We start from the raw sequence: 72,089 nt of genomic DNA, 5'->3' as shown, positions 1-72,089 counted from the left end.
AACGACCAAAGTGGTAACCGATGACCCGCTCGGAGCCCCAGCTCTGGGACAGCCGTCCTGGGAGGCTGGCCTGAGTGATTTCACGAACGCCTGGTGATGCTACCACTAGGTGGCTGTGACTATCCAAAATCTCACCAGTAAGGAAACAAATCCAGAGGGTTCTGTAGCTTGTCCGAAGTCACTCAGGTGGGAAGAGGCAGAGACCAGAGCTGACCCCGGGCGGCTATGATGGCAAAGCCAGAGGCTGTGGCTCCCGGGGGCTCCCCTGAGCAGGCAGCACTGGGCCGGGGCGGAGCCCGCCTCCGGGGCTGCTTCAGGAACCCGAGTCACAGCCCACTGAGGAAGGGGCTTACCCAGGACTGAGCAGGGGAACAGCCGCAGACAGACCCGGGATGGCCGGACGAAGCAAGCACCCGTCACAGCTCCCAACTCTACAGAGAGGCCAGCAAACCACGGCCCGCAGCCAAACCCCTCCGCGGGCTGTTTCTACACAGCCAGTGACTGAGGAGGGCTCTTCCCTTTCTACGTGGTTGGGAGGAGAAGGAGGAGGCGGGAAGGGAAGCGGGAGAAGAGTGACAGAGGCCACCCGTGGCGTGAAAAGGCTGAAATCTTTACTCTCTGGCCCTTTACGAAATCGTTTTCGGTCCCTGCTGTAGAGATGGGAGGAGGCTGGAGAGCAGGGAGCCTGTGGCCCAGCCCTGAGTCGGCCCACTCCAGGGGGGCTGGTGTGGAGCACGGGGCTGGGGGAGGCACAGGGGAGCCCCTGTCACTCATCCCGTGGGGACGGCTCGGGCAGCCCAACCCAGCTCAAGGTTGAAGCACGAACTCAGGAGCAGGCCTCCAGGGAAACGCTTGTGATGACCGACAAGGTTTGGATTTGGCCCGTCCAACACGGCAGCCACCAGCCTCACGTGGCTGCTGTGCACTTGAAACGTGGCACGTGCATCCGAGAAACTGAGACAGGCAGCCGGGACTTCAGACCCCAGCACAGCTCCTACTGATCTGACAAACCCCACTGTGCCTCAGTTTCCTCTCCTGTGGAATGGCGTTATTAACGGTACCCACCCGGGAGTTGCTTGGCAAATCAGGTGAGGCGCTCAGAACAGGCCTGGCACGTGGCGGCACCCTGGAGGTGCCACAGTCCTGACGGCTGTGCCATCGCTGCCCTCAGCCCTAGACACACATGGGCGAAACACACAGATGAGTCAGGTCCCTGTCCTCATGGCACTCTATAGTCTAGGAGGGAAACGGATGCCAGGCAGACATTCGTGCAAACAAATGTCAAGTCGCAACCGAGACATTGCTCTGGGGAGGACTTTTGGGAAGGTGGCCAAGCCAGGGAGGTAAAGGTAGGCGACCCCGAGGAAGTAACTTGTGAGCAGAGACCAGGGAGTGGGGGCGAGTGGGGGGGTAGGGGGAGTTCCTCAGACTAAGGACGGGAAAATGGCTGCCGGGGGACAAACAACGTGTGCAAAGGTCCTGTGGTGTGAGGGACCCGACCAGTCCTGGGAGGCCGCAGATTATTGAGAGCAGAGAACACGGGGTGTAGGGTGGGTCAGGCTGCACCCTGCAGGGTCTCAGGGCCACGCACGGGTGCTCTCTTCGTCCTGAGAGCCATGAGAAGGTTCTGAAGGGATCTCAGGACTCGGGCTCCCAGCCCCAGGGCCCTTGCGTTGATGTGCCAGGAGCCCCTTCTCCTGGCGGAAGACCTTAGGACACCCAGGTGCCTCTGTCCCTTCCCCAGATGTCACCTCTTCTCCTGGCACCGAGGCTGAGAACCCACGGAGAGCACCGAGGGTGGACGCCCAGCAGGAGCTCCAGCCACAGCGTCGTCTGTCCTCCCATAACCTCAGGCCCCTGCGGGCCAGCATCACCGAGCACTGCTCCTCCCCTGCACCCGGAACCGGGCTAGGAGGCTCCTGTGTGGGTGGCCTGAAGGAGACACAGGACCACGTGAGCAGAGGGGACACCCTTCACTCTAGTCCCGCGAGACACTCACAGGCCCGGCTGGTGCCCACGGTCCCTCTGTCTGGAGGCCCGGCCCTGTTCACGGGCAAAGCCTGGCCGCCCTCTGCTGCCCCACCTGCCTCCAGGGAGCTCATCCCTGGCACCTGATGGCCTTTCCTTGAGGGCAGAAGGCTTCTGAGGCAAGGGTTCGCTCTGCATCCTGGGTCCTGAGGCTGAAGCCACCAAGGGCTCCACATCAGCAGCTACTCACAGGTTCTGGGGTAAGGACGTGGACATCCTTAGGGATGTCACTCTGCTGACCACACCAACATGCAGCCTTTCCAAGCAGGACGCTTCTCTTTGTACCCATGAGCGTTAAAAAGGGCTTAAGAGCAGAGCTTTAAATTGTGATGTTTTTCTAGGTCTTTTGGCACCTACTAGATACTCTGCACTCGGCTGTTCCCTGAAATTCTTCAGTCCAGTAGCACAGACCTGCGCTGAACACGGATCCCTGGGGTGCAGGAGGATACAGCCCCACCCACCCTCAGCACCCCAGCACTGGGTGGGGGCCATGCACACGGGTCCATCCTCCCACCACCTGGGGAGGTTCAGAGAGGCTATGTCACGGCCCAGGTCACACAGCTGGTGGGTGGGGACGTGGTTCAACTGAGACCTGCGGGGTGAGGAGGTGAGAATTTCGTGGAGGTGCTGGGTCCAGGATCGGGGAGAACGCTCGCATTTTGGGTTAGGATGCATGCAGACAGAACCCACACTCTTAGTATTTGCCCCACAGCCCCTCGTCCCCTGTCAGCTGCACCCCCAGGGCCTTTGACTGAGACATAGAATCACAGCACGCTATTTGCAGGAGCTGAAAGGCACAGTGAGGCCGTGAAGTAATTAATACCTCGATGTGGACACGAGAGGCAGCTGAGCCGCAGACTGACCCGGGCTGACAGCCCCGTGAGAAAGGCCCCGGGCCCCCAGGGCCGGGCTCAGCTTTGCCTGACGGCGGCTAAAACCCTCATCAAGGCTGAAATCCAGGGCTCAGCTTTAGGCCTGGCTCGTCTCACCGGAGATATTTTGGACACTTAAATCCCAGCTGCATCCCAATGTCCCCAAAATAACCACCAGCGCCCACTCCTGAAAGCACTCGCTATTCCGTTTCCAGTCAAGTCGCCACCGCCTGACAGCTGGGCTAAAGGGAGGAGGCGCGTGGGCTGCAGGAGAGCTTGGGACCTGCTGGACCCGGGTTCACATCCAGGTTGGGCCGCTTGCCAGCAAACTCGGGTCACCTTTGAGCCCCGTTTTCCTCATCAGTCATGTGAGGACCCCAGTGGTTTCATGGGGTTTGTAAAAATAAGATTAAATAGAATATGCAAGCCCATGTTCAGAGCTTTGCCACTCAAAGCCCCTGACGGATGGTGTGCCGTGATGGCGGAGGGCCCACGGGGCTCCTCAGAGCATCAGTCCACCTGTGAAGGCCAGCCCCGACCCGGCTTCAGAAGGAACTTTCCAGCCACCTGCCAAGTCCATCTGGGCACGGGGCTGGGCCTGACGTGGGGTGTCCCTGTCCTCCCACCTGCCCCATCCCCTCCACGGGGCCAACTCCAAGACCAGCATTAGCCCTCAATGCCAGGCTCACCTCCATGGGGTCCTTCCCCCCAGATGGCTGCTGTATCCCACCCACCCCAAAAGTCAGTGCTGCAGAAGGTACTGCTGTGGGGGATGAGGTCTCCGAGGTCCTGACGGATGGCTCCCCCATGGCCACCCCCACCTGGGCCCCACCTGCTCTCCCCGCCCTCAAGGTCACCCTCCAGCTCAGTTCCGCTTTCTTCACCTGACCCATCAAAGCCTCCCTCCGAGGTTCAGCGAAAAGCAGCGTCAGTCCTTCCCTTCATTGCCCAGAACTACTGACGATAAGCCGGGAAACCAGCTCTGCCGGAGCTCACTCTGCGAGGTGGGCAAGCCCTTCTCCCTGGTTGGGCCTCAATTTACCCCATTTTGAAAATGAAAAGGCAGCAGCTGTCACCCTGGCTGCACGTTAGCATCAACTGAGAAGTTTCAAGAAACAAGAAGCCAAACGTGACTGCCTCATCCTAACCGGGGCCAGACAGGAAACTCTCGAATCTTGCAGTTTGAATGGGTCCTTTAGTCACACGTAGTTTCACAACATCGTGCATTCACCATTTGTAAATTATCGCTTCACGGAGCCTACAGATCTTCCGAATGTTGATATACTTTATTATCAAGGAGTCTCATTTGTCAATCTCAGTATTAATCTCATCAGAGAAGCACTGGGTATTGGCAAGCTGGTGGTAGCAGATGCAGGTGTTACTAAATTTTAATTTTAATTTGAAAATTCAAAGTTTATCAACATTATCACAATTAATATTGTTGGTTGTTTTCCTTGAAGCAACAGGCTCACTTCTTTCATTTTTGAGAAAAACATTTGCTGAACACCCAAATTTGAATAATCATAGTTTGTCAGTTGTTCTTTCAAGTAAAAACAGTGTTCCATGAAAATAGTGGCTAGTTTAGCTTGCAACTGAAGTACCATCGTACTCAATGTGTAGCCAAAGTGTTCTGTACGTACGTCCCAACTGGTCACACAGGATATTAGTACAATGTGTACCCAAGGGTTGAGATTTAAGAAGACTAGTAGTTTTTACTGCTTCATGAAGGACATTCCTGAGTGAAACTGAAAGTTTTGTTTTACTGTGAATGTGTGGAGACACAGAATACAACAACTAACTAGATTTTAGAGTCACCGCCAGGATTCATTTGCGGGCACAGGCGGTTTTACTCACCATTGTTTTTGTTTTTAAAGCAAATGCAGTTCAGTGAAGAAGGCAAATAATACCTTAACAGGTAGACCCTCTAAAATGTTTCAGGGACCCCCCTAGGAGTCTGCAGACCAGACTTAGAGGATCACTGCTGGAATGCCAGGATGGCTCAACACATGAAAGCCAATCAGTGTATCACACAACATTAACCGAATGAAGGGGAAATGACTACATAATCATCTTATTTGATACAGAAAAAGCATTTGACAAAACTGAACACCCTTTTGTGATTTAAAAAAAAACAACACTCAGGCCGGCTGAGTGGCTCAGTAGGTTAAGAGCATGAGCTCTGAGCAACAGGGTTGCCAGTTCGATTCCCACATGGGATGGTGGACTATGCCCCCCACAACTAGATTGAAAGCAGCAACTGGACTTAGAGCTGAGCTTGCGCCCTCCACAACTAAGACTGAAGGACAACAACTTGACTTGGAGCTGATGGGTCCTGGAAAAACATACTGTTCCCCTCCCCAATTCCCCAATAAAATCTTTAAAAAAAGATAACATAAATAAGCAAATTTCTGTTTAAAAAAAAAAGAAAACACTCAACAAACTAGGAATAGAAGGAAGCCACCCCACTGAACATAATAAAAGTCACATATGAAAAACCCACAGTAAACTTCATACTCAGTGGTGAAAGACTGAAAGATTTTCCTCTCAGATCAGGGACAAGGCAAGGACGCCCACTCTCATCAGTCATGCTTGATGTAGCACTGAACGGTCTAGCTGGATCAATTAGGCAAGAAAAAAAAATGACATCTAAATTGGAAAGGAAGAAGTAAAATTATCTCTTAGCAGATTATATGGTTTTATATGTAGAAAACCCTAAGGATTTCACACACAAAAACTCTTAGAACAAATAAGTGAACTCAGTAACGTTGCAGGACAGAAAGTCAACCCACAAAACTTAGTTGCATTTCTTTATACTAACAGTGAACAATCTGGAAAGATAATTATGAAAATAATGTCACTTACAACAGCATCAAAAAGAATAAAATACTTAGGAATTAACCAAGGAGGTGACAGGCTTGTACAATGAAAACTATAAAACCTTGCCAAAAAAAACTTAAAGATGTTATAAATTAATGGAAACATATGCCATGTTCATGAATTGGAAGGCTTCATATTTTAGAGATGTCAATACTGTCCAAAGTGATCACAGATTCAAATCAATCCCTATCAAAACCCCAATGAAGTGTTTTACAGAAATAGAAAATCTCACCCTATAACAATCTCAAGGGACTCCAAATGGCATTAAAAATCTTGAAAATGAAAAACAAAGCTGGAAGACTCAGTTTATCATTTTAAAACTTATCACAAAGCCACAGTCGTCAAAACAGTGTGGCAGTGGCATAAAGACAGATAAATAGACTAATGGAATAGACTAGAGAGCTCAGAAATAAACCCTCACATATATGGTCAAATGATTTTTGACAAGGATGCCAAAACCATTCCAAGGGGAAAGGACAGTCTTCTCAACAAATGGTTCTGGGAAGACTGGATACCCACATGCAAAAGAATGAAGCTGGATGCTTACCTAACACCTTATACAAAAGTAACTCAAAAAGGATCAAGGACCTAAATTTAAGCCCTAAAACTATAAAGCCCTTGGAAGAAAACATAGGATAAAAGATTCATGACATTGAATTTGGCAATGACTTTTTGGGAATAACACGAAAGGTATAGGCAACAAAAATGACAAAAAAGGAAACAGTGGACTTCATAAAAATTTGGTGTATCAAAGACACTATCAGATAAAGGATTAATATCCAGAATATAGAGAGAACTCCTAAAACTCAACAGCGACAACAAAAAAATGCAATTAAAAATTGAGCAAAGGACTTAAATAGACATTTCTCCAAAGATGATCTACAAATGGTGAATAAGCACATGAAAAGATACTCAACATCACTGATCACTAGGGACATGCACATCACACCACAGTGAAAATACTACTTCACGCCCATCAGGAGAACAGAAAATAGCAAGTATTGGAGAGAATACGAAAAAACCGGAACCCTGTGCATCATTGGTGGGGATGTAAAATGGTGCAGTTACTGTAGAAAAATGTCCGTTCCTCAAAAAATTAAAAGTAGAGCTATCATATGATCCAGCAATCCCACTTCTGGGCATATATTCAACATAATTGAAAGTATGGTCTCAAAGAGATATTTGCACACTCATGTTGATAGCAGCATGATTCACAATAGTTAAAACATGGAATCAAGCCAAATGTTCACTGACAGAAGAACAGATAAACAAAATGTGGCATATATGTACATACAAAAATGGAATATTATTCAGCCTTAAAAAAGAAGGAAGTGCTGACACATGCTACAGCATAGATGAACCTTGAGGGCATTACACTAAATGAAATAAACCAATCCCAAGAAGATAACTGTTGTATGATTCCACTGAAATGAGATACTTAGAGTAGTCAAAATCAATGGAAACAAAACTAAATTTATCGCATCAACAAACCATTCTTCACATTATTTTTTTTGCAGCCAATTTATCCAATGCTATTGATTACATTTAAATTGTATTATGAAATGCTTCACTTTTAACTAAAATTTTTGCAGAGAGTAGGTGACAAATTTTTCCCATTCTAATGGCCTTCAAATTTTAGGTCGTTCATATATAGTGTGGTATTAGGGAGAAACATGAATTGCACTGCCCGTTTTTGTATTTGAGTATTAAATTTTCATTAATAAAAGGGTGGTTTTGGGAGTTGGGGAGACTGGGGGGGGTGTTACCATTTACTGGGGACAGAGTTTCAGTTGTTCAGGGTCAGAAGAGCTCTGGAGACGGGCAGTAGCGATGCCTGCACGACCCTGTGAATACATGTGATACCACTGAGCTGTACATCTTAAAAATGGTTAAGGTGATAAATTATAAGTTACATGGATTTTATAATTTTAAAAAAAAGCATAACCAAAGCCAAACAAAAATCATTAGAGAATTAAGGAGGTAGTGAAAACTAGCAAATGGAAGCCAAGCCTAACGTTTGTGGCTCTTCGCTGCTGGGGGCGCTCTGCTGAGACTGGGGGGTCGCTATGGAAGCTGAAAGACTGAGCTGGGGTTTCACACCCTGGTGGGCCTGGGACCCCAGGAATGGGCCCCGACGCAGCCGCTCTGGCTCTGGCTGGACACCAAAGTGCTGAATACGAAGAGGAATGGTGACTTGGAAGGAGACAGGCTCCCTCAGGGAAGACTGATTGTTTGATCAGCTCAGCACCTGGGGAGGAATGAAGTGGCCCGAGACCTCCAGGGCCGAGCAGCAGACAGAAATGTAAGTCGCCTCTGGAAGAAGGTCTCAGCTGATTCCTTCAAACACGTTTAACAAGACCACAGCTGGCACACAATAGACACAGGCGTCGCCAAGGCAACAGGAACAAAACCAGAAGACAGAAAATAGAAACAGAACCCCAGGGGCTCTCGATGTTGGGGTTGTCGGGCATATGCTTTTAAATAATTGTGTTTCTAATGATCAAGGAGACGAAGGGCACAACCAAAAATTCTAGCACAGAAGTAGAAATGCTTTTTTTTTTAAAATAGAAATTCTAAAATTGAAGAATCAAACTATGAAAATAAAATTATGTGGGTGGGTTTAAGAGCAGACTAGGCACAGCTGAAGAGAGAATCAGTGAAATAGAAGACAGGTCAAAATAAAATTTCCAGAATAAACAATGGCAGTACAAAAGGATACGACATATAGAAGAACAGAACAAAACAGAAAAAGTGCAGGTTAAAGCTTTCGCAGGCATGTAACTGGAGTCCCAGAAGAAGATAAGAGAGCAAATTAGTCAGAAAAAAATTTGAAAAGATAATGGTTGAGGGTTTTCCAAAGTTCAAGAAAGACATCAAGACACAGAAGCAAGAAGCCCTACACACCCCAAGCAGAAAAAAAAATAAAACAAAATCCCACCAAAATATAGCATAGCCGAATGACTTATAACCACATGCAAAGAGGAAATTTTTAAATGAGAAATGAAGACAGGTTTTCTTACAATGACAGCCAAGTTTTCAACGGAATAAAAACTTAAAAAATAACGAGTGATAACTTTAAAGTGCTAGAAAGAAAACAAATGCCAAGCAAGAATGCTACACCCAGTGAAAAGGGTCCTGAAAAACACAGGTGAAATAGCCCAGTGTGCAAGGCAGTACTGCCGACTACAGGCTGTGTGCTATAGAGCAGACTTCTCGAAGGAACCCATCCTGCGTAACAAATTATACCAACCGAACAATTCAGCCTGCATTCCTGCCTCCCTCCAGCCTCTGGCAGCATCCTTGGATTCACTGCTTCTGTGTTTGACCATCTTAAGGACCTCACAGAAGTGGGATCCTGCAGTGTTTGCTCTGTGACCCACTTACTTCACTTTGCATAATGTCCCCAAGCACCATCCATGTCACAGCATTAAACGCAAATGCACTAACCTGCCAGCTAAAGATAGAGATTGACATGCAGGATGAACGGCCTACGACACCCACGTGCTGTTGAAGAAAGGCCTATCTAGAGCAAATTTACTTACACCTGCACAAGGGGATACACCTATATCCTACCAAAGATGAGACGATACATCAATATGAAAGCAGACTATAAGTTTCAAAAAAAAAAAAAAGCTAGAGAGGAAGGGGGACACTGCATACTAAAATTTTCAGTGCAGCGGGAAGGTTCAATTTATGTGCATCTGGTAACAGAACTTCAAGAAACAAGAAAAGAAAAATTGACAGAACGACAAGGAAAAATAGACAACCCCACAACGAGATGGGATACGGTCACACATGTCTCAGCACCTAAGAGGAGAAGCAGGAAAATGTCCGTCAAGACAGAGAAACCCTGAGGAACGTGAAGAGGAAGGCTGAGCTAAGGGGGCCACGGCTCCTTTTGCCCGGCGGGTTCCGGTCTTTCTGCCGGTCAGACCCGATTAGTTCTCACACAGTGCGGCTCCTCAGCTGCGGCTCCGGGAGGGAACCTGTGTGCTCCCTGCAGCTCATCTCTGACCAGGTGGCCGGGGCCCCGCAAGCCCTAAGGGAGGAAGGTGAAGAGTGCAGTGGCCTTGGGTGTCCCAGGGAGGCCAGCTGCAGCCGCTGTGGGGTTCTAATCTCATGCAGAACAAAAGCTAACAGACGTGAAGGAAGCGGCTCTGGTGGGGGAGAGTCTGATTTCAGGGTGTAAAACAGGCCAAATACCGGTTTCTTTTTAGGGAACTGTGTTGGTTATGTTGGGGAGGAGGGATGTGGATGAAATTTGCATCACCTCCCTCTCCCAGACACAGCTATGCCTCTCAAACATGCTGCTTACAGAAAGACACTTTCTGTCCCTGCAAATCTATTGGGTTGTCGGAAAAATCATGACGTAGTTTTTCCATGTTTTTCGTGGCAAAACTGCATCATGACTTTTCCAACAACCCAATATCAGATTCTTATAATTTTACTGCGACCCCTTTCAAATGAACGGTATCAGTACTCCTTATAAATAGCTATTTTTATAAGCAGCTGTACTGATATATAATTTATACTTCATAAAGTTCACCTGTTCCAATGTTCTGCACAGAGTGTGTAACCGTCACCATCATCTAATTTTAGAATATTTTCATCATCCCAAAAAGAAGCCTTGAACTCATCGGCTAGCAGCCGTTCTCCATCCCCTCGTCCCGCCTACCCAGCCCGAGGCAAACACTAGTCTACTTCCTGCCTCTGTAGGTTTGCCTGTTCTAGGCATTTTACATGCAGAGGGTGCCAAAAAATGTAGACACATTTAAAGAAAGGAAAAAACTGTATTAAGAGTGTAATGCTCAATATATACTGATAACAAAAGACGAATACAAGTCATGTTTGACTTCTGCAATTACAAGAGGTGCTCAAAGTGGTTCCCATCAGCGTAACACAGTTTTTTCCTCTCTTAAAATATGTATACATCTTTTCGGCACCCTCTGTATATATGGGATCATATAATATGTGGTCTTTAGTGACTAACAAAAAAACCTGAACTTTAATGACTAACAAAAAAAACTGAACTGCACCCTGCAAATGCAGAACACACTCGATTTCCAAGCATGCAAAGCAAACCAACCCTTACAAAACTGGATGATATGTTGGAACACCAACCAAGTCTCAACAAATCTCAAAGGAATGAAAGCCATCTAGCCTCTTTCATTAGGACCGTTCTGGAAAGTGACAGCAAACTCTCCACCCGTGGCAGAATGTGGCGGGGAGGTGTCGCCGTACAAGGGGACAGGGAGTCAGCTGAAGGCTGCAGGCGGGCCAGGGTGTCAGCTTAGCATCGCGAGAGCTCCAGACACAGAGGGCGTCAGCCCACTCTGATGGGCTCTTGTCCACTGTGTCACTTTGTGTCTGCCAGGAAGGCTGGGGCTGGCATGGCCCGCAATGGTGCAGGAACGCGCGAGATGACCAACGGTCACAGAGAACAAGCCCGAAATGCAGCCCGTGGGTCAGAACCCTCGAGCCCATCCTCAAGGTGGAAGGCCCCTGCTCTGGGAGGAAGGGAGAAGCAAGACCCTGCGCTGCTGGAGGAGAGATGAGAAAAGCCCTGGACCCAGGGTCCTGCATCCACGCCCAGCAGAGGTTCTGTGAGCCTGCAGAGCAGACCAGACTGTCCTGCTTAAGATCTGTGCAGACCCCTTGCCGGGCTGGGGGCTGTGGGGAGGGGCCGCGGGGCAGGATGCTGAGAAGGCTCCACCTCAAGCCCCCCTTAGTGGCCAGCTGGGGTGACCCAAGCAGATGGCTCCTGGAGTGGTGCCAACCCAGCCTCATGGGGCCAAGGTTTAAGCACCATCTCCACAAAGATGACACAGCTCCCTGCTCCCTCACCCTGCTCACTAATGTCCCTACAGTAATGTGACATCATCTTGGCTGTTTGCCCACTGCTCGTTTACTGCCCACGGCCCCCACTGGAGCATAAATTGCACAGGGCAGGCAGGGGCGTCCGAGGTCAGTGACGCCTGCACCGAGGGCGTGCTCTGAAGTCACCTGCTGAATGAAGGGCCAGAAGTGCCACTCCTGATGACAACAGGGACCGTCCATTAAGTGCCCCCTGTGTGGCAAGCATCAGGTGTGACCCGTGGCCTACAAATGGCCCCATGACACAGGTGTCATTATTGGGATTCACAGAGGGAAAGGAGGCCTGGGGAGACAGCGTGGCATGGCTGCTGAGCGGAGGGCGAGGACTGGCACTCAGCTCTCTGTGACTCGGGGGGCCTGCAGTAGTGGCCCCCGGCCTCACTGCTTCCCAGAGAGGAACTGGGGTTCCTCACTACCCCACAGAGTCACTGAGACTGTCCAGGCCAGCGCCGCAGCCCTGGCTTTGGGCCTGTGCAGTGACTCGGGCAGCCCTAGAGGGGTGCAGGCCCGCCCAGCACCCCCTCACCCTGTTCTGGGCTCTCCCCCTGCTCAACCCTCATGGAGGGCTGCTTCCTGCACGAGCAGACAAGGCCCCTGTTCCCTTCAGAGGCCCCAGGCCATCCTCTCCCGGTGGCCCTGCCTCTATGTGACATAGCCTTAGGCACAGCCACTGTCAAGCTGTAATAATGAACAGACCCGTCGGTGGTATTTGGGGCACAGCTAGCAGCCCCACATTTATAGCCCAAATAAACTCCTGTTTAGTGAGAATACTTCTCCTTTGTGTTATGGGCAGCTGGTTACAGACACTTAGTAAAAACCATTTAAAATAGCCACAGGGCACAGTAGCTGTTGGGACTGGTGGGGGGCTGAGCGTCCACTAAGTTTTAAATGGGGGGAAAGCCACACCTCAGTGGGCAGCGCTGGAGAAAAGGCTAACGCGCAGCTGCCCTGGGGGGGGGGTGCTGGAGTGGGGGTCCCAGGACCAAAGATGTCAGGAGGGCACAGCTCAGAGCGAGGCACAGAGCCCAGGGATGGCAGGGCTGGGGACAGCACGGGAGACGAGCTGACACCAAGGTCCAGCTGGGGAGAGGCCCCGGAGGGGACACACCGAAAGGCCCCCATCAGAGCTGAGACCAGGGAGAGGCAGGAAGGGGGAGCAGCAAGGGACACTGCTCTCGGGGTCCCCTCTGTGGCAGGCAGGGTCCCATGGCAGGGCTCCTAGTGTAAGGATGTTAAGGATGGCACTGGGAGCCCTGACCTGGTAACCATGACAACGACCCCATGAGCGGACACTGTGCACGCCGTCCTCTGACCGGGCTGTGCTGTGAGCTTCCACGTGGGAGCCCTCAGGCAGTGCCCACACCCACCCTTTAGGGGGCTATGAAGATGTCCATCTCACATGGGGGGAAACTGAGGCACAGGGAAGCACGGAGTGAAGTCTGAAGTCCCTCCCAAAGGATGTTAAGGTGAAAAGAGGGTTTGAACCTCTAAGTCCTGTGCCACCTGCCTCCATACCACCCTGAGGACCCCAGAGAGACCACGCCAGCAGCAGCAGCACCCAGGCCAAGCTGGGAGCCATGATCCCAAGTTCCATGTGCTCTTACATGGAGCTGGTCCTGTGTCAGCTGGGCACAGACTGTCACACGGCTAGAGCCTGGTTCTTGGCTCTAGGCCCTCCTGACCTGGCCCATCCCATGCCCAGCCCCAAGGACAGGATCAGGAGACGGGGCTTTCGGGAGCGTGAGCAGTCCTGCCAGGCAGAGCCGAGGAGGAGGAGGAGCTGCAGCCCAGGGGGCGGGAGGCCCACTGCCCCCAGTGTCCTCAGGCCACAGAACCCCCACTAAAAAGCACAACATCCCAAAGGGTAGGCAGGCAAGGGGGCAGGTGAGTTGGTCCCCACTGAAGTGGGCTGACCGCAGAATGCCTCAGTCACTGTCATGCTGAAGAAGGGAGCTCTGCTGGTCCAGAAGGAAGCGGTGTCGCCGGGAACAGCGAACCCAGACAGAGGGCAACACAGAGCGAAGGCCTCACGCAAGCACGGCAAACAGTAACGCATCTGGGTATCAAAGCACCTGTGAGCCCGTCCTGGCAGAAATCACTCAGAAAACGCTCCCAGCCAGGCGTGGGTACTCCAGAGTGAGCAAGGGAACACGCACACACATACACACACGCACATACACACACGCACACATGCATACACACACGCACATACATGCACACATACACACATACATACATGCACGCACATACATACGCGCACACACACACATGCACATGCACGCACGCACATACACACGCACACATACACATGCACACACATACACACATGCACACGCCTAGAGTAACTGCTCTGGGTCCATGTGAACACAGAGCTAAGACTTTTCAGCAATGCGGGCGACCACGATTGCACTAGAATTAGAATGTCCGGGTCCTAAACGCTGACGAAGAAAAAACAGTGCAAGCAACACCACTTGGGCGAGAGGGCAGGAAGAGGGGACGAAGGTGTGACAACTAGAATCACCGCCTTTTCCCAGACAGGGAGTTAGTCCTCACTGTCTAAATCTGAAAAAAAAAGAAATGTATCTTAAAAAATAATGACTGTGCTGTTAATAGTTTTTGTAATTTATTTCCTTATTCTTCGAGAGATCATTTAGGAACGAATATTTCTTGTGGTTCAAAAAAAAAATGATCTGCAGTTCGGCAAGTTTTTACATCAGTTTTTTTCTTCTGTTAAATCCAAGTAGAGTTAAATTTATTAAGCCATATTTTTCAGAGCCTGATGAAATGGTTCCATTCTTACACAAGTCTTTCTGGCTGTGAAGCCACCATTGTGGATTGCACATCTACAACAGGTGCTGCCCGCCAACCATGGCTCATTTGCAGGCGCACCTGACAAGTCTTCTGGAAACACGTTCCCTTGGACAGAGCATATTTTTCTAAGATGGCCACAGTCCCCTCCCTCGCCTTGAATGTCGCTGGCCTCAGTGTCTCGCATGTAATGGAAGAAAACTGTGACCTAAGGGGTCAGAAGAAGCCTGCAGCCTCCGCCCTGGTCATCGGAACACCCTCCATCCAGACCTCCCATCTCTAAACGAGCCGCCATGCTGTGAGAGCCCACGCCTCGTGGAGAGACACGCTGGTTGATTGGTAGTGTTTGAGTCCTCGCAGCCCAGACACCAGACATCTGAGGGAAGGAACGTCCGGAAGATTCCAGCAACCAGCCAGTCAAGCCAACTCCAGCCAATGGGGTCACCCCTACCACGGCGCTAGATGTCACGGAGAAGAGGCCGCTACGTCCAGTCCAAATTCCCAAGCGGTAGAACCCGTCAGTGCAAAACAAAATGGGCTATTTTATGCGTGGGGCTGATCGTTACTCAGGATTGATAATCAGAAAAGGCACTGGCTCTGCGATTATCTCGGAGTGGTAGGACTTGGGTCATTTGCGGCTCGTTTCTTTATACATTACTTCCATTTTTAAAATGAGTAGGAATTGCTTTTATGAAAACAACATCATGATTATTTGAAAATGCTCTTTCTGGTTTCACCTTAGAGTATGTCTCTGCACAATCTGTGTCCCCATATCCTGACTTTGAACTGGCTCAGTGGCATAGCACTGCCACCTCCTTGGGGGCCGTCTGTCTGGGGCCAAAGCACGGACCCCATAGAATCAGACCCATCCTAGATAAGTACCACAGCCGATGACGGGGACAAGTGACCCAGACTGGCAAGCATGTGGCCTGGTCCTTCCGGTAAGTGTCTGCCCAAACCATTCGCTCTGTGCTCGGTGGACAGACACCCCGCGCCTCTGCCAGGATGGATGAAGGGCTTAATTCTCTGAAAGACCAGCTTGGCAGGCGGCTGAACGCCGGGGCCCTTCCCAGGGAAAGCTGCCCTGGCCTCTGTAATTCAAGAAATGCGATCACTCAGCCCTGGAATATCACCCTAATTAAAATCCTCTCTGCTCCAAATAGCTCCCTTTACTTAAGGTTGTTTCTCTCCCTGGTCACAGAAAAGCTGTTATAAAGTCACTTTTTAAATCTAAGACCCATATGTCTGCACTCTAGCCTGCTAATGGGACCAACCCCAAAAACAAGCCGGAAAGAAACACAAATGGCACATATCTGAGAGTTCTTAGAATGGAGAAAAACACCATCAAAGTATGTTTACAAATGTGTTTATTCGTGGGTCAGGCGCATTAAAGAGATGCACAATAATATCAGAAAATTTGATAAATGAATTCAAAATAAAGGAACTACATGTAAATGGTCTTCGCTTGATGTTTGAAGGCATTTTTCTGCAGGCTGAAAAAATGGATCAGAAGAGAAAGCCCGAGACTGAAATCTAGGGTAGGATATTGCCTCAAAGGAGGGGCCGTGAGTCAGACACCCCGAGTGTATTCAGACTGCACCTCCTCCTGGCTGCACGGCCCGCGGCAGGGGACGCAGCCATCTGTGCCAAGGGCCTGAGTTCTGGGGCTGTGCTGATGAGCACATGAGACAGACGGTCGGTGCAGGCAGGGGGCACCCCTTCCCTGGAAGCTGCCTAACCAGGTCGGGGGAGCCTGCGCTCACCCCCTCACCATTGAGAGACCTCTTCCCAGCTCAGCATCATGTGGGTCGCTTGAAAAAGGCCCCCGTGGGAGTATTTACGCCACGGAAATTGGCCAACTCCATAAAGCAACGATTTTTTGGTTTTTGTTTTCATTGAGTTGCCATTATATACTCACCAGCACACCTCTGGACCCACAGAAGACAGGTGCGTGGGAAGGCTGTGGCGTGCACAGGAGAACCGGGCGGAGCGAGGAGCTGAGGGCCAGACCAGTCACTCAGAAGGTCACTCGCCCTCTCTTTCCACACGTGGCGGGTGTCACAGAGCGCAGAGCACAGGGCGGGGACCTGCTCACACTAAGAGGGGCATCAGCGGGAGAGCCAGACTCAGCAGCGGGTCTGCCTGCCAGGCCGCCTCTCCCGCCCATCAGCGTTCCCTTCTCTCTACCCGCGTGGACACGGAGGCAGCGCGAGGCCCCGGACACGTCTGAACAGGGACGCGGCCCCGTGTGGGCTGCGCCTGGGCCACAGGCAGGACAGGCGGCCGTGTCTCCGTGGGGCTTCCGGCCCTGAAATGTGTGTTTTCCCACAAGAACCCTATGAACCAAACCGAACAAAGAAACACTTTGAAGCCCCAGAGGAACCCGGGTTGTTAAACCCCATCCGAAAACAGTTAAAAAAAAAAAAAAGAAAAGCCTCTATTGATCTCCCTATTCATTTGCACAGTCTGCAGAGCTCACTTCTCATCTTTTTATTGGGGAACAAGTTGAAACAGCCCTCCAAATTAAGGAAATAACTTTACAAACTCAAGTTTTATGTCTTCTCATTTTAAAAATATGCATTGCCTCGCTATTCTCTCCTATGCACTTAAATAAAAGTTTTCTTCTCTCCCATTTGCCAATTTTTAATGATTTTTCTTTCCTTCTACTTACAACAAAGCAATCATTTCAAATTAATTAAGTTTTCATTAGAATGTATTATTGTAACGTCCCAGGTACTGCCTAGTGATTTTGTTTCCGGGAGAACAAGCCTGGAAGAACACAATACATTTTGCAAGTAGGCAATTTCCACCCGTTTCCTTCCTCCCGCATCCAGCACAGGGGGTCGGCACACAGTAGGCTCCAAATAAAACGGTCGAGAGAAGAATGACGAGCAGTAATAACTACCAGCGTCCTTAATAAAGAAAATGCATTCATAGAGGGTTTTCCGAAGTGTGCAGCTGTTTTGCATATGTTATTTCATTTTGTTCTAACCATCTTCTGATGCAGATGTGAATATATCCTTTTTAATTGTTTAGTGAGAAAACCCAGACCCAGAATATGCGGTCACTCACCGAAGAACACACAGTGTGAGGCGGAGTTGCCCCTTGAACCTGGTCTTTCCAGCTCCAAGTGCACCTGAGTGTGAAGTGTGAAGGTGGGCGGGACCTCGGCACCCGGAGGAGCTGGGGTCTCCGGACGGGATCCTCGCACACTTACTCCCAGAACAAGCTCATTCACAGTTTGGAACACAGTTATTTTATTTTCAACGAGCTTGATTCAAAAAGCAGAGTCCTTTTAATGTTTTAAGAATATCAAGGAGCTTAGAAAAATTGACCACTGGAGAAAAAAGAAAAAAATCCAGGTAATTTGGAAAGAAGAAAATTGACTTTGCTTCTGAGGTTCATTAAACCTTCTGGTATTTTCTCCTTTTTAGTTAGGCTGCTGGAGCCATCCTGATGGGAGCCAGGTGCCATGAGGGGAAACGGAGAATTGAGTGAAGCCTCCAGATGTTATCCAGACACTTGGTGTCATGGTGGGGGAAAAAAATACACCAATCTGCTGACTGAAGGGAACTGCAAATGTTCTTGGCTTGGCATCTTGTAGAGCTGGCCTTGGACCATCCTGGCTGAGAAACCTGAGTCCTGGGAGCAGCCGTGTGACAAGCACCACAGCAGCTTGGTCAGTAGGACGGGCAGAGGAAGCCAATCTGGGTTCTTTGGTACAAATTAAATAAATTGTTATTTTGTTCACTGTTGAGTTTTATGATCTTGGTCTGGATGGCTGTCTATTTTCCACCTTATTGTCCTCTCGAGGCAGAGTTGGCCCTCACATCCCCCATCCCGTCCTGTTTCCTGCGTTAAACATCTCCACCAATGGCCCTATCTCAGAGACGTATTGTCCCACCATCAGGACAAACCACCTACCTACCCATCCTGCACGTGAAGCACTTGCTACGAGACACCGGAGAAATGCCAACCGGCCTGCTGTGCCAACCTGCCTGCCCCTGGCCATTTGCTTGTGCCAAATCCTCCAGCTAGAGGACAGGGCAGCATGGTGGGATGGGCAGCGTGGCAGACAGACCATGGTCCCTGGATCCGGCAGCTGTGGAGTCAGGCCCTGCTGGGGTATTACGGTTGTCTAACGTTGGGCACGGCCCTCACTGGTAACACCCATCACAAAGCCAGCTTCCAGGCCCAGGTAATGCAGTGAAATGATGTCCATGCAGTAGACACTTGAAAGTGCATGCCCGCTTGTAAGGACCTGCTCATAGGACAGCTGGTCACACCAAAGCGACAAAGGCAGTCATTGTGTAAATGCACCACTGTCACGACTGAACTGAGACGGCCCTGGCCCTTCTCCAGGAACGCGGAGTTGGGCCCAAGAACCACTCCTGTCTCCCAGGGGCTAGACTTGGAGCTGCGGGAGGCCACAGGGAGAGGCCCACACCTTCGGACAGAAGGAAGATGGAGCCCGCGTGTGCAGGGAGAAAGTGGGGGGACCCCAGACATTGACCGCGGCAATTCCCACGTCAGGCCCACATGCCTGCCCCACATCGCGGAGACACCCAGGAACCCCCATAACCAGCTCCTACTTCCTGGGCTCACCCGCCCGAGTTTGTTTCTGTTACTTCCAAGCAAATGGCTTTAATTAATGTCATAAAGAAGACAGCCTGTGGAGCTCCTGTCTCGCAAAACAAATATCACCTCCTGCCTCCCCACCGCCCTCTGGAATGAAACCCACTCAGGAAGGGAGCGGGGGCTGTGCCCCGAGCGAGCCGCGTGGGGCTCCTGAACCCACGCGCCTACTGGGCTTCAGGAGAAACTGAATTCTCATTAGAACGGCTCCAAGGTCCCGGCACACATGTGCAACGACCCCACGAGAAGCTGCCGTCTGAGAACGAGTGAGCGGGACCGACGAGAGAGGAGCCCGGGCACCGGGCACGACACGCGGTGGCCTGAACCTTCACGAGCTGCGGGTCGCCTGGAGAGGCGCCCTTCCCCCCCCACCCCCCTGTCAGGGCCACCCCCCAGCGCCAGCCCCGCCTCCTCTGTGCCCTGGGCATGGTCTGTGCTCCAGGCTCCGATAGTGTCAGACCTGCCCCTCCCCCAGAGACACCCAACACCCTGAAGCAATGGCTCTTAGGCCAGGATGAGACCCAGAGAATTTATGCTCCTCAGTTCCTAATGACATTATTTAAATTGCCTCTGAGTTATCACTAACTCAATATGCATTGTCATTTTAGAGTAATTACAGAAAATATTGTAATCTGAGTGCTAGTACATCAGGAGCACAACTCCAAAATAAATGTTGCCTCCGCCTTCACTCAGCTCCATAATGCGAATCGATACCCACTGGTTTTCTTGAATGTGAACTTGGTGAGAGGTCCTTGGAGCCCCGTTACCGTGGTGAGGGCGTAAATCCTCCTTTGTCAGAGAATGAGGGGTGGGTGGCAGCTGTTCTTCCGCACAGGCCTCGTGGGTCAGCCTTTGGGCCCACGCTCCCTGTGGTCAGCAGGGGTGAGGGTGGGTTTGGCCACAGCCCCCGCCCACAAAGTCAGCTTTCTCTCAGGCGCCTCCATCAAACACCCTTTATGTAAATACATCAGGTGCCCAGGCATGTGCCAGTCCAATGAGAGACCCCAGGGAGGAAGACATGGCCTGTGCCAGGCAATGTCCTGAGCCCGTTTGAAGATCCGATGCAGTGTTTACACCACGAGACAGTCTGAGGTGTGGTGCTCTGCGCTTCTGCTGCAGCGGCTCTGGGCCAGGCCTTGCTAAGTTCTCTGAGTCTCGAGCTACCCCTGGTCAAACAGGACTGATGTGTGTCCCATCTCCATCACACTGCGGCTGGCGAGGTGCTAAGCAACTGTTTGTGGGCTGTGAAATGCTGCACAGGGCTGGGGAGCTGAGAGAGTCACAGAGGCCGGCAGCTTACAGAAAGCACGGGTGGCCATTCGCCGTCAGAGAAGCGGGAAGAGCTGGTCTCAGGAAGATGCACCACCCACTCACCTTCTTGTAAATGAAAACAGACTCCTAAGACTATTCAAGTAATAAATGAAATATGACCCATTTCCCTAAAACAGGTCATTAAAAGACGCGAACCAAAGGTGAGATGGAGCTTGGTACATAGTAGGTTTTCAAAAATATTTGGTGCCTGAATAAATGAGAAAAGAAACGTAGAGCAGGAAGACGCTACAAGCTCAGGAGGACGCTGATGGAAAAACAGGAAGAACCAGAGAGAAACCCACAATGAGGGAGAGAGTGCCGCACAGGACGGGGTGGGGTGGCAGCCCTGGGACGGCGGAGACCGAAAAGCTGCTCTGGGGGCAGGGAGAAACACAGAAGCAGAAACCTGGGTGGGGAGAGACGCCAGCCCCCGCCCAACACAAGGATGTTCTAGAGCCCAGAAAGGCAGGTAACAAAATCAATAGCCAGAACATGAAGTGACTACAGATGAAACTAATTGCATGGAACAATTTGTCTAAGGCTATAAATAATATGTTTAACGTGCTTAAAGAAGTAAGAGGTGAATGAGGGAGAATGTACGTTTAAAAGCACAAGAAACTAGAAAAATAAAACCAGCATATGAGCAATAACAGCAAAGATTTACCAAAAAACAATTAGAAAACTAGGAAAAAAAATTTTAAGTTCTTAAAATAAAATGTGTGATAAAAGGAACACAGTCTCAGCAGAACAGAGTTAAAAAGAGAATTAGGGAATTGGAGAGAATATCCAGGAACTCACCTAGAATACTGCACAGAGTCACATGATTTATGTGGCTATATAGATATGTATGAACACGCACACACACACACGCATACACACACGCATACACACACATGCATGCACACATGCACACACGCATGCATGCATGCACGTGCACACACACACACACTGCATCTCATCGGCTCCACATGCATTTTCACACGTAGCACATCTGGGATTGGGGCACATGCTACAGTTGAAGGGAACTCCACCCACTTGCGTTCTACACTGGAAACCACACCCGGAGACAACACAGGCGCCCTACCAGGCACCGAAAGTGCTGACCCACGACCACTTGAAGTTAAAATCCAGGGTTAAGGTTTGATTTCAAACGGTCAACCTGAGTGCGTATAGACTTGGGGTTTAACATCTCAGGGGAGAGTGCCAGTTTCCCCTGCTCGACTTCAGCACTGTGGGTCCTTTCTACTTTCCTCTTACAGCAAGGCTGCAGCCCTTTGGGGTCCCAGCTCCCCGCAGGGGTCTCTGACTGGACTCCTTACCTCTGGCATGTTCCTTTCACAGGCTCATCAGAACAGGCCCCTCCTTCCACCAGGGGCATCTTAGGGCCACTGAGGTGTGTTTATTTGCATGCCCACACACACTCACACAGCAGGTCTACCTAACGACCATTCCAGAAGAGGAAAGGAGAGACGTACTTTCTGAACAACGAATAGTTTAATTTTTTCCAGAATTAGAGAAAAACAGGGGTCCTCAGTTCAAAACTGCAGTGTAAGCACAGAGCAGGACAAAGCAAAGTCCGCGTGTAGACACGTAGGGGTGTAACTGCGCGGCTGGAGAATAAGAAGAAATCCTACAGGCCACCGGAGAGGAAAGACAGAGGCTTACAGAGGCTCGTGGACCAGACTGACTGCACTTACCGACACCAGGGGAGAGCAGGAGGAAATGGAGAGATGTCCTCAAAATGCTCAGAGAAATACTTCCTCATCTACATCTTTTACTGAAACAAACAATTATTAAAGAAAACGGGAAAATAAGACCCCGTGAGCACTAAAAGGCTTCACCACCGAAGGCTTCCTAGAAGAACTCGGGAAGGTTCTTTCAAGACAACACGTCCATCCAGAAACAAAAGTCAGCTTAGATGTGGATGGTGTACGGATGGATGGATTTAAGCGTTGGCTTGTGAAATAACGCCAGCAGGCTCGTGGGCTCCCACTCAGAAACAGCACTAAGAACGGAGAGGGTGCCAGCAGCCTGGTCCGCGGGCAGGTGAAGTGTGCCGAGACCCACTCGCCGCGGGATAAAGCTAAAACTGTGAGCAGCCCCCGTAGCAAGTCTGCCCCAGGGTGCTCCCCCAGGAGAGTGCTTCTTGAGTTTGATACAGTAACTTCGTGGAACTTGAACTGCTCTCAGAGCAGCATCTACAGCTATTATTTATCTAGGAAGCACTTGTATTTATATCCCTCAAGTTCAATTCAGCTTTTTCAATAAAACACTATACAGGAGGTTTCTGGCCAGGTCCCAAACACAACGGCTGAATGTCGGGGTCTCCTGTATAAACAGTTGAAAGCCCACCAGGTGCCAAGGGTGGGGACACACATCAGGGGTGTCGCTGGCCCCAAGCAGGGCCTCGCTCTGTGAGGGCCACGCTGATGCAGCATTGATTATTGACCTTGAATTTCACTGTGATGTGACGGGAAGCGTCCGAGGAAGGACAGCACAGCCCAATGTCCCCGAAGCAAATGTCAAACGAGCAGCAAGGCTGCATTTTGCAATTGTCTCATCTAAAGTGTTGCCCAGTGCCCCTCAAGGGTGGCCGGGCCCCTCCTCGGGAGTGTCTGCAGCAGCCCCCCAAGAGTGGAGAGCCCTCGCAGGTCTCCTGGGTCTGAACACGTGTCCCCAACAGCCCTCTGTCCCCAGCTCTGCCACCTGCCCCTCCCACAACCAGAAACACATAACTGCCTCCGGCCCCTTTGCCTCAGCTGACTTTGAGCTTCAAGGAATTTGCCTTGAGTTTTATTTTTTAAATGTGGTCTGCATTTTAGTGTGTTATCTGCCACGCTCTGTGGCAAACATCATGCCTGCGGAACGGCGTGTAACCAGGCCCAGCCCTGCCTGCAGAGCAGCGTCTGTCTGCAAACCAAGCCAGTGTGGGAGGCCAGGGTGACACCTCAATGATTCTACCCGAACACGCCAGGTCTGGGTGTCACACAGGTGCCTTTCTGGGTTTTAGATACAACCTAGGAAACTGGGTGAGAGTTTGGGATGGATGTGTAATGCATCATAAAGTTTTCCGTTTTCAGATAATGCGAGATAAACTCCTGGTAAGCACGTTTACAGAGAACTGATGCCAAGTTCATGGATGACTGACATGAAGAAAGAGACACCTAGACTAAATATGTGTTTCACTAGAAAAAAAAATGGACAGTTAAACATTTGTGCTTTAAAGTGTCAAGAAAAACTACTAAAATCATATAATTACAGTATATAACCTCCAAACCAACAAAGAAAAAATTTAGGAAGTACAACTAATCCAGTAGAAGGGAAAAAGGAAAAATAAATGAAAATTATATATATAATTTCATCCCTAACTGTGTCTTGCCAGAGCAAAAGTTTTTGGTTGTTGTGAAGTCTGATGTAGGTTGTGTTTTTTTTGTTTGTTTGGTTGGTTTTTTATTGGGGAATTAGGGGGATAGGAACAGTGCTGGGGAGTTGGGGGAAGGGGAACAGACAAGTTGCTGTTGTTTTGTTCTTCAATCTAGTTGTGGAGGACGTTGCTTCACTGGCCCAAGTTGGCACCATCATTGCGCTCTTCCCGGGTGAGGCAGATCAGTCGCTGGCTTCTGGACAGCTGCTCACGCTGGCTGCTGGCCGCTCACGCTGGCTGCTGGCTACACACGGTAGCCCATGGCAACCCACTGCCACAGGGGCTGCAGCCTACGCCGTCGCCAGCGACTCCCGGCAGCCCAGCTCCAGGTTGAGCTGTTGTTCAGCATCTTAGCTGCAGAGGGCAGTGTCACTGGCCCTCATATGTGGGATCCGAACCGGGGCCCTCTGGCATCCCAAGCGAGTTCTTAACCATCGCGCCACTTGGCCGGCCCCGTGTTTTGTTTTGTTTTTATGTTGTTGTTATGGATGGCGCTCTTGGTGTTGTTTCTAAAAATTCTTTGCCTAACTCAAGGTCACAAAGATTTTCTCCTCTGCTGTCTGTAGGAAGTTTTATAATTTATTGGGTTGTCGGAAAAGTCACGATGCGTTTTCGCAATGAAAAACAAAAACTACGTCATGACTTTTCTGACAACCCAATACATTTAAGTCTGTGATCTATTCTGAGTTAAATTTTGTAAAAGGTGCAAGATGTGGGTCCAGCCCTCTGTCTCTCTCTCCCCCCAGCCCCCCACGCACGTGCGTATCTAATGTTGGAAAGGCTCTGCTTGATCCATTGAACTGCCTTTGCACCTTTGTGAAAAGTTAATTCACGTGGGTCTGTGTTTGGACCCAACTCTGTTCCATTGATTTACGTGTCAATCCTTTTGCCAATATCACATTATCTCGATCACTATAGTTTTACTGTGAGTCTTGAAATCCGTGACAATCCTTCAACTTTGCTTTTTCCCCCCCACTGTTATTTGGTTATTCTATTGGGTTGTTGTCATGACGTATTTTTTTCTATGTTTTTTGTTGCAAAAATGCGTCATGACTTTTCTAACAACTCAATAGTTTCTCTCCCGTTTCATATAGTAAATTTCAAATTCTTATTCACATTTATTTGGAACATTAATTTCTCATATATTGAAATTAAAACAAAACCTCCACCACCAACAACAAAATTACAGCACCAGGTGGCAGTTAGCGTGCAGACCAAGCAACTGGGTTTCTCAGGCATTGCTGGTGGGAATGCAAATGGCACAGCCACCGCAGAAAGAGACGGTTTCTTATAAAAAGGCACTTTCTCATAAAGTTCAATAAACAGTTACCACATGACGGAGCCATCCCACTCCTCGGTATAAGAAATTACAGCTACGGTCACACAAAAATCTGCAGGTAAGTATTTATGGCAGACCCAAACTAGAAACACCCCCAGTGGTCACCAGGTGAACAGACCAAGAAACAGACAAAAGCACCTTCTTTACTCGGATCAAGGCCCTTCTGGAACCTGCAGCAGCCTGAGAGGCCACGTCACTGATCAGCAATTATCTGTTTAGTGGGATACAACTCAGAAGTTACAGTCACGGGCTCTGGATTCACACCAGCGACTGGGAGACTCTCAAGCACATTCCGCTAAGCCAACGACGTCCACCTCGAGAGGCCACGTATGTCACTCCACGTCTACGAGATTCTGAAAAGTCAGGATGCTGGGGATGGAGAACAGGCCAGGTGTGGTCGGGGTGAAGGTCAGGAGAGGGTTGATCATAAAAGGGCTGCAGACAGAAGGTGGCAGGTGTCGTGGCTCGTGGGTGTCTTCATCGTAATGCTGAAATGACTGTCCATTTGTCAAAACTCACTGTCCTATCCCATGAAAAGTTAATTTTATTGCACATAATTTTTTACTTAAAAAAGAAGGTAGGGCCGACCTAGTGACTCAGTTGGTTAAGAGCGTGAGCTCTGAGCACCAGGGTCACCAGTTTGATTCTCACATGGGCCAGTGAGCTGCATCCGAGCTGAGCTGCATCTGAGCTGAGCTGCCAACAGGTGGCAGGATGGTTCAACTTGTGAGAGTGCGTGCTCCTAACAAGGTTTCCGATTCGACTCCAAAATGGGATGGTGGGCTACACCACCTGCAATGAAGATTGAACACGGCACCTTGAGCTGAGAGGCCATGAGCTGCCAATGGGCAGCTGGATGGCGACTGGACTTGGAGCTGAGCTAGCTGCGCCCTCCACAACTAAGACTGAAGGACAACAACTTGGCTGTTCCCCTTCCCCAATCCCTCAATAAAATCTTGAAAGGAGGAGGAGCATCCAACTTGGACCCCCCCAAGCTGGACAAGACAGAACCAGAAGAGAAAATTAGAAAGCGGTCTTACATAGAAATGTACACATACATACAAACAGAAGACGCCAGCGACCCCTGAGCAGCTCTGTATAATATCTCATTACCGCATAGGGTGTTGGTGGGAATTCAAAACTAGTTCAGCACAAGAAAATCTATTATCTAGGACTCCAACGGCACGGCACGCCTTTCTCTCTGAGTCAGTGGCAAGACAGATCTGGGTTTCCTCTATCTCCCTGTTCGTCAAGAGAGCCCTTAAAATCGGGGTGAATAAAGAAAGTGGATCGCCCAGCCCAGTCTAACTGATAAAACCGTGCACTCGAAATGTGGCGTTACACGAGAAATACCAGCAGAGTATTAAAAGATAATAAAAATTAATCAAGCCTGTTAAAAAAAAGTCTATTATTGTGATACACAAAAGGAATAGAATAAGACAGAATATATGTACTCACCTAAATAGACACAAAAATGGCAGTTGATAAAATTCATTACCCAGTCTGGATAAAAAGCCTTAGCGAAGAAAGCAGGCCACCTCTTTAAGGTGATCGAGACTTTCAGAGACGACAGCCAACTTTAGAAGCCACTTTATTACATATAGTGAGCAACCAGACAAGGGTGTCGTGTCTCACTGCTTCATTCTATCTTGTTCTAGAAGCCTCGACAAGCAAGATAAGATGAAAGAAAGAAAGAAAGAAAGAAAGAAAGAAAGAAAGAAAGAAAGAAAGAAAGAAAGAAAGAAAGAAAGAAAGAAAGAAAGAAAGAAAGAAATTAGATTAGGACGGAGGGCCAGCAGTCTTCCCAATTTAAAGGTCGCATATACATTTTATATCACAGCCCTGCTGACACCATCAGACTCGCCCACACGATTCCTACAGCACACACTCACTTTGGAGACAAGAGCAATCCCACTGTTGTTGGGATATTCGCTTGGACAACTAGCAGCACAATCTCTGCGAGGACATTTTTTTTTCATCGTGACAGAAAGACGCCCAGCCCATGAGCAGTCCCTGCCATTCACCCCAATGTCCCTCCCCTCCCACCCCTAGCCCCCGCCACCCCAGGCAAACACTAACCTACCCTACAGATTTGCCTGTTCTGGATGTTTCATTGAAACAGAATCACACAGAGTTTCTTTCACTTAGCGTAACATTTTCAAGGCCATCGTGTCACTACGCGTTCCTTTCTATTGCCAGACAATATTCCACTTTATGGGCAATGACATTTATCCTCAACTGATGGACGTTCGTTTCTATTTGGGGCTGTTATGAATGATGCTGCTACCAGCCTCTGCGCACGAGTCGCTGTGTGGACACGTCATTGCTCTCGGGTGTGTAACGGGACATGGACTTGTTGGTTCACATGGCGACCCCACTTACCCTCTGAGAAACTGCCTGCCTTTGTAGGTTCTGCTGCTACAACAAAATCCCAGACGGGGCGGCTTAAACCACAGAATTACTTCTCAGAGGGTTGCAGGCTGAGGAGGCCAGGGCCAGGGTGCCAGGCAGGTCGGGCTCTGGGGAGGACCCTCCGCCTGGTTTGGAGATGGCCACCTTGTCACTCTGCCTTCATGTGGCAGAGAGAGACAGTCTCTGCCTCTCACTCTCCTCGAAGGGCACTAATCCCAAAGGCTCCACCCTCACCACTTCATCACCTCCCAGAGTGCCCCCCTCCTAACCCTGTCACATCAGAGGTCAGGGCCTCTACACGCAGGTGAGTGTGTGGGGACACAGGGTCCAGCCCACAGCAGGGACGGACTGCTCACGACGCAAGCTGTCCCGCTGTGGAGCCCCACTGGCTGCGGATGAGGCTTCTAACTTCTCCACACTCTCCCACGCTTGTTAGTACCCTTTTGGTTTTACTGTAACCGCCCTCGTGGGGTAACGAGGCAGCTGGGATCCTGACATGCGTTTTTCTCACGGCCCGTGGGGTTGAGCAGCTTCCCAGGCACTCACGGGCCATCTGTTCACCTTCTTCAGAGAAATGTCTACTCAAATACTTGCCCATTTTTAATTGGGCCATTTATCTTTGTGCTGTTGAGTTAAAGGTTCTTTACATATTTTAGACACAGATCCCTGACTTGATGTATGATTTCGAATTATTTTCTCCTGCTATGTGGGGTGTCTTTCCCTTTCTCCATGGTGTCCTTTGTAGCACAAAGTTTCTAATTTTGATGAAGTCCAACTAATGATTTGTTGGTTGCTTGTGCTTTGATGTCATATCTAAGAAACTACTGCCTGTCTACTCTAAGATCACCGAGTTTCACACCTGGGTTTCTCCCAATAGTTTCTTAGTTTTGGCTCTTACATTTTTAAGAGCTAAGTTTTAAGTTTTATATATGTTGTGAGGTAGGGGTTTAACTACATCCTGTTGCATGTGTGTATCCAATTCTCTGAGCACCAGCTGTTGAAAAGGCTATCCTTTCCACCACTGAGTTGTCTGGGCAGCCCCTTCAGAATTCAGTGGCCCAGACACACGGGTTTATCCCTGGACTCTTGGCCTGTCTGTCCTTACGCCAGTGCCACACTGTCTTGGTTACGGGAACACCAATAAGCAAGGGTGAGTTCTACAACTTTGTTGTTCTTTTTAAAGATAGTTTTGGCTATTCTGAGTTTCTGGGTTTTACATGTGTGTTTTAGGATCAGCTTGTCTACAGCTCTAAGAAAGGTGGTAGAGTTTACTATGGGACTGTCTGTGAACTTGTGCATATTGCCATCTTAACAATATTGATGCTTCCAACCCAGGAAGGTGAGACGTCTTTCCAGTAGTTTAGGTCTTCATTTTTCAGCAGCGCGTTGTCGTTTTCAGGATATGCATTTTGCACTTCACTGTTACACAATTATTTTTTAACACTTTATTATTTTGAAAGCTATCTTAAGTGGAATGATTTTCTTAGCTTCATGTTTGGTTCGTTCTTTGCAGGAGTATAGAAATAAAATAGATTTTATGCATTGACCTTGCCTCCGCAACCTTGGTGAACATGCTCATTAGTTTAATGGTTTTGGGGGGTTCCTGACGGTGCTGTGTGTACAAGTTCACGTCATCTGTGTGTAGAGAGAGCTCTGATTCCTTCTTTCCAGTCGGGATGCCTTTTATCTATTTGGTTTACCTAACTGCCCTGCCAAGAACTTCCAGTACAATGCTGAATAGAAGTGGGGAGGACAGATGTTCTTGTCTGGTCCCTAAACTTAGAAGGAGGGCATTCCATCTTTCATACTAATTGCGACGTCGGCTGTGGATTTTTCACAGGTGCCTTTCATCAGGCTGAGGAGTTTCTCTTCTAATCCTAGTTTGTTGAAGTTTTTGTTTGTTTGTTTTGGTTTGGTTTTGATTTGTTTTTTTTAATTACACCAGGGTGTTGGATTTCGTCAAAGGCTTTTCTTACATCTATTGAGATGATCATGTAGTTTTTCCTTTTTATCTTTTACTGTATGAATATAGCATGTGACATTAAGTGACTTTCAGATGTTAAACCAACAGTTCATCATTGGGAAAAATCTCATTTGGTCACGCCCTCTATTGCTTTGCATATGTTGCTGAACTTGGCACCCTAGTATTTTGTTAGATTTATGTGTTTATAGTTGTAACATAGATTAGATTGTATTTTATTGTTCTCTTAATGTTTTTGTCCGGTTTTTGTGTAAGGGTAATGCTGTCCTCCTGAAATGAGTTGGAAAGTATTCCTTCCTCATATTTTTGGAATATCCAGATTAACATAAAATCTCACACTAAAAGCCCAATTACCTCAGTTTCTACCTGATGCAACATTTCTGGCCTTGAACAAAAAATTAAAAGGCAAGAAAAAACACAGAAAAGATTAGATGTTATAGAGGTTTTGAAATAATTAAATCAAGAATTTAAAATAACTATGATTAATTAGTTTAGGGCTCGAATAGGTAACATGCAAGAACAGATGGGTAAAGTGAACGGAGTGATGGAAATTCAGAGAATGAGTTAAAAAGAAATGCTAGATATCAAATGCACTGGAACAGATCACCTTTGATGGGCTTATCAGTAGACTGGACATAGCTGAGGGAAGAATCAGGGAACTTGAAGATATGGAAATTAAAATGACGAACTGAAATGCAAAGAGAAAAAATAATGAAGAAAAAAACAAAAAAAACCAGAAAACCAAAGAAGTGTAGAAGTGTAGAGGCAATGTCAAAAAGTGTAATATACATGTATTGGGAATACCAAAAGGAAAAGAAAGAAAGAAGTAGAAGAAATATTTGAAATAATAATGGTTGAGGATTTTCTAAAATTAAGAAGATATCAAAACACAGATCCAGGAATGTCACAGAACACCAACCAGGATAAATAGCAAAAAAATCTGCACCGAGTTATACCATATTTAAAACACAAAACAAAACGAAGAAAATTTTGAAATGAGCCAGCAAATAATCACAAATAATAATGACATTGAACTTCTTATCAGAAACCACACAAGCAAAAAGTGAGATGAGTGAGAGATGAGTGAAATATTTAAAGTGGTGAAAGAAGCAAACATTAACCTCGGACTCTGTACACAGAGAAACTATCCTTCAAAAGTGAAGGGAAAACAAAGACTTTTTCAGACAAACAAAAACTTGGAGAATTTGTCAGTAGACCTACCTTGCATGAAATACTAAAAGAAGTTCTTGGCAGAGAAAGAAAATGGTTTGTGCCATATACTCAAATCAAAAGAAAGAAAGAAAAGGCTACAGAGGAGGAATAAATGAAGGTTAAAAAACTCTTTTGTTTTTTAAATCTTACCTGATCTAATAAATAATTGTTTAAAGTAACAGCAACAATGCGTTGGGTATCCGTGATAATATTATAGCAACAATGTACTGGATGATGCTAATAATAGGAACAATGTATTGGGTGAGAGTAATAATAGCAACAATGTATTGCATATGGATAGGTGAAATGAATGACAGTAATTTCAATGACAGTAATTTTATAAGAGATGGGAGAGAGTAATTGGGAATATTCTGTTAAAAGTTACCTGCATTAGGGCCGGCCGAGTGGCTCAGTTGGTTAAGAGCTCACTCAAGAGTTTGAGCTCTGAGCAACAGCGGTTCGAGTCCCAGCCCGAGCTGAGCAGCCACTGAGCTGCCAACAGGTGGCAGGATGGCTCAGCTACATAAAAAAAAAAAAGATTACCTGCATTACCCATGAAGTGATTTAGTATTGTTGAAAGTAGATTTAGATTAGTTGTAAATGTATTTGCAAACTCTAAGGCCACCACCTCAAAACTTTAAAAAAGAAGTATAATTGCTATATAAAGAGAGGAGCGGGGCTAGCCGAGTGGCACGTTGGTTAGGAGCTGGCTTGGGACCCCAGCTCTGAGCAGCAGGGCCCCGGTTCGGATCCCACATGAGGGCCAGTGACACTGCCCTCTACAGCTAAGATGGGGAACAACAGCTCGACCTGGAGCTGGGCTGCCGTGAGTCGCTGGTGATGGTGTAGGCTGCAGTGGGGCTGCCGTGGGCTCCCGTAAGCTACCGTGAGCGGCTGGCAGCCGGCATGAGCTGCTAAAAGCCATGGTGAGTGGCCTTTCAGTGGCCAGCGAACAATCTGCCTCACCTGGGAGAGCACAATGATAATACCAACATGGGCCAGTGAAGCGACGTCCTCCACAACTAGACCAAAGAACAAAAAGGACAGCAACTTCCCCTTCCCCAATTCCCCCAATGCTGTTCCCTCCCCCAATTCCCCAATAACATCTTTAAAAAAAAAAAGAGAGGAGAGGAAATAGAATCACATAAAATGCTCAATTAAAAAGAGAGGAAAAAGAACAAAGTACAAATGTAACTGATTGAAAACAGTTACAAATGGTAAATATTAATCCAACTGTATCACTACTCACTTCAAATGTGAATGGTTCTAATACACCAATTAAAAGACAGACATTCAGAGTATTAAAAAAAAGACCTGACTATATTTTGCCTGCAAGAAATCTACACACATATTATAAGTAAAGAGGTGAAAAAAGATATCCCATGAAAACGCTAATTTTTTAAAAACTGGGAAACTGTTAATTTCAGACAAAGCAGACTTCAGGAGAAGGAAGGTATCAGGGATACAGTGGGGAACTATATAATAATAGTACAGGGTCAATTTCCAAGAAGACATATCAATGATTACCATGTATGTGTCTAACAAAAAAGCTTTAAAACATGTGAAGCGAAAACTGACAGAACTGACAGAAGAAATAGATAAACCCACTATCACAGCTGGCGAATCCAACACCCCTCTGTCAGTAATGGACAGGTCCAGTGGGCAGAATATCACTAAGGACATAGTTGAATGGAACAGCTCCATCCATCAACGGGATGTAATGGACATTAATAGAATAGGTCATTCAACGACAGCAGAACACACATTCTACTCAACCTCACAAGAAACAGTCACCAAGACAGATGTCACGCTGGACCATGAAACACACATTACGATATTTTAAAAAATAGAAATCATATAAAGTTCGCTCTCAGACCACAATGGAACCAAATTAGAAACTAATGACAGAAAGGTGACTGAAAATCTCAAAGTATTTGGACATTAAATAACATTTACATAACACCTGGGTCATCTTCTTCATAGAAATCTCAAGAGACATTATTAAATATTTTGAACTAAATGAAAATGAAAATATATCTTACCAAAATGTGTGGGATGTAATGAAAGCAGCGCTGACAGGAAAAATTATAGCACTGAATGCATATATTAGAAAAGAAACATCCTAAATCAATAATCTAAGTTTCCACCTAAGGAAAGAATGAAGAAAAATATAAACATAAACTAAAGAAAGGAAAATAATAATAATAATAATAATAATAATAATAATAGCACATACTGCAATTGCAAATAAAAAATCAATAGGAAAAGTCAATAAAATCAAAAGCTGGTTCTTTGAGAAGATCAGTCAAATTGATAAGCCTTTAGCCAGGCTAACAAAGAAAAAAGAGAAGACACAAATTACTAATATCAATAATGAAAGAAGAGTCATCATTACTGACCCCATGGACATAAAAGAATATAATGAACAACTCTATGTCCACAAACTTGATAACATAGATGAAATGGACCAATTCTTTGAAAGGTAAAATCTACTAAAACCCATACAAAGGAAAAGAGACAGCCTGAATCTAAATGTATTAAGTAAATTGAATCAATGATTAATAACATTCAAAAAAAAAAAAAGCACGGGGCCCAGACGGTTTCACTGGTGAAAACCAAACATATAAGCATGAAATGGTAAGAATTTTCTTCAATTTCTTCCCTAAAATGGAAGCAGAGGGACAATTTCCTAACTCATTCTGGGGGAGATGACCACTGCACTGATGCTAAAACCAGAGAAAGAGATTACAAAAAAAACAAAATTACAAGCCAACATTCATCATGAACAAAAACACAAACATCCTCAACAAAATATTAGCAAATTGAATCTAACAATGTGTAAAAAGAATGATACACCATAATCAAGTGGATTTATTCCGGGAAGACAGTCAGCTAATGTAACCCATCACATCGACAGGTTAAACAAGGGAGATCACATGATCACGTCCATAGATACAGAAAATGCTTTTGGCGAAATCCAGCCCCCACTCATGATAAAAATTTGCAGCACACTGAGAGTAGAAGGAAATTTTTTCAACTTGATAAAATACAGCTACAAAAACACTTACAGCTGATAGCTATCACACTAACACCGAGAAACCAGATGCCTGCCCGCTGAGACCCAGAACCAGGGGAGCATGTCACCTTTCTCCACTCCTTTTTGACGCTGCACTAGGGATACTAACCAAAGCAATAGGACAAGAAAGAAGGCAATCTGAAGATGCTATGCACGGCATGTTTCCAACATAGAACATTCCAGAAAAGGCAAAAGTATACAGATGGTAAAAAAAAATAAATCAGGGGTTGCCAGGGGTGGGGGAGAGGGAGAAATGGCAGAGCAGAGAGGATTTTTTAGGGCAGTGAAGCTACCCCTGACACCAATGGTGGATACGTGACATGGCACATTGGTCAAAACCCATAGGACATACAACATATGCTGAACCTTTGTGTAAATCATGGACTTTAGTTAATTATAATGTATCCATACTTTGTTCAGCAAGGGTAACAAATGTACCACCCTAATCAATGTGATAAAAATAGGAAGACGCGGAGAGGTACATAGAAACTCTTTATACTGTCTGCTCAGTTTTTCTGCAAAGCTAGAATGGATCTAAATGATAAAGTCTATTTGTTTGGTTGTTTAAAGAACATATATGCAGGACACATAGACAACACAATTAAATGGGGAGCGTACCATGCTCCCATAAGGGAAGGGTTGACATCAGGAAGATGTCACTTCAGTGCATCCTTGTGTCACAGTTACAGTCAAACCTCCACAGGGTGCTCTGTGGAACCCAACAAGCTCACCCAAGAATTGATCTGGAAACGCAAAGGCTCAGCCCTGGCTGAGAAAACTCCGAAGTAGAAACAAGGGGGTAGGATGTGTCCCACCAAAGGGCGGAGCTACCACAGCAGAGGGACACGAAAATCGGCCCGTGGGCCAGGGCACACGGCACAGAAGCAGAGCCACATGTCAGTGAAAACCTGACACGACCAGGGTGACATTAAATCAGCAGGCAGACCCTGATCCAGCCTCAGGACCCAGGGGCACAGAAAGAGCTGAGCCCTCCCAGGGGGAGAGCCCCCCTCCGAACACCTCAGTCCCCGAGAGTGAGATAAGGCACCCATCGGAGTGCCCCTGGCTCCCTCCAGAAACACAGGACACCTTCTCCCAGACAGATAGCAAGCCCCTCGGCTGGAGGCTATTGCTACAATTTTCCATATACAATGCTCCACATCCTTATCAGCCAACACACAGCAGGGCAAAGTGCAGATCAGTAGGGGACGAATGAATTATTCTGTAACTGTCCCTGGGATGAGTGTTCATGTACAAGAGATAAAATAAAATTGGGGCTCTGATGTGGTCCCATGGAGCGCAGGGCTTGAGGCTTGGCTGAAATAATTCATGGCAGTAATAGGATGTTCTCCTCAGTTCAAATGATGTGTTCTCAGCCAGTCATGCTGGCAACTGAGGCTGGAGTGTGCGGACACGGCTCTCAGGCCTCCTGCCTCCTTGCTGGGGACACGCGGGGGCAGCAGTGGCAGGGGCCGGCTGCTTTGCTGGTTCCAAGGTGACAGCCACCGCATCAGCCACAGTGTTGTAAGGGGCCCTTCAGGTCTCTCGTCACGTCAGGTTAGAACTCTGGCGTAAATAATTTAGAGGAGTGAGGAAACCTCTTTTAAGACACCACGTTCCAGAACCTATTTAGTATCTTCTCCTGGGTGGAGTTTTCCTGTATCACCGACCCCCCCAGGCTGCACACCCCACAGAATGTGGGGTCCTGACTAGAAACCCAGGGTGTGCTGTCTCTACTCAGTGACCTGTGGAAAGACTTGTTGGTGACACCCGAGGGGCTGCTGCCCGCACAACCCCTGCCTCACACAACACACACAAATCCATTTCTACACAATAAAAGGAAAGCTTTTACACAGAACTCGGAAAGAAAATGGGGGAGAATGTGTTTAGGACCTCAAGGCAGAGCTCTCTTAACAACACACATGCATGTACACGTATGTGTACACACACACACACACACACACACACACACACACTAAAGGGAGAGAATTCTGTTCATCAAAAAGCTAACATAAAGGTGGGTCCCCGCTAGAAGAAGCGATGCCAACTGACATACCTGACCAGGTATCAGCACTCGGGACCCACTGAAGCCCAGGGCTCCTCAGCCTCGCCCTGCTCTCCTGTCACTGGACACAGCCACCCCATGACCCCGTGCAATGACCCCACACTGTCTCGGGGTCCAGGAGCCCGCTGCCTCTCCCAGGGGCCTCCCCAGGGCCCTCATCTCAGCACAGGCTCGACTTAGCCATGATCCTCTCTGTCCTTCTCCAGTGCTGCCCTCTGAAGGACAGCCGCCACCACCCACCACTGCACAAGCCGCAAGTCACCCCCTCTCCCTTGTCCCCATGTGCCACCTGTCTCCTTCCCCGTCTATCTCCTTCTCTGGGTCTCTGCTCCCAGCACTTCCTGTGTTTCTCAGTGGGGGGCCCACTGCTATTGGAGCAGGAAGCACTGCATGTCCCCGGTGTGTCTGCCCACCCAACTGTCAGGTGCCCCATCACTGTGACACAGCCCCCTTTCCACGTGCCCCCTGGGGGCTGGTCGTGCCCCAGCGCAGGGCCACGGTGGCCGGTTCTGCCTCCCGCTTCTCTCCTGAGCAACAGCCCTCAGCCATGCCTGCCTGGGCCCCTCCAGGCAGTTCTTAAGGCCTGCAAATCCCACCATGGGCTTCCCTCCTAGAACCTTCCAAAGCTTGTGGGGCTCTCAGGGTGCAGACGTAACCTGTACCCTGGCAGCCAGCCCCCCATGGTCAAACCATCCGGCCTTTCCTGCCCCACGCTCCCCGTTCTGTCTGTGGTGGGCCATTCCCACCACCATTCGGGTCCTAAGGCCATCCGTGTCTCCAGCCTCGGGGCCTTGGCGCATACCTGCCTTTGGCCTAGAACATTCTTCTCCCAACCATGGGCCTCCTCAGGTTCCCGGACAATGCTCCGATCCCCCATAGTCCCAGGGCCCCACGTCCCTTCTCACAGCCCTGAGTAAAGTTACCTCAGGGTGACTCTTACATGTGCACATGCGCCTTGGTAAGTGCAGTGCCCCCATCAGACAGCGGAGCCCACACGAGGCAAAGAATCTCACCTGTTCAGTTCCCCGCAGCTGGGCAGGGCTACTCTCTCCGGGCTAGGCTGCCCTGGGCTTTTTCATGAGACAATTTTGGGGAGAGCAGGAGACAGGGACTAAAAGGGCCCATACCCTGTCCTTGCAGCACTGACCGGGTGGGGAGATCACAGCACCCAAACTGTCCTCATCTGCCTGATGGTACAATTTCACATCCCCAGTGACGCTTTTCCTCCCTCTGTGACAGAGGCAGCAGCGTGGTTTCCAGAACTTTCCAAGCTCCACTGAGCTGTGTTCACACAAGCAAATGGTGTGTGTGTGGGGGGGGGTTGGGGGCTCCCTCACAGGGACGAGGGACCTCAGAGAAACGAGGGACCTCAGAGAAATGCTGTCCCAGCCTCCACCTGTGGTGAGACCCAACGATAAATCATGTGGACTCAAAGGGACACTCCCTCCCTCGTTGATCTAAAATCATGTGTGTTTCAAAAGGAGCTGAAAATGGGAACCCCCGAGAACGGGGCTGTGACAGGAAGGTGCTCAGCCTTGGTCATTCTCAGGTGCTGGCACTGTTCCCGCAGGAAGGGGCCATCGCATGACCAGCGGGAAGGTTTTGATTTTGAGTCTTCTCTACCACACAGACGTCTGGGAAACCGGTAATAAACGCTGGGAGAATCTAGTCCATGTAACGCATTGTCCGGATGACACCCAGGCACAGATGACGGCTCGAGCTGGGCACTGGCCACACGGGGTCATTTGAAGCACCAGGACGGAATGAGTCAGCTGAGTCCTGGCCTGGCTGGTTCCAGCTGGGCTGGGAGGACGTCCGGCAGGTGTGGGTGCGGCAGGGGAGGAAGTGGGGTGGGGGGAGGAGCGGCTACCTTCCCTCCTCGGCTCCCAGTTGCTGGGCTGCTCCTGCCGCGGCTTAAATCATACAAATCATACGAGCACTAATGCATTCCTCTAATTGTACTAAATTAATTTGAAAGCTCTGCAGGATGGAAAAACAGTGTTCTTTTCCTTAAAGAGCCCTGTTGATGTGTCCCCTGCACCACCCTCCCCCGTCAGTGACAGCAAGCCCCGCGAGGCTTCTCTGGAATCTCTCCTGCGCCCCATCTCTGGGTGGGGGGGGGGCTGAGGACGAGGGCCTGCGCAGAGGAATGGCTCCCGTTCATGACGTGTCCAACGCCAATGAGAGGCACTTCAAGGCTGTTCCAGCAGCGCATTGCCACCTATTGGGGCACCGGGAGTCCGTCAGAGGAGCACGGGAAGTTATGGATGTCTCTGCACACACACCATTGGTCCAGAGCAATGGAGAGGGTGCTGCTGGCCCCCCACCTGTCTGTCCCCCAAAGCCAGGCGTGGGGAGGAGAGTGAAGGAACCGGTCACACGTGTGGACCCCGATCTGCATGAGACCTGTCGACTCCCCCACCTCAATACTCTGCCCCACCCTCCCTGACCCTCTACGCCAGATTCAACCCTTTCTGCAAACACTGCTGGACACCGGTGTCCCCCATCCACCCCTGCTCCCCCACTCCATCCTCCAACAAGCCTGACTGTGTCCGCACGGGTGCCGATAGCCTCATCACCCACCCTCTGCCTGAAACTCTGACAGCCCTGGGTTTCAGACACCCACGAGGCCGCTCACGGGTCACATGACTAGGAGAGGCTGTCTGCCTGCTGGATGGTGAGCTCCCGGAAGCAGACAGCCCTGGCACACTGGGCCTGTGACCCTCCGCCCTGCCTCTCGCAGCTGCTCTGAGCACAGATGGGTTCCCGGATCCTGGGCACGTCCTATGATAGTGTCCCCATCATGCTCCCTGGGCTCCTGAGGGAGGTGATTCTAGACACTCACATTGGGGGAGGAAGGCAGTCACAGAACCTGCTTGGCTGTGTCTGAGTGTATTCAGGGTGGTGGTTGGAAGCCAGGCTGAAGCCAGCACGTGATGCCACAGCCAGTGAGAATGTGACCAACGATAAGCCCGAGGCTAAGGCCAGGGACAGTGGGGACCAGGTGAGACCAGGCCACACCTGCAGCTTATAAGCAGCTGGGAGGCAGGGCACCAGGCCTGACCCGCCTGGGTTAGACCCTCCTGCAGCCGCTGTTGAGACCAGAGAATAGGAGCCCAAGAAGCAGCGGCTGCCCAGACATCCTGCAGAGCGGGCCATGGGGGCACAAGCCCATCAGCTCCAGCACTGCATGGGGCCGGAGCTGGTACGTGAGCAGGCAGCAAAGATTCTGGGATGAGAGTGTGAACTTGGGACTCTGTGAAGGACTCATGGAGTGTTCGCAGCTAGCCTCAGCCATTGAATGTGGCTGATCCACTGTGACGTCACAGAGCATGGGAGGGGGACCAGCAAAGAATTCAGAGTCAGGATGGGGACAGGGCACCAGGACTAAGATGCAGAAGTCCCTAGAACATCAGCAATTCCCCAACAAGGAGGGTGAAGGCAACTCTCGGAACAGCCTCGGGGTTGTCACATATATAATTATGTTAAGTTGCTGCTAGAAAACTGTAGTTAATTCATTCAAGGGAGGTTCCGTCACTGTGACAACTCCTTTTGTTGTTGTCTTTATAAAGGCAGCATCAAATAAGCCGCTTGCTGTTCTCCACATGGACATGGTCTGAAAAGGATCACCAGAACCGCGTGTCCAGCGTGGGGACCTCACAGCTCCAGGCCATTCAGGAAGGACATGAATGAGGTCAATGCTATCTGGCTGGAAAGGGCCTTAGACCGGACTTGCTGTAAATTCTAATTGAGAATACATTTCGGTATTCTGCGCACTAATGATCAACGAAATGCAAATTTAAATAACAAAGCGGTTTTTAAATGGCAAAGGAGATGGTGGTTCTCCCGCCTCCTGTTAGACATTTACCAAAAGCACAGAGGAAACTAAGAAACACACATCTGCAGGCCTGAACCTCCGCATATGAGGAAGGTCACCACAGGCAATAAAACTCATTCTTAAGCAAGGCAAGGGGCTGGAAAAGGTGTCTGCGGATGTGCAGAGCCAAAGCCACAGTGAAGACTTTACCACCCAGGTTCGGACAAGGGATACGGGCCACACACTTGTGACAAGCATCTGTGGTCCAAGCTTACAGTTTGCAGGTATCCAGGAAGCAGGGAAGGTGGAACAGAACCAGGAATTCCACTGAGAAGCCACATTTGCAGGAAGCTGTTTCCTAAAGTGCTGGACAGAAGAGAGGGACCCTGCTGTGAATTCAGTGGTGACCTCATGCCGCTAGGGAGAAGTAAATCCAAAATAGCACGACTACAAGCACAGCCTGTGTCACCAGGGGACCTTCTGCTGGGTTGTAGGGCGCACCAAACATCTACCACAATTAGGAAAAGTTTAAAGCTTAACAGAAAAATTGGTTCTATAAATAAGAGCTCAAAGTGGAGAGAAAAGCATCGAAAGAAAACAAAGAGATGGAGCAAAAAAGAACAGAGCTCAGGCAAAAATACGAGGAAACCATAAAGCCATACCTGAGATGTAGACCCAACAGGATGCGGTACAAAGATAAATACAAATGCTGATGAGAACAATAACAGAAATGAGAGACAGGACTGAGGAAAGCAAGCAAAATGAGAAGGAAACCCACAAAGGCCTGAGGAGAATGAGAGAGAAATGCACAGATGTGGAAGACAGACAAAGGAAATCCAAAATATACAGAATTGGTGTCTCTGGCTAAGACAACAAAATCAATGTAATGGAAAAAAAATTTAATATCATTCAAGAACAATTTTCACAAGTAAAACAAGACTTGAGTCTACACATTGAAAGGTACATGTCTTTGGAGGGTGGAGTGGTAACAGATGCTAGTAACGGTGCTGGGTTTCCAAGATAAAAGAATAATTATTTCACAGCCACGGGAAAAAAATCAAGGCACAGAAAAGGGAAAACCTTTAGTCTGGCCTCGGATGTTACCGTGGCAACACTCAAACTGGAATCCAGAAGACCTGTGCCTACAAAGCCCTCAAAAAGGAACGTGTAACCCACGATTCATAGCCAGCCAGCCTGCCTTTCAAATGTAAAGGCAAAAGACAAAACTATGTTTTGAAAATTTGAAATCTAGAGCAAAGGCCTTCAAATGAGTGAGCTCATCGTGGCAAAACTACCAGAAGACAACCCTGCCGAACCAAGAGACGAGTGGGGAAACTGCCCAGAAAAAGAACCGGAGGTGAGCACGTTAACACATGTGACGACGAAAAAAGGACCAAAACAAATATGGTGTGCTAGTTACCAGAGAAAATGCAAATGCTAAATATGAGAACCGTTTAGAAATACGTTAACTGCCAAACACTTGACGAGGAGGGACCAGGATGTTCAAGAGGCGGCGGCAGCGCACAGATCCTCTCACCTGTCGTTACCAGAGACAAAAACACACGTCAATCTGGCAAATCAGTGTCTAGATGTAGAAGAATAGGTAACAGTATCAAGGTAAGTGCTGAGAGGGAGAGGGAGATACAGAAGGAGATGGATTTCTTACAGGGATTTGACCTCGTACAGCCATGGGGGCTGGTCAAGCAGCCTCCTACGGGAGTGTCACGTTCCCAGGGGCAGCGTGGGGGGAAGGCGGCCATCAGGTAGGCAGCAAGAATGAGCTGCCGCCCACGTGGATGGGCTGAACCCACATCTTTCTGGTTGATTCTGACCTCGGCAGTGTGGGTGTCCACAGAAGCCGGCCCTTTGCCAAGGACGGGAACACACACGCCGGACCAGGTATCAGAGGAGCTGGGGGAGGACCCGGGGGAACAGAGAGCAGTCCTAGGCCTGTCCCTCCCCCCAAGACAGGCCAGAAGATAAGTGACAACACGATGAGCCCCCCCCAGGGCCGCTGCTTCCCCTCCAGACTCACAGAAGACCCTCCTGTGGCAGCTGGGACCCGAAACCACGGGGAAATGAATTCTGGGGAGTGTACCTCACCTAGTCTGCTTGACACATCATGAAACCAGCGCACTTTGGAATTAACGTGATAGCATTTTATATCCACTCTAAAAATACCGAGAAGTGTCTTAATCCTGGCAAGAGTTCAACAAAATTGATGCCGTCGTATGTAGTTGGTGACAGTATAAACTGGTGCAGACTTATTTACGAACAGCAATTTGGTTACACAAGGCAGGACGCATGGGAGCCCACACACCCCTTCTGGGACCTGGACAAACAATAACCAGAATCCAAAATCAGCAGGTGGGGGTGGCTCCACTGCAACATTAGCTCTAACAAGAAACCATTAGAAGCAAGCTGCACATCAGAAATATTAGCTGCTGTGTCTAGTCTTGCTGTGCACAGTATTAGGCATTTTAATTTTGCAAGCTCTCTAGCCACATGAAAAACGCTTGCAATATTTACTGAAATAAAGCAGGACACCGAAACGCCTACACACTTTGCTTGAATCTACGCAACAAGACAAGTTCTAGGAACCAAAAGCCAGCATGCCACGCCCCCCCACCCCAGCCGAGGGGCCCTGCAGGCTCCGCAGGTACCAGACCTTCCCCAGGAAGGAGGGCCTGTGGCCACCATGCATCGATTCCTTCTCTATGTGAAGCGCCCCGCACACGTTATCACTAATGCTTCCAGCAGCCCTGCGAGGTGGGTGTTCTCATCCTGTAGCCAGCCCCCAAAAAACAGGGGATCAGTCCATTGGAGTCACATGGCCTGCGTTTCATGACGTGGAAGTGGCAGACCCAGGCCTCACTGCCCAAGCCCTGCTCTCACACCAAGCACGATTCTCTCAATCCCCAGGAAACCGAGAGCAGGGCGAGTAGACGCCTGCTGACTGCTTTTTTCAGATTAATCTGATTTTTCATCCTATTCAAGGTAGGGGTTTGGCAGGGATTTCTGAGTCCTCGCCATGTCCATTCACATTACACGGAAGTGATTTCCAAATTGATTTCAGAGCCTGGCTCCCGGGGGCAGGGTCCCAGCAGGTGACATGCCTGCGGCCTGGCGTCTGATTCGATTTCATTTAGAATGGCCCTGGCTACAGGAAGGAGCTTCTCAGAGGGGCCTGTGCATACACGGCACTCAGGACGAGGGCTGACGGTTGAGCAAAGAGTGAAAAGAGTTTGGCCTCGTTTTCCGTTCCCTGGTGGGAACGATGCCAGGATTGGATGAGAAGGAGGTGAAAGTTAGCACCCCACAGTCTTGCAGAGACTGGCCCCCCTTTATTCTTCTTCTGCCCATAGTGAAGGCCGGGTGACACAGACTGGGCTGTCCAGTAGCTCCTCAGCCAGAATAGCCACACCGTCGCCCTCCTGATAGCTGGCTCCTTGTCAGCAGGACGTGCGCTGTATTTCTCTGCACCTCTGATGTGGGCGGGGCTCACGACACCCTTGGACCAGTAGAATGCGCTGGACGGGGTGTCACAGTGCACCAGCCTGAGCCTGGGCCTCAAGATGTGGCTCCCTGTCTTGGAAACCCCAGCGCAGAGCCAGCGCCAGACAGGTGGCCAGGCACCCACTGCTCCCGCCGACAGCCTCCATCCCCCAGGAGCCAAGCGCCCCAGGCGACATCGCTGAAGGAGCCCCGTCAAGGCCCGAGGACCCGCCCAGCTGAGCCCAGCCCAAATGGCTGACCTCAGAATCGGGAGCTAAACGTCCGGCTGCTGTTCTCAGCCCCCAAGTCCCAGGGTGGTTCGAGACCAGCCAAAGCTGACTGGCTGGTGCGGGTTTTCTGACGGGCAGGGGCCCTTTCCCTCTCCCCCTCGGCCCCTTCCTCCACGTCACAGCATGCTGTCACCTGAGCGGAGCCCCAGCACGTGCAGCCAGGCGCAGGCAGGCCACTGCCCCATGCTCACCACCACCCAGCAGCCAGACAGTGGGTGACAGACTCCCAAGATGCAACTCGTGGCTGAGGGGAGACAGGGGTGCCCATGTAAAACCTGAGCCTAAGCTGCAGGCTCCGGCCCGCCAACGCTAGAAAAGCTGGCCCTGGTACCGGCCCGGACCACATCAGCCTTGTTTCCTGCTGGGCTGCTGTTTCTGGGTCATCTCAGAGCCGGGGAGCCCAGTGGCATTCTGGGGTTCCTGGCCATGACCAACTGTCAAAATCCTGACTTAACCCCCCGGAGACATTCCACCCTGCTCACATGTGTCTGGGTGCATTCTAAGGGAATAGTCTAAGATCAAGGGTGTTCCCCCAGCCCACTGCCACAGAAAACCAAACAGCCAGGTTGCTAAATGAGTGCTGGTGCCTACAGGACAGACTGTCACTGGGGCACCAGGGGTCGTCGCACAGAATTTCCCATCAAAGGCCTGGTCCTCAGCCACACAAGCCACTCGGGGGCCCCCGGCGTGGGACGGGGGCCAGAGCCAGGGAGCCCTACACTCAGTGACTCGTTCATCTAGTCACAGAGAGCCCCGAGCCCCACCACGTGTCACACGCCTGCTGGGCAGAGCTTGCTTGTTCACGGAACACACTTCAAGCCAGAGCGCGGGAAACGCCCCAGGCCAGAGAGCCTGAGGGTGGCTCAGAGAACGGGTCTGCCCTCTGCCCCTGGACTCCCACCCACGCCCCGAGCCCACCCACTCACCACCCGGCCCTCCTGCAGGGGGACGTCCCTTAGCCTCCACCTCTCTCCTGCCCTGCTGCCCCTCGTCCTCAGAGCAGGGGACCTGGCATCCCTGGGACTGGGTGCGGCTCTGCCGGCTGCTGCTGGAGATTTTTAAATCATGGAACAATTTTCTTCCTTAAACACAAAGAGGGTATAAAGCAGTATTGCTTTAGTTTCAAATCCTTACTTTTCAACATTTACGTTGAAAACATTTTCATTATCAGACTGAATGTGGAACTTGTTGAAAAAAAAATTGATAGCATCTTCCTTTCAGGATTTCTCTTTGAAACCAGCCAATAAGTCGTTTCTGATGGCGTTGACATAGATTAACCAGAAAAGTCAGGGGGGTCAGGCTGACTTAGCTTCTTGGACGGACAGGTTTTCAACACTGAGGTTTAAGAAAGTAACAGGCTGGGGCCGGCCGAGTGGCTCAGTTGGTTAAGAGCTCGAGCTCTGAGCAACAGTCGCCCCGGTTCGATTCCCACATGGGCCAGTGAGCTGCATCCGAGCTGAGCTGCTGCTGAACTGCCAACAGGTGGCAGGATGGCTCAGCTAGTGAGAGCAGGTGCTCCTAACAACAAGGTTGCCAGTTTGACTCCCTCATGGGATTGTGGGTCGCCCACCCATCCGCTACTAAGATTGAACACGGCACCTTGAGCTGAGTGGCTGCGAGCTGCTGACGGGCGGCCAATGCTGACTAGACTTGGATCTGAGCTAGCTGTACCCTCCACAACTAAAATTGAAGGACAACAACTTGGCTGTTCCCCTTCTCCAATTTCCCAATAAAATCTGTAAAAAAATAAAGTAAAAGGCTGCCGGACGTGGTGGAGCGGGGTCTCTACAGACACCTGGACGCGGTCAGGTGGCCCATTCCTGCATGTCCTAACCCCCCACGTGAAGCCAGAGTCAGGGGTCCACCACCACCATCAGGGCACCCTTTTCCTGATGTTTGGGGAAGAGGAGGAAATGCCAGGGAGGAAAAAGGGGAGGGGCCGGGTGGAGGGAAACTCAGGCAAGTCCTGCTGGATGTAACCCTGCCCCGCGGGGCTGGTGCAGGCGCCAAAGGAGACCTGGCTGGTGCTACCACCAGCTGCCTGGTCCTAAGGCTCCAGCTCCAAGGACGCCCATGGGGAGATGCTAACACCTGTCACACACACCGCAGAGACACACACACTAGGACGTGAGCACCCCAGCAGCCTCAGCACAAGCTCCCTTGGTGAGAACAGGGGGTTTAACTCCTGGAGAAGGCTCTGCAAACAGCGAACTCCATGCTCCTTCTGGAAGTCCGGCTGTAGACTCGGCTTGGCGAGGTGTCGGGTAGCGCTGCCCCCTCAGGTGGCCAGGCACTGCCCAGCGGACGTCCCTCAGTCACATGGCTGAGGGGAAGGCCTCATGGAAGTTCTTTCCCCAAACGCAGGAGAAGACTGAGTAAAAGCCTGCAAACAACAGCTTGTCACCACTCCACCCTGTCACCACCAGCAAGCAGACCAGGCCAGGGTCTTACCCAAAAGCCCTAAACCTCACACACTGGTGGACAGGGAGAGACACAGAAGGTTCTGGAGCAAGTCCCATGGCTGACTCTGTCTGATGCAAGCAGGGTTCCAGCCAAACCAGGGAAACACTGAGCAGGGCACCCACCCCACCCCTGCCCTGGTGCTGACTTTAGATAAAATCTCAGCGGGGAGCACCCCCTCCCCCACAGCACGCCCTCAGGCTGCACCAGTGTCCCTGCCTCACACGCAGCTCAGGCAGCAACAGTCTGGCTCAATGCAGTGGGAAAAGTCATGAAGTCACCGGCCTTACGTGGGAGCTGCCCAGGCGTAAACTAGGCCCCAAAGGAAAACTCAGCCCGGCTCACACGGTCCAGGAGGAGCCCGGCCCCTGGAAGCTAATCGTGCACCTCAGAAGAGGAAGGCGTCCTCACGTTGCTTCATGCTCGAGGACACGTTCAATTAGACCTGGACTCAAATAAAACGAGTTTGAAGGAAATTAAAAGGGAGATGCTAGCACTGAGGAAAGCAATTGAAGACCAACGTGATAGCACCGCAGTGCTAATGATGACATGAGACGTGCCAAGGAATGAAACAGAGAAGGGGGAGAGGGGGAAGGGAGCGGGTGGGAAGGGAAGGGAGAGAAACGCTTTCCATCGGTTGGGGGGGCCCCTGAAGCGATGGAATGAGCTCACGGAATTCCAGAAGAGCTGAGACCGGCCCACCTCAGGGAGACGACAACTGCGTCAGACACCTCGGCCGAGGGGCTCACAGGCTGTGTCTACACGGACCAGTCACGATCACCTGGAAACGGTTTTTTATTGTGCTAAAGTACACCGCACATAAAATTTCCCACTGTAATAGCTTTTAAGTGTGCAGTTCAGGGGTATTAAGCACATTCTCACCACCATCCTATCTCCAGAACGTTATTGTCCCAAACTGACACTCTGTCCCCACTGAACACTAGCTCCCCATCCGCCACCCCAGCCCCTGGCAACCTCCACGCCACAGTCTGCCTGCTCTAGGGACCTCTTATAAGTGGATTCACACAGTGCTTGTCTTTTTGTGACTGGCTTGTTTCCCCTAGCATAACATTCTTAAGGTGCACCCATGTTGGATGTAGCATGTGTCAGAATACCCGTACTTTTAAGGCAGAATAATATTTTATTGTATGCACAGATCACATTTTGCTTATCCATTCATCCATCGACAGACACACGGGAGTGCGGCCCTGCTTTCAATTCTTTGGGGTCTATATCCTGAAGTGGGGTTGCTGGATCATATGGTAGTTCTATATATGGTAGCAACTCACATAGAAGCTTCTAACCACATCCCTAAGTGACCAGGGTATGCAGGCTACCGTACTAGACTCTAACCTGACATGACTCTGTTCTAATGACAGGGACCTTATGTCACTGCCTGTAAGTTCAGAAACCCCAGAGGTTCTAACTGGCCCAGCTGAGGTCAGCTGACCACCCTTAGACCAAGCCGTCCCATCCAAAGGACAGAGTTACAAAATGAAAACATGGCTGCCAGGACCCACCCCCAAAAGCAGGCCAGGAGGTCCCATAAAAGAGGATCAGAGACATCCCAATAGGGCCTACCAACAAGCAGACAGTCTTTCAACACCTAAAAGACTCAGGGAGTCACTGAAGTGGCTCAAACAGGGATTGTGGAGAAAGCTAAGGGTCAGATTCCAGGGCCCTGGGGACAGACTGCTGAAGGGGACGGCTCGGACTTCGGATCACAGAGCAGGTAGCTGCATGGCTGTGGGCCCCACACTTCATCCAGAGGACAGAGTGATGAGGCACAGCTCCCAAGGCAGCAGCGGCGCAGCACTTGAATGAGAGGACTTCGTCTCTCAGGAACTGTGCCTGCCTGCAGGAGCCTGAAAACAGTGGTTACGGATGGCAGACGCCCACAGGTCGACTAGAGCTGGCTGGGTGGCGCTCCAACGACGCCAGCGAGCCTGCTTCCTGCTACCTTTCTGCTCAGCCATCCTCAGTGTTGCAAGTTGAATTGTGTCCCCAAAAGGTAGGTTGAGCTCCTAGTGCCCAGTATCAAGGAATGTGACTTTATGTGGATATTCATTAAAGATGTGATTAGTTAAGATGAGGTCATCGTGGAGCAGGGTGGGCCCACAGACACACAACGAGAAAAGGCCACGTGAGGACAGAGGCAGAGGCTGGAGTGGTGCAGCCACGAGCCAAGGATGCCAAGGATTGCTGGTGGTGCCAGAAGCTCCGAGAAAGCGTGGGACAGACACCCCCAGAGCTTCAGAGGAAACACGGCCCTGCCAACACCTTGACCGCAGACGTCTGGCCCCCAGAACTATGAGAGAATACGGCCTCTTTTTTTAAGCTACTCAGTTTGTGGCACTTTGTTATGGCGGCCCCAGGAAACTCATACACTCACCATGTGCTTGTCCACGGGTCACCAAATGGCCGCCCCGCCCCAAATGGCCTAGCATCACACCTGCTTTCCAGGTAAGGAGAAGGGAAAAAGGGATCTACCTGCTAAGTCTGCCTTCCTCTTGAAAAGCCTTCCTGAAAACCCGAACCAGCAACTTCTCCTTACATTTCACCAGAGTTCACTTGGGTCACCTGATCTGTTGGTGCTGTTGTTTGCAAGCTGGACGTATTCCCACCCCAACTGACTCAGAATTCTGTTGGTAAGAAAGTGGGATAAAGTGGATGATTCAAGGCAACTCATGGTGGTGTCAGGAGGGGTGAATGGCGTCATCATCTTGAGTCAGGCCCTCCGTCTGGTATCTCACTGCTTCCTGGAGGACACAAATCATTTCTCAAAATATCCATACAGTGTCATGCTTACCACTTTCCTGATGCTTTCTGTATGCCGGGTACGATCCTAGGCGCTTTACCTACACAACTCACCTGACACTCACAACACATCGACGAGAGGTCATCTCCTGTCCCATTTTACAGATGAGGACACTGAGGCAAAGAGAGATTAAGAACCTTTCCCAAGGTCACACAGCTAGAAAGCAAAGGAGCTGGAATTTGAACCAAGGCTCCATCATCTCTCCACGGAGCTTAACCAGCATTGCTAACATCATAACTGCTCAAAAGAATGTATTGATTTCATTCACTGGATGGACTAGGAAGAAAACTAAATCGAGAAGGTCTACTGTGAATCACTAGTGAAAGAGGCACAGACCGCGTGGGTCTGCTCTCACGCTCAGCATGCAGGAGCCAGGCGGTCAGGGTCCGTTCCCGCGAGAAGCGCTCTCCATGCTGACTTCCCCGAGGGTGCCGAGTCCCTCGTGATGCAGGATGAATACTAATTCCTGGAAATTATAGGAATAGATATTTATGTGATCATCAAGGAAGCTCTTCCTGGCCGTAAATCAGAAGCAAACACTCACCCAAATTGACTAAACACTCATCTACTGTGTCAGTCACAACAGCTTAGGACCAAAGCCATTTGAACTCGACTTAATCTGCATTTGGAAGGGTCCTGCCTGCCCACCAAGCATTGTCATAAATCTGTAAATTCCATCTCCGAGTAGCCTCTGGCCCCATTCTGGTTTCCCGTACCGATGTCACGGACTGCTCTCCATCAACAGGGTTTTTACATTTTCTTTAATGAACTTTCCCATGCCGGAGTCATTTCTGCCCGCTGCGCAACGGCGATGCAGCCAGAGGACTCTGCACTTTGACTCGATATCAAAGAAAGCAGCTCAGCATTCCTACAACGGTCATCAGTGTCTGGGTCACCTCGCCCTCAGCTACCGCTTCAGTCCCAGGCTGTGACGGGGCCTCTGATCCCCTCGTTCACAGCTGAACCCTGAATCCTCTCAGCTCTTCACCGTGCCGCACCTCCGGGGCCCTAGCCTAGCCGTCACGTCTATGACTTTTTCTTCCTTTTGCTCAGATCCCCCCCAGGCGCCCAGAACCCCTTGCATCTATTTTTTCCACACTAACTATGGAACGCCTGCTACGAGGCCCACACTGTCTTGGGCACTGGAGGAGCCTGCAAAACAAAGACCAACCTTCTAGGAGCAAATACTCGGACGTGTGAGCCAACCAACAGACAAGAAACAGATCAATGAATGCAGTTTGGGTTGGTGTAGTGCTAATAAAATAAATAAAGCAGGGTCAAGTCCAAGGAGTGACTGGGTGTGGCAGCCAGTCTCCAAGATGGCCCCCAGGCCCCATGCATGTCTGTGACTGCCCTCCCCCTGCAGTAGGGATGGGAGGGCATCTGTAACCCACAGCAGAATAACAAAGAAAATGACAGAGGCTAGGTCATAAATGACATCGTGGCTTCCACCTTGCTCTCTTGTGTCACTCCCTCTGGGGGAGCCGGCTGCCATGTCACAGGGGCACGAAGGCGTCCCCATGGAGAGGGTGCCTGCCGACAACCAGCCACACGAGAGCACCACCTGGAAAGTGGCCCTTCAGCTCCAGTCAAGTCTTTGGGTGACAACAACCTTGATGTGTTCAACACAGTTTCATAAAGGACCTCGAGTTGGAGCCAAGTCGCTCCAAATTCCTGACCCACAGAGACTGTGTGACATAATCAACTGTTGTTTAAGCCTCGGGGTCATTTGTTCTGCAGCAGCAGATAATACACTGAGGGTGTTCTTCTCCTTAGGTGATGAAGACAATCCCCTCTAAGGAGCTGACTTTTTAGCACAGATATGAAGTGAGAGAGGAGACCCTGTGAAGATGTGGAGAAGAGCATCCCAGGAAGAGGGAAGTGACACGCAGGCACTGAGATGACATGACCTGGTCTTTTGAATCAATAGCAAGGAAGCCAGTATGACGCCAGCGGATGCGAGAACAGCAGACAAGGTTGAAGAGATAGAGGCCAGATCAGGTCGGACGCTGTGAGCCACACAGGGATTTGGGATTTTATCTTTGGCATAAGTGGAAGTTGTTGGAGCATCTTGACAAGAGGAGTGAGTATTAACTCTGGCTGCTGGCTAGGGGCTCAGGTGACTATGGAAGGGCACTTAGAAAGCCGGCACAAGTCCAGTAGGAGGTGATGGCGGCCGGACTTGGTGAGTGCTTGGAGGGTAGAGCCAGCAGCACTACTGTTAGAACAGATGTGGTACGCGTGTGAGAGGGAGAGGGACTGAGGCTATCGGCTATATTTTGGATGGAACATGGAGACTTGGGGATAAGTGGCTCAGGAGGGTGGTGGAGTTATGAGTCCATCATCTGACATTTTCGGTTTGAGATGACTTAGACATCCAAGAAGAGATATGCAAAAATAAGATGAATACACAAGTCTGGATCTCAAAGCACAGGTCAGGGCTGGGGAGTATATGTGCCAGGCATATATCCAGTTATTTAAAGCCATGGCACTGTGGGACGTGACCATGGGGAGGGGCACAGGTGAGAAAGGCAGGGAGAGGGAAAGGTCCTGGAGCCTCTACCATTGAGAGGGTGACAACATGACAAAGGAGTGTGTGGGCTCCTTGTAGGAGCCGAGAAGGAAATACAAAATTCCTCTCTGGGGAAAGATATCATCACATGCCCCCAAATAATTTTCAGAAAGGTTTTTGTTCAATGACAGTGACCAGAAAACTAACAAGGATAACCAGGCACATAAAAAAAAAGGCAAGCTACCATGAGTAAAAATCAGCAGAAACAAGTTTACAGCAGAAACAAGTCTATATCAAATTCAGATGTTAGAACGATCAGTCGTAGACTGTAAAGAACTAGGCTTTTTACATTTAAGAAAACAAAAGCCGAGCATGAAAATTTCATCAAGCAACTGGAGACCAACCCAAAACAAAACAAACCAAATAAAAATAAGTATAGACTTTAAAAGAAGAAGCGAATTGAATTTTTAGAATTTAAAAGCAAACAAAAATCAAGAACTCAATGACTCAATAGAAGGATTTAACTGCAAAATAAACACATTTTAAAAAAAAATAGTGAAATAGAAGATAGGCCAATAGAAACTATCCAAAAAGAAGCGGGTGGGGAATGGGTTATGCCAAGTAGAAGGTAAGAGACACAGATATCATGGAGAAGACCTAATTCGTGTTTAGCTGGAGTACCAGAGGACAAAAGAGACTGGGTGCAACAGAGGCAAACACTGAGAATTTTCTAGAACTGATGAAAGGCATTGGCACACAAATTCTGGAAGTCCATCCAATTGCAAGCAAAACAAATTTTAAAAATGCACCTAGGTGTTTCATAGTGAAACTGCAGAATTCCAAATAAAAAGAAAATCTTACAATGAACAGATGGATAAGTAAAAGACAGATTCCCTTCAAAGGAGCAATCAGAGGCTGCAGGCTGCCCCCTCTGGAGCCCAAAGAAGCTGACAGACAGCAACGTGTCCAAAGCTCCCTGCACTCTCCAGCTCCGCACCCAGCTAAGACATCCTGCAGGAAGGGAGTGGGGGGAAAAGGAGGTGCCCAAGCAAAAACAGCGATTTCTCCAACAGCAAACCCAAACAGAAATTCTAAAGGGTGTTCAGCAGACAGGAGAAAAACGATGACCCAGCTAGCAGTGAACAGGGAAATAAACCTACATACACACTGACCACATGGAGCAGTAATACAGCAGACCAACTACCTGGCTGATTACAATTATCAATGTTAGGCACAGTGTAAAAAGCAACCTTTTGAAGTCACAGGAGAGCAAACAGAACTAGACAGACAAGGACGGGGATGCCACATGTGGAAGAAGACAGTCACCCGTGTCTGCTCGTCACCTGCAGCTGCCCAGCTCTTCCCAGCAGCATGGGGCTTGGGGGATGGCGCTCACGTCAGAAGCAGCAGCCTCACTGGGTCCACGCTAGGTGGACCTCAGAGCCTCCGGAAATTGAGAGCGAAAATACCAGGAAAAGAAAAAACTAATATGGAATTGGGGTCCCAGAAAGAGAAGGCAAGGAGATGAGGGATACAAATATATAAATATATACATATATTTGAAGAAATATTGGTTGAAAAAAATTTAAATTGCATCAACCTACAGCTGCAAGAATCTAACAAACCCCAATCAAAATAAACACAAAGAAAACCACCACAGGCACCTTCTGATCAAAATGATGAAAAAAATAAAGAGAAAAAATTTAAATCAGCCAGAGAGGCCTCTTCATTTGGGCATGAAAAGAGTAACGAGTGAGGAATTTGCCTTCTCAGCTTAAACTGCTTGAAAACTGCTCGAAATGCATAAAACAACCGTTTCCTCATATGTTGGGGCAAAAGGCAACGCAGGGGGGAATGTGGTGAGTTCCGAGACGGCTCGGCTTTCGTGGGGCAGACCACGGACATCGGTGTGAAGTTAGGAAAGGGTCTGGCGAGGCTGCAGCAGCTGGACTTCGCAAGATGGAGGATGAGAGAGGAAAGAACCAGGCAGAGGATGCGCTCCGGAAGGGTCCCCTGGAGACTTGGTCTAGATGCTAGTCTGCGTGTGAGGAAGGAACCCCAAGCCAGTCTTCTGGGAAGCTATAAAGTGAAAACTCCCCAGATCTCACGCAGGGGAGGAGGGCCATCTAACGGCTTCCTTCTACAGCAGGGCACTTGGGGTGATCAGAGGAGACCTTGGAAGGGCTGAGTTGTGGTGGGAGGGTTAGAGTGCCCGAGGGAGGCTGCGCAGACTCTACAGACGAAGCTCACAGCAGCCCTCGAAGAGAGCACCCTGATCCAGAGGAAATGTAACTCCTGTTGAAACAAGCATTAGGACTCTTTAAAGGAAAACAACAGAGCTGAAACATCCAACAAGATAAACTTCAAATTGCTTGGTATCCAACCAAAAAAAAGCAAACTATTAACAGAAAAAATAAAAAACAGTCATCAGACAAGAACTTAAAAAGAGCTATTGTAAGTGTTTAAATTTGCTCAAATACATAAAGGAAAACACAAACATGAAGAAAAATGGGAAACATCAAAAAGAGCCAACGGCAACATCTAAAACCGAAAAATGCAATCTCTCCAGAAAAAAAGTCACAGGATGGGGTTAGCAGTGTATTAGACCCTGGAGAACAAAAGATTGAATAATTCAAACACGTAGCAATAGAAACTATACAATATGAAGCGGGAGGGGGAAAAACTACAAAAGAAAAAAAAACAAAAACCAGCCTCTGTAATCCACGGGATAATATCAACTGGTTTCAAATGTGCGCAAGGAGCAGAGACAGAGGTGAAGGGAAAGATTACTTAAAGAACTGAGTTTTCAAATGTTCCAAGTTTGATGAAACTATAAATTCACAAATGCAAACAGCTCCAGATAAAATAAAAAAAACAAAGAAAACCACACAAAGGCATAACGTAACCAAAATTGCTGAAAGCCAGTGCTAAAGAGAAAATCTTAAAAGCAACCAAAGTAGGGAAAAGCATCTGTGTATACAGGAACAAAGAGAAATGCCACGGCAGACACATCATCTGAAACTCCACAGGCGGGAAGACATGGAATGACAGATGTCAAGCTCTGCCAGAAGGAAAAAAAAAAGATATATATAGATAGATAGATAGATAGATAGATAGATATATCTATATCTATATCTATATCTATATATCTCAACCTAAAATCCTATATCCAGCAATAAAATCCTATAAAAATGAAGGTTAAAGAAAACCTGTCGGGCCGGCCAAGTGGCGCAATGGTTAAGAACTCGCTTGGGACACCAGAGGGCCCCAGTTTGGATCCCACCTATGAGGGCCAGTGACACTGCCCTCTACAGCTAAGATGCTGAACAACAGCTCAGCCTGGAGCTGGGCTGCCGTGAGTCGCCGGCGACGGCGTAGGCTGCAGCCACTCTGCAGTGGGTTGCCATGGGCTACTGTGTGTAGCCAGCAGCCGGCGTGAGCGGCCAGCAGCCGCAGTGAGTGGCCGTCCAGAGGCCGGCGACTGATCTGCCTCACCCGGGAAGAGCGCAATGATGGTGCCAACTTGGGCCAGTGAAGCCACGTCCTCCACAACTAGACTGAAGAACAAAACGACAGCAACTTGTCTGTTCCCCTCCCCCAATTCCCCAATAAAAATCTTTAAAAAAAAAAAAAAGAAAGAAAACCTGTCTCAGATAAATAAAAACAGAGCATTTGTTGCCGGGAGACGGAGACCTACATTTTAAAGAAACAAAACAAAAAGACTTATATAAAGAGGTTTTTAGGTGAAATAATGATGTCAGGTCGAGACGTGGATCCACACGAAAGATGAAGCGCAGTGAAAATGGTAAATGCGTGGGCAAAGATAAAAGCTTTTTTCCCCCTAATTTTCATAAAAAAGAATGAAACCTCACCATTTGCAACAACATGGATGGACCTAGAGAGCATTATCCTGAGGGAGATAAGTCATACAGAGAAAAAGAAATACCCTCTGATCTCACTTATATGTGGGATCTAAACAACAAAATAAATGAACAAACAAAACATAAACAGACTCATTCGAGTAGATACAGAGAACACATTAATGGCCGCCGGATGGGAGGGGTGTAGGGGGCAGGGTGGAAAAGGTGACGGGATTAAGAAGTACAAACTGGCAGTTACAAAACAGCCATGGGGATGCAAAGCACAGCATAGGGAATACAGTCAATAATATTGTAAAAATTATGTATGGTGCCAGCTGGGTACTAGACTTATCAGGGAAATCACTTCATAAATTATATAAATGTCTAACCACTAAGCAGTATACCCGAAACTAATGTAATTAGTGTATGGCAACTATAATTGAAATTTTTTTAAGTTTTAAAAATAAAATTGACTGTTTAAAGGAAATCACACATAGAGAAGTTACTGTGTGGGGCCTGCTGTAAGAAAGGACAAAAGGAGGGAGCGAACATGTCGTGAGGTTCCTACACTACAGGTGAAGTGGTGTGACATGATTTAAAAATAGAGTGATGAGTTAAAGACACACATTGTAAAACCTAAAGTCACCAGTAAAAAATTAAAAACAAATGTCAAAAAGCCAATAATGCAGATAAAATGAGATCATAAAAAATAATTAATCCAAAAGAAGGCAGGAAAAGAGGGGCGGGGGGAAGGATCAACAGAACAAAAAGAAAATAAGCAGCAAGGTGGTAGATTTAAGCCAAGCATACTGAGAATTACATTTAATCTATGGATGGATCAGTAAGCGTCAACAATATTCTGTCTACAACAACCTACTTTATATATAAAGACACAAAAGAAAAAGACTAAAAGTCAAAGGGTGGAAAATATATCCCATGCAAAGCACTAAGCATAAGAAACGTGGATGTCACCAGAGATAAAGGGAGACATTTCCTAATGCTGAATGAAGGAAGCACAATAATCCTAAATGTATGGGACTTCGAAATACATAAAGCAAAGACAGAAAGAACTGAAAAAGGAAATACAGCCACAGTCACCCTTGGAGAATCTTCTTACAGCAATTAATAGAACACACAGACCAACTACCAGTAAGGATGGAGAATGGTCAATGTTATCAACTATGGACCCACGTGACACGTGCAACCCTCCACCCAGTGACAACAGAACACGCGCTCTGTTCACACACGCATCAAACACTCACCAAGATACACCAGGTGCCAAACCATAAAATGAGTCTCACTATGTTTGAAATAACTTAAATTATACTCAAACAGAAATTTTGCAAAAGTAGAATTATATTACAAAGCAATAACAGAAAAAGATACTTTGAAAAATCTTCAAACATTAGATAATTAAACAATACACATCCAAATAATCCATGGGTCAAAGAAAAACAAAATCCCAAGGGAAATTAGAAACTAATTTATGCTGAATAAGAATAAAAAGGAAAGTAAAATTGTGTGGGATGCAGCTAATGTAGTATGTACAGGGAAATTAAGAGCTTTGAGTGTTTACATTAGAAAGTTAGAAAAGTCTAAAATCGATCTTATTTTTCACCTTAAGAAGCTAGAGAAAAGATTATATAAAATGCAAAGTTATTAAAAGAAAGGGAATGACAAAGTTCACAGCATAAATAAATTAAGTGGAAAAAAAGACGAATAAAGAAAATCAAATCAACCAAATTCTGGTTCTTAGAAACAATCCACTAAGTTGATAAACATCTTTATAGCTGATGAAAACTGTAAGACAGACGTCATAAATTTGCATTATCAGGAATGAAAGATGTGACACTACTATAGATCTCACAATCATTGAAAGAATAATACGAAAGTATTATGAAAAAAATTTATGCCAATAAATTCAACTACTTGGATGAAATAGACAAGTTTGTTTTTTGGGGTTTTTTTTTAAAGATTATTTTATTTTGTTTTATTTTATTTTATTTTATTGGGGAATTGGGGGAATGGGAACAGTGCTGGGGAATTAGAGGAAGGGGAACAGACAAGTTGCTGTCGTTTTGTTCTTCAGTCTAGTTGTGGAGGACATTGCTTCACTGGCCCAAGTTGGCACCATCATTGCGCTCTTCCCAGGTGAGGCAGATCAGTCGCCGGCTTCTGGACCACTCACTGCGGCTGCTGGCCGCTCACGCTGGCTGCTGGCTACATACGGTAGCCCATGGCAACCCACTGCAGCAGGGGCTGCAGCCCATGCCGTCACCGGCAACTCACGGCAGCCCAGCTCCAGGTAGAGCTGTTGTTCAGCATCTTAGCTGTAGAGGGCAGTTTCACTGGCCCTCATATGTGGGATCCGAACCAGGGTCCCCTGGAGTCCAAAGCCAGTTCTTAACCATCACGCCACTCGGCCGGCCCTGGACAAGTTTTTTTGAAAGACTCAAATTATTAAAGCTGACTCAAAAAGAAACAGAAAACCCAAATAGCCCTATAATTACAAAAAATAAAAAATAAATTCACAATTAAAAATCCACCCACAAAAATAACTACAGGTCCAGATGGCTTCACTGATGAATTGTAGGAAAAAGTAAAACCAATTCTACAGAATTACTTTCACAAAATGAAGGAAGAAAGAAGACTTCATATTCATTTATAAAGCCCGCATTACCAATTACTAAAACTCAATAAAGATATTACAAGAAAAGAAAATCACCAACCGAGATTTCTCATATATACGGATGCAAAAACCTTTTACAAAATTTCAGCAAATCAAATCCACCAATATATAAAAGTTGGTGTATTCTAGGAATATAAGTTTGTTTTAGCGTTCAAAAGAATCAAGGTAATTCATAATACTAACAGAATTCAGGAGAAAAACTATATGCTCTTCTCAACAGATGTGGGAAAAGCATATAACACAATTTAACATCCATCTGTGTTAATAATTCTCCACAGACTAAGAATAGAAAGGAACTTCCTCAAAATAGTAAAAACCACCTACCAAATACCCCCAGTTCACATAACATTTAACAATAGAAGACCAAACAATTTCCCCTAAGAGTGAGAACAGAGCACAGGTGTCTGCTTTCATCATTTCAGCTCTCATGATACTGGAGATCCAAGCCAGTGCCAGGAGGCCAGAAATCGAAGTAAATAGCAACCAGAATAGACAAGAAGAAGCATGACTATTTTCATGTACAGATGATAGGCTCATATCTGGTACAACTAACTGAAAAGAATCAGGGAGTTACATGAAGTGCTACAACCACGGAAGCTCTAGGAAAACATTTTTGTAGCCTTGAGATAGCAAAGATTTGTTTGCTAGGAACGAAAAACACAAACATCAAAAGAGATGCTGATAAATTAGACCCCATAAAACTCAAAACTTCTGCTCCTCCAACACATGACAGAGAAAACAAAAGGTGAGCCAGACTCTAAGATGATATTTGCAACCATATATCTTAACAAAGAATTGGCATCCAGAACATAGGAAGAATTCCTACAAGTCAGTTGTAAGAAGACAAGCAAAAGGGAAGGAAGATTTGAAAAGATCCTTCACGAAAGAAGATTAAAAACAGCTAGAACTTGAGGAGATGCTTCATGTCACTGGGCATCAGGAAAACACGAACGAAAACGACCATCAGATGTCACTGTCCAGCCAGTGCCACGGGAAAACAGAATACGAGATGGGAACAGCATGGACTCTGACACCGTGAAGCAGCACAAAATGCCACACTCGCCCTGAAATTTCTTAATCATAAGACCTTTTACTCCTAGTACTTTCCTGAGATAAGTGAAACATTTGCTAAGACTTGTACATAAATGCTCGTAACAGCCAAACAGTGAACACAACTCTAGCGGCCATCATCAGGTGAGTGGGGAAACAAATTGTGATGTGAACACACAGTGAAATATTGGGTTGTCGGAAAAGTCATGACGCATGTTTGCAACAGATGGCACTGGTTCATTTTTGGAATACTAGAGTCATCGCATCTATGTTATTGCTATGTCATTTGACAACTGACAGTTCTAATTTCATTCTAAAAAACAATTGAGCTTTGGCTGAGTTTTAGAGATTTTATAAATCGAAGATGGAAGACCAAACGGTGCATTTTTGCCATATTTTACTGTTTTACTTCCATAAAGGGAAGAACATGTGTCAAGCTTGTGAAATGTTGCATCAAGTTTACGGTGACAATGCTCTACAAGAAAGTCAGTGCCAATGATTGTTCACAAAATTCCATGCTGGTGATTTTGATCTCAACGACGCTCCTCGGTCAGGGAGGCCCACCGAGGTTGATGACAACAAAATAAAGGCATTGATCGAGCCACAGCCACATTACACGACACGAGAGATTGCAGAAACATTGAACATCAATCATTCAAGCGTTCACGACCACCTGAAGAAGCTGGAATATGTAAGCAAGCTCGATATTTGGGTTCCGCATGAACTCAAAGTAGTTCATTTGACGGCACGTATAAACATCTGGAATGTGCTCATTAAACATGAGGAAAATGATCCTTTTTTGAAGCAACTGATAACTGGTGATGAGAAGTGGATTGTTTACAACAATGTGGTGCGCAAATGGTCTTGGTCCCGACTTGATGATTCACCTCAAATTATATCAAAAGCAGACATTCATCAGAGGAAGGTTATGCTCTCAATGTGGTGGGATTTTAAAGGTGTCATGTTTTTCGAGCTCCTACCAAGGAACCAAACAATCAATTCAAATGTGTACTATTGGCAATTGGACAGTTTGAATGAATCCATCACCCAGAAATGTCCAGAGCTTGTTAACTGTAAAGGAGTTGTGTTCCATCACGACAACGTGAGACCACACACAAGTTTGATCACCCGTCAAAAATTACTGGAGCTTGGATGGGATGTGTTGCCACACCTATCATACTCGCCTGACCTTGCGCTGTCAGACTTCCACTTGTCTTGCTCTCTTCAAAACTCCTTGCGTGGTATAACGTTCAATTCAGATGAGGCTGTAAATCAGCACCTTGTTCAGTTTTTCGCAAAGACAGGCCTTTCTATGTACGAGGAATTATGAAGCTCACTGAAAGATGGCAAAAGGTTATCAAACAAAATGGGCAATATATCATTGATTGATCTTTGTTCTTTATATAAATAAATGACCTTTGAAAAATAGACAAAATACGTCATGACTTTTCCAACAACCCAGTAGTATAAAGATGAATACCACAAAATCACCAAAAATCTCCGAAATGGACAAACATACAATAGACAGCACACATGCAACAACATGGTGAATCTAAAATCATCACACAGAATGACAAAACCGAGACACAGGAGAGCGCCTACTGTCTGATTCCGTTTATATAAAATTCTGGAACAAACCCAAGCATCTCTGGTGATGGGCAGTGGGTGGGTCAGCAGGCTGGAGGTGAGGGCTGAGACGAACAGAAAAGGGGCAGGAGGGCCCTGGGGTGACTGAAATATCCTGTATCTTGATGGTGGCGGTGGCTACACTCATTTGTACATTTGTCCAAATTCATCAAACTCTACCCTTTAAGACTGTAATTTATTGTATGTAGAGATCACTTTAATAAAGTTGGTTTCCAAATGAATAAAAGACTTGACCACACACGTCACAAGAGAAGATATATGAGTGGCCGATACACATAGGAGAAGATGCCCACTTCATTAGTCATCATGGAAATACACAGCAAAATCACACAGAATACTCTTCACATTCACTCGGAAAGGCTAACCTGTAAATGGCAGACAACAAATAAATGTGAGGATCTGAGTGATGGTACATATTCTCAGACATGGGCTTATGGGCGTACAGTGGCACAACCACCTTGACACCCTTTTCTATTTTCTCATAAAGTTAAACATACTTTGAACCAGATATTTCATGTCCAGATAGTTACCCAAGAAAATGAAGAGTACACATCCACACAAAGACGTCACCAAAATGTGTAGGGCAGCTTTCTTCATAATTGCCAAAAACTAAAAACAACCCAAGTAATCATCAACAGGTAGGTAATCAATTATGGCATTTTCATCCAATGAAGAAACATTCTCAATAAACAGGACTATGATACACAAAACATGATAAATCCCACAAACATTATGTTGAATGAAAAAAGCCAGACACCAAAGGGTAAATGCCATCTAATTCATTTTATATAGCCTTCTAAAACAGGCAAATCTAATCTACATGACAGAAACCCAAATAGTGGTTGCCTCAGCAAGAGGGATGGAACAAATTGCCCAGAAAGAGGCACTAGGGAACTTTCCTGATTGAGATCTTGTCACTTGACTGTATGAATATGTCAAAACTCATTGAACTGTACCCTAAATGCTGTGTAATTTATTGCACGCAAAGTACACCTTAATGAGAAAAGCTCAGGAAGAAATTTTACAATAGCACCTAAAAATACAAAGAAGGAATACATCTCACAAAGATGTAGAAGGTCTTGATTCAGGAAACGACAAGACATTATGGATACATTTTACAGAAGCGCTTACAAACGAGAACACAATTTGCACGGATGAGGACGTACTGTCATACAGATGCTACTGCACCCCACGCTTACAGGTTTGATGTCATCAGAATCCCAAATAGGATGTCTGTGACACGTGATACGCAAGTTCTAGGACATAGATGGAAATGCAAAGGGCAAGAATAGCCAAGACCTGGTTGACAAGCCAAGTGTCTACCAGACACCAAGGCTCATCATAAAGTTCCTGGGATTAATCCAGAAACAGGCTCCAGGCATGCAGACACTCGAGTAGAACAAAGACACTTCTGCAGAACACTGAAGGAGAGAAATGGTTCCGGGACAACTGGTCATCCATCTGTGCAGGAAATAATGCCACTTGCCACCCTTGCCACCGTGGCACACAAACCTGAATCCCATGCACACTGAGACCCGAGTCAAAGCAGCACACGGAGCTTGTAGAAGATGCTAACAGAAGACAGCATGTTCATGGCCCTCAGAGCGGGAGGGTCTCAATAGAGTTCAAAACGCAATAAGCATAATGGGAAAGTTGGATCAATACAGCCACAGAACAATTAAATGTTTTTGTTCATTTGCGAACACCAGTAAAAGAATGAGAAAGCAGGACAAGCCGTGGCAGAACCTGTCCAGCATGTGTACCCGACGTCTCATATCTAAACCATACAGAAAGGACTCCTGCGGGTTCAAAGTCTGCAGATCCTGTTGAAAACGGCCCAGACGCCTGGACCAGCCCATCACAAAAGCAGATCTCCAACTAGTCACTATACACAGACAACAGTGGCCCCTTGGTCCCAGGGAAACGCACACTTGAAACCTTGGTGAGAAATCGCCACACACCCACCGAGAGCTACTGTGAAAAGGACCGCTGAGCACAGAGTGACGGGAACTCTCATGTGACCCCGGGTAACCTGGGACAACAGGGAAGCATCCAAATTCTCCGAGGAGTTTCTAGATGCACTTCCCCTGTGACCAAGGACATCACCCCCAGGTGCATGTCAGCAGAAGACAGTCACACATGTCCCAGGACCCAGATGGTCTTCGACAGCAGGTGGATGGATGAGTCTCAGTCCCAGCGATAAGAGGGACATGGTACAGCCACGCCACATGGGGGTTCCTCTTTAAAACCTAAGCTGAGCCCAAACGAGCCAAACACTGAAGTACGTGTCGGCCATTTCATTTACGTTAAGTATTTAGAACAGGATTTGAGGTTACCCACCGACCTAGTTGGCAAAGCAATAGAATAGGGCAGGGGGTTGATCACATAAACGTCACTTTACAGTCACCTTCGGGGGACCAGGGCTGGGGATGGGAAGGGTCACTTTGGGTGGGGAGTCGGGTGATGCTGCGAGTGGGAAAGTGGGTGTCAGTCGGAGGCACTTTAGATTCAAGGCAGAGTTTCATTTACATGGTGGCTTGGTGTGGCCCATCTGTCTGCTGGCCACCCCGGTCCCACAGAGCGAGTGGAGAGGGTGAGGCAGGAGGCCCTGCGGGGACAAGACGGGTGGAAGCTGTGCTCAGAGAGCGGGGGGAGGATGTCAGGCACCTGGAAGGTCCCCCCACCAGCACGCGGTTCCAGGGTGGGGCTTCCGGGGAGAGGAGGGAGGTGAGGGAACTTCCCGTCTGATCCCTTCTCCTTCCTCAGAGAAAGAGCAACGGGACCAGGGCTTCATCGTGCCAGGAAACGCCGCTGGTGTTTTCTCCACACCCCTGGGCTGGCCGAGGTGCTCATGGCTGCAGTGTCTCACCTGGGAACTACAGGTGTCTGCCCTAAGTGTCCAAGAAAGGGACTCGGGGCTGTCGCCTGACACTGCAGAAATCAATGTATAACAAAAATGCTTGAAACAGCATCATCTGTGTTGGGGGAAACAAAAGAAAAAAGAAAGAAAAAACCCCAAACCGCCTGGGCGAATGCAATTCTTCGGATGGTCGACAACTATGATGCAAGCCTGTGGAAAACGCCGGGGGCCTCTCCTCGGACCATGTGACAGCTGCAGTGACAGGAAGGATGAAAGGGCTTATCCTGAAAACCCCAAAATTCAAGTTCTTAGATGCAAACTTTGCCTGTAGATCTGAAATGATAAAATTAAGGATTCTGGTCAACCCCAGCTGTTTTCAGCCCAGAAATGGGGTTGGCGGCCACAGAGGCCTTGGCTTGGCATCCGGACAGAGGATCCCTGGTCTGCAGACGTGTCAAAGCAAAGTCGCCAGCTTCAAAACAGCTAACTTACTTTGCTGGCATTTTTAAGCACTGAAATGAACTTATTTGGTAATGGCAAGAACCACGTGAAAATATGGCAACATCTCATGACAGAGTGTATGGATTCAAAGCAAAAATGTTGACTTCGGAAAAGTGAACCCACAGCGGCTCACCCACAGCGTTTAGCGGGATGATCATTTGAACCCTAAAGAAGAATTATTAAGACTCCGGGAACAACAGCTGTGGATGCTGAGCAAAATGTCATCGTTATTTTGAAATATTTGATACAAAAAGTTCAATTAGGTTCAAATTCCATCTGCATCATCACAGAAAATCCCAACATTATATTGTCAACGAAAGAAAAAACGACGGCTGATTACGTGGGAGGGATGACTGTCCCTCGGAGTTCAGTTTGCAGAGCTCGGCGGTGGTGGGGGGAGACGTGCTGGGAACCGCCAGCAGTGACGTCGGCCACGGGCTCCCCGCCGGGGACAGTTCCACGCCACCTGGGCAGGGGCTGGTAGGGCACTGAAAGACACACACACGTGCATACACACACACATATAACAACACACAACGTGTACATTATACATAACACACACAACACACACTTTATATATAACACACAGCACATACACACACACTGGTGACATGAGAGAAGTTGAGGAAACGTTATCAAGTGAAAAGTGTAACCTCAAATCGCCTGTCCCTAAGTTTTCCATATAGGTGTGTACTGTGTGTGCACACACGTGGGCATTTAAGAAAAAATAACCCAGAGAAGGTGCTCGGCAAAATGTCGCGGTTGTCACTTGGGTGTCGACAATGCGCTCGCTGTTCTCCGGGTACCATGTGATGAACAAGCAACACCTTGGCGCCCAAAACACAAGTATTTTAAGAGATGAGTAGGATCTCGCTTGTGCAACACTCCACAACCTATTCTTCGGTGTCTGAGGGGAGTGTGCACAGCACCGTGTGTGGAAAACATGGGGTGACAAACACACAGCAGTTACGGCAACAGCCCACACGTCACACCCACTCATGGCTCTGGGCTCAGCACGGCTCGCTCGCTCACTCACTCCTTCCAGCGCCGCTGCACGGGGGTCCCCTCTGATCCCGTTTTATAGACGACAGGCCTGGAGCAGAGGTGAGTAACTTGGGCCAGTGACACAGACTGTCACCACCACCACCCCCACTTCCCGTCCGCACGATGGGTACATCAGGCAGTGTGGGAGGTGGCGGCCCAAGGTGGCGGCAGTGACCAGGGTCCCAGCCATCTCCCTGGGGCTCAGGCCAGGCAGAGGGAAGAACAGAAGACCCTGGGGAAGGGCCAGGGTGACTGCCTCCCTCCCTGCAAGGCTGGGCATGGGCGTGTGGCAGGTCCACAGGCTAAGGACAGGAGAAGTGGCAGTCCCATGGCTTAGAACCTTCCTGCCGGGACTGCGCCCCTTCTCAGCCCCACGTGAAGACGGAAGGCAGGCCTGGGCTGGAACACTGGCTGCCCCGGCCCTCATGGGAATGGAGGCCACGCGAGCCTGGGTGGGGCTGAGGGGGCTCGTGGGAGAGGGCTGCCCTGAGTCTTCTCAGATGCCCGGGCACGGCGGGCAGCCTCATCTGTCATGAGGAAGTGCAGCCAGAGGATGAAGGCAGAGACCCATGATCTCGGGCAGGGGACCCTTGGAACAGGGACCCCCTTGCGCTGTCACCACAGGCAGCTGTGGTTATCACTCCCACCCTCTGAGAGAGGGTGGACGGGTGTGGGCCCACAGTGCAGATGGGGCAGGTCTGTGCCCGGTGGAGGCAGAAGTGAGGGGACGTGTCACATGTCAAGAGCCTGCTGGGAGCCAGGTTCATGCACAGGCCGCAGCGCGGGCAGCACCTCACCTCGCTACCAGGTGCAACGGTTCCCGTTTCCACATGAGAAAGCTCAGGGAGTGCGCGTAATCTGCCCGCAGTCACACAGCCGGCCGAGGGCAGAGCAGATGCCACCCAGGAAGGCGGCAGCCCAGCTCCTGCTGACTCGGGCCCTGGTTGCGTTTGCCTGGGTGTTGTGTGCAGGACACCGCGAGCGTGACGAGGCGGAGGACACACCAGCAAGCACAGCGGGAGGTGAGGGGGCCGTCGCTGAGCCTGCTGACGAGCGGGACACGGACACCGCGGGGAAACAGTGGCAATCCAGCAGGTCAAGGGCCAGGACGGGGAGCACGCGGTGGGACACCCAACCCAGACTCCCCAGGTGACGGAAGGCTTCCTGGAGGAGGTGACATGTCATATGAGCTAGAAAGAGTGAATGGGTGTAGCCAGGCATATCAGCCAGCTTTTGCTGCATAACAAATGGCTCAAAAATTCAGACACGTCCAACCAGAGGCATTTCTTCTCAGGCACCCAGGTCTACTGGTCACTGGCTGACAGGCTGACAGGCTGGGCACAGAAGCTGGTCCTGCCATGGCTGCCTGGGCACCTCCCTGGGTCCAGGACTGCTCCCCCAAGCACCTGGCAATGGAGTCATGAGCACAGAGGGCAAGTCCAACCACATGAATACCTGTCAGCTCTGCTGGCCTGCCTGCCATTCCTGGGGTGACAGAAGCAGGGAGGGACTAGGAAGAACGTTCCAGAATGTTCCAGAGTGTTCCAGACTGCTCTGGGCACCAGGATAAAAACCGAAGCCTGGAGAGAAGACGGAAGTGGGTGAGGGGGTGGCCTAGAGAGGTCAGGAGGAGCCCGGCCTTCTTGAGGTCCACGTCCTGGCTCGTGGTCTCTCTCCTAAGCACAGGGAGAGCCACCCTGAGGCAGGACTGGGGGGCTCAGTGGAGTATCCCACGTGGTCTCTGGGCCAGAGACACCCCAACGGCAGAAAGGACTCTTTGTATGAGTCCAGGACCCTAGCGTCATCTCAGTGCACCCAGAATCCCCCTCATCACCCTGCTCTGTCCCAGAGGGGCTGCCAGGGGCCTGGGAGCCTCGGGGACTGCTCCTCGAGCCCCCGTTTCCAGGGCAATGCCACAGAAAATTGACACTGGATGTGTGAGAAGCCAGGCACAAACCACCTCCTCTCGTCCGCATCTAGTGCACGGACCACATCTGACAAAATCAGCACTGGCACGTGCGTTTCCACTGCGTCTCCCCAGCCAATCCCCAGCCCTCCCCACTTCAAAAAATCTCACACAGCCCCATCGTGCAGAGTGCAAGTCCGTAATTAACTCCCAAACCTCCAGTGGCAGCCAGTCTTCTTTGATTCTTGTCAAATTCCTTAATTATGAATTTGCAATTGGCCTTCTCATCGACACATCTGAGGTCTGAGGCATCCTGCCTTCTGCCATGCTGGGTTTTTTAAAAAAATAGTGTTTAATGAGCCTCGAATTTCAGCAAAGAAATGAACTTTCTAAAATGTACTGGTACCTACAGGTTGGAGTCCCACCCCCTCCAGGAAGCCCTCCCTGACCAGCCACACCCTTCCTGATGTTCCCTTTCTCTGGTCCTGGAGAGAACCTACAGCCTACAGACTAGCACCACATTCCACCCCTCACCCCCACCCCCACTCCCACCCCATGCAACGTAACCTGGCAGTGTGACCCAGAAGAGGTGGCATCTGACCCCCCTCTTGAATAGAGGCCTGCCTGGTGACTTGCTTTGGCTGGAGAATTCAGCAAAAGTGACCTTAGCGCAGTCTGAGCCTGGCCTCAGGGGACCTGCCGGCCTCTACTTCCTGCCCAGCAGCCATACGGAGCCCAGGCCAGCCTGCTGGAGCACAAGAGAGCAAATGAGGTAGAAGCAAGCTGTCCCAGACCTCGGCTGTCCCGCCACTGGCCCCGCAGCAGAAGCAGCCATCCATGTGAAGGACATGCTGGCAGGGAGGTGGCATATACCTGACAGGCAGAGGATAAACACAGTGACTCGGGGCCCCATCCCTACCCACCCCTGCAGGCCCAGACCTCAGTTGGCTTAAGGGACCCGCACAAACCCCCCAGTTTCTAAATGTGGGACCCAAAAACATGAGTGCCTGAGGCTGTCCCTTCCACCATGGGACTGGACTGCGGGAGGCTGGGGGCCTAGGCCATCACCCACTCTCCCGCATGACCGGCCCCAGCGGGCCACCTGCGTCACTTCCCACCTGGATGCCCGGAGCTGCACAGAAGCCACCCCATCCCATCCTTGCAAAGTAATTACTCCATGACCCTGCAATGTCTGCCTTTGAAATTCATCCTGAACTCTCACAACCCGCTGAGCTTCATTTCAAATGCCCGTGATCTTTCATTTTTGGAGCCGCCTTCATTAATTCTCACACCCAGGCCTGGGCACCGGCCGGGCGGACAGCCTCTCCCTCCAGGGCTGCCGTCTGCGCTCAGTCCTGCAAATTACCTGCACCCCCTCCTTGCCGGCATTTGCACAACGGGAGATGGTCTGTGTGTCTGTAACCAGCCGAGTTCTCCTTTCCCTTCAATTTGCAGGAAGCGTTGGCTCTGCAGCGAAGGGAGGGGAGATTAATTGGTGGAAACAGACGAAGTCTGTTCTGCCCCCAAAGTGGGTGAGAGGCCGTAAAGAAGTCACCGTTTAATTGGTTGCATATGACCCTCTCCTTTTGTTTTTTATTTAATTCTAACTTTCAACATTTGAAGCCGCATCAGTATTAATTATCGCTGCCTCTTCCTGAGTCCCCTCTCACCCAGCAAAGGGCAGGTCCCTTTCTTAGAGACGGGCTGACAGGCAGAGCAGTGTGGCCAAAAGCAACCGGGGAGATTCTGCGAGTCTCGGAGTCCAGTCTGCGGTCATGGTCATGGGGAAACTGAGGCGCAGAGAGATGATGCCTCGATCGGACATCACAACACCCCAGCGGGTCTAGGGCGGCACCCCGCTTCCAGCCGCACCCTCTCTACTGCCCTACTCATTTCTCAGGCGGGAAGAACCCAAGAGAAGGCGGCAGACAGGCGGAGGGAGGACAAAACAGCCCCTTTTTCATTCCCAATCTGTCGGCACTCCCCCGGGACCTCTGGAAGGACCCTCTCTTGACATTTCTGAATGACCGTAACTCAGAACTGCCACCAAGCGCATCCAGCCTGTCATGCTGCCCTCTCAGGAGGACAGACAAGTGACCGTGAAGCCTGAGGCCAGGCCTGGGCTGAGGGTCTCGGGAGCTCAGCCCTGGTCGCCCGTCACCCATCAGCGGGATGCACTGAGAGCCTGTGTGGACTGTCCACGCCTGAGTGGGAGCCATTTGCTTGTAAGCGGGATGCGTGGGCACTCAAGCCACTGTGACACTCCCTGCTGCCACCCAGCACGGCCTCCAGGAGGGTCCCCCTCCACTCAGAGGCACATTAGAGAGGATGTGACTGTAGAAAAGGCCTCATAGTGACTCACCGTTAGCTCAGCTGCTGAGACAGAAGCCACACACTGGGGGCCTGAACAACACACACTTATTTCTCACCGTTCTGGGGGCGACCATCACCTCTGCGTCTCTCCTTACGAGGACCTGACCCCCTCATGGGGGCTGCACCCTCATGACCTCATCACCTCCCGCAGTCCCCACCTCCTGACACTGTCACCTTGAGCGGGGGCACAAACATTCAGCCATGGTGGTGACGCAAACACGGGCACAGCGGCCCAGAGCGCTGCTGTTGGGTCTCTCCGAGGCCACGGCGAAAGCTAACTCAGGGCTGATCACACCCTCGGCTGGGAGGTGCTGGGGAAGGGGGTGCTCTCCGTGGCGTGTGGGCTCTGCAGGGGCACTGGCCCCAGCTCACCCTTCCCCGACCGGGGCCTCTGGGAAACTCACACCCCCAGAGTGAAGGGGGGTCCAGCTCCTTCCTCCGCTCGCCCTCCAGCCTCCCCCCGTCGCCCACGCCTCTCGAGCTCGCGTGTCTAGGCTCTGGGTTCGTGGGGGCCTTCTCTCCTGCGGATGCCCTGGGGGTCTGATTACAGATGCCAGAAACTGACGCTGGCTTAAGAGAAAACACACTGGAGGCCGTGGGGCGTCCCAGGACTAAGCAAGGTTGGAGAGGGGGGTCTGGGGCAGACGAGGGGGCTTGGCAGCCAGAGCCGTTCAGCCGCCTCCCCGAGACCCCCACCGAGACACCGAGATCAAGCACTCTTGTACCCCTGCCTGTCCCAAACTTCTTCCCAGGCCCAGGGCAATTCATCAGGAAATGAATGAAAGACAAAGCCCACCATCTCGTCCATGCTGGCTCCCAGCCTCTCCAGATACAAAGTGCTGGTGGTGAGATCCGATGGGCCCAGCTGGGGCGCCAGCTCAGCCAGGGCTCAGGCCAGGACGGCTGGTGACACACACACACACACACACACACACAGTCACCTTAATCAGACGCCTGCCTGGGCCCAGGTCTGAGCTCACAGCCTGTCACTGGGCCCTCCCTTCCCAGCAGGCCCCACGGCCACCAGCCTAAAGTTTCCAGTCTTACTTTTCCAGAAGCCCCCATCCCTGGCCACAAATACGGTCCTTGGAGACACCTGCTCTAATTGTAGGCAGCGATTACTGCCACAGTTTCAGGGCCAGCAGCTGGGCTAAGTGGCCGTCCCCAAAACCCATTTCCTGCCTGGCTGGGTACAGAACGTTCTTTCCTTCTAAGTAAAATAAACAGGTCTGAACTCATTGGGCTTTTCTATTTGCCGTCCACGAAAGCCTCCTAGCTCTTGGGTTTTAATACAACGAAGATTTATAGGACCTATTCTCACCAGTGCAGAGTCCTCAGATAATGTTAATAGATGGCTAGTTTTGCCAATAAATCCCTCCGCGCTGGAGAGAAATATCTATTTCAGATGAGTTCTCCGGAGCTAAGCCCACTTTCCAAATGGTGAAGGCACTTAGGCTGAACAACTGCATTCAACAGCGGGAGCACCCCGCAGGGTCCAGCCTGTGCCCCCACTTCTGCACCCTGGTACCCTGACAGATGCCAGAGCCAGTGAAGGGATGTGGGGCGGGCACCTTGGCAAAATGCCCCTGACATGGGTGGACCAAAAGGCTGCTCCTTGAGGTGTGGGTGTGTCAGGAAACCGCCCAGAGGAGGTACTCGATAACTACCCCTCAGCAGGGCAATGGATCAGTCCAAACAACATCCTCTCACTGCTAACATCCCCGCCAGCCTCAGGGTCCCCCAGGCAGCAACCTCAGAAACAGCGGGGACCCCACTCTCATCCTGGACACCCCCTTCCAGGTGGTCAACGCTCTCAGCTCCCAGCCCCTCCCTCCCGGCCTCACCCCCCTCTCCTGGGTGCTGACAGGGTCTCTTATTGGGCCCTCCTGCTCGTCCACTCCAGGTTTTCCACTCAAAACAAGAATGGCGATTGACCAAAGTTATTTGGGGGGACCCTCCTGTGGCACTCAAGCCCTCTGAGGGGGACATAAGCCACCTTTCCTGGGCCCCAGCCAGTCCTCACCACCGCTGAGCCAAACGGGGCCCTGTGCCTAGACACGCCCAGAGCCCCCATCGGCGCCTGCTCCCTGAACCCCCTGCGGGGGACCCAGCACAGGTGCCACGTCTCCAGGCAGCTTCTCTGGTCACCTAGTTGGCCGAGTGCCAACCGCGCTGTGTGCTGCCCTGCGCTGGGAAGAAGGCAGGGGACAAGCTGCCTGCCACGTGCCCTGGAGCTGCCCTGCCCACGTGCATTCCCTGCCTGGCAGGCTCGGGGCATCTTGGCCTCGCTGTCAGGACCCGGTCAAGGTCAAGCTCCTGGCCTGGGGGCTGTCTGTGCCCACCTGGCAGTATCTTGGATGACAGCTGCCCAGTTCCAGGGCCACAGGCGAGTACAGCAGAGGCGGCAGGGAGAGTAGCAGTCAGCCCCCATCCTCCATTTGAGAGAAAAATACGGCGTGCTTCACAGCTGTTTACTCAGTGCCATCTCAAAGAGAGGGAAGTAAAATACATGGTCACGAGGGAAGCTCACACGTGCCCGGCTCTGGGCCAGGCCCTCTGCCATGCGCTCACCCCTCATCTCATGTGATCCCCGAGGGACGCCCCAAGGCGGGTCCCGGCACTGGACACACTGACCAGTGAAGCCGCCGGCTGAGAACACAGCAGGTCTCCCACCAAGGCCACCGGCCAGACCCGGGCAGGTGCCAGGTGGGCAGGGAGCCTGCGGGGATGGGAGCAGGCTCTCCAGGGAGCAGGCGGCCGGTGGCACGGTCCTCTGTGCACACACAGATTCAGGGTTCTGCCGGGGTCGTGTCTGGGTGTGCACGCTGCCTCCAGACCACTTCTGCAAGCTGG

Source organism: Hipposideros armiger, unplaced genomic scaffold (assembly GCF_001890085.2).
Source record: "Hipposideros armiger isolate ML-2016 unplaced genomic scaffold, ASM189008v1 scaffold_164, whole genome shotgun sequence".
NCBI classification, from domain to species: Eukaryota; Metazoa; Chordata; class Mammalia; order Chiroptera; family Hipposideridae; genus Hipposideros; species Hipposideros armiger.
This window is presented reverse-complemented; position numbering follows the sequence as displayed.